At 35.9% G+C, this 72,089-nt stretch overlaps 7 protein-coding genes across 7 annotated transcripts; all 7 read right to left on the bottom strand.

Annotated features, from left to right (window-relative positions):
- Nucleotides 1–3,873: 3,873 nt before the first annotated feature.
- Nucleotides 3,874–5,367, bottom strand: LOC115961414 (S-norcoclaurine synthase 1-like; the record flags this gene model as incomplete). The annotated part of the gene is made up of 2 exons (XM_031080400.1): nucleotides 3,874–4,185; nucleotides 5,205–5,367. Coding segments are annotated over 2 exons (465 nt in total), but the record flags the coding sequence as incomplete, so codon positions are not given.
- Nucleotides 5,368–12,924: 7,557 nt separating this feature from the next.
- On the bottom strand, nucleotides 12,925–14,246 carry LOC115959024 (S-norcoclaurine synthase-like). The gene is made up of 2 exons (XM_031077315.1): nucleotides 14,066–14,246; nucleotides 12,925–13,268 (listed from the first exon to the last, which is right to left on the bottom strand). The coding sequence occupies exons 1-2, from the start codon at nucleotides 14,244–14,246 to the stop codon at nucleotides 12,967–12,969; spliced, it is 483 nt and encodes a 160-aa protein (XP_030933175.1). The 3' UTR covers nucleotides 12,925–12,966.
- A 3,396-nt stretch (nucleotides 14,247–17,642) lies between these two features.
- Nucleotides 17,643–18,651, bottom strand: LOC115960760 (S-norcoclaurine synthase-like). The gene is made up of 2 exons (XM_031079750.1): nucleotides 18,437–18,651; nucleotides 17,643–18,185 (listed from the first exon to the last, which is right to left on the bottom strand). The coding sequence occupies exons 1-2, from the start codon at nucleotides 18,615–18,617 to the stop codon at nucleotides 17,884–17,886; spliced, it is 483 nt and encodes a 160-aa protein (XP_030935610.1). The 5' UTR covers nucleotides 18,618–18,651; the 3' UTR covers nucleotides 17,643–17,883.
- Nucleotides 18,652–38,870: 20,219 nt separating this feature from the next.
- LOC115961413 lies at nucleotides 38,871–39,404 on the bottom strand. Its single transcript, XM_031080399.1, has one exon. It carries the CDS (start codon nucleotides 39,402–39,404, stop codon nucleotides 38,871–38,873), a length of 534 nt encoding a protein of 177 aa, XP_030936259.1.
- Nucleotides 39,405–40,305: 901 nt separating this feature from the next.
- Nucleotides 40,306–41,535, bottom strand: LOC115961412. The gene has a single exon (XM_031080398.1). The coding sequence runs from the start codon at nucleotides 41,533–41,535 to the stop codon at nucleotides 40,306–40,308; it is 1,230 nt and encodes a 409-aa protein (XP_030936258.1).
- Nucleotides 41,536–56,368: 14,833 nt separating this feature from the next.
- Nucleotides 56,369–63,172, bottom strand: LOC115961034 (S-norcoclaurine synthase 1-like). The gene is made up of 2 exons (XM_031080084.1): nucleotides 62,777–63,172; nucleotides 56,369–56,838 (listed from the first exon to the last, which is right to left on the bottom strand). The coding sequence occupies exons 1-2, from the start codon at nucleotides 62,955–62,957 to the stop codon at nucleotides 56,537–56,539; spliced, it is 483 nt and encodes a 160-aa protein (XP_030935944.1). The 5' UTR covers nucleotides 62,958–63,172; the 3' UTR covers nucleotides 56,369–56,536.
- Nucleotides 63,173–63,812: 640 nt separating this feature from the next.
- Nucleotides 63,813–65,436, bottom strand: LOC115959043 (S-norcoclaurine synthase 2-like). The gene is made up of 2 exons (XM_031077334.1): nucleotides 65,141–65,436; nucleotides 63,813–64,252 (listed from the first exon to the last, which is right to left on the bottom strand). Exons 1-2 carry the CDS (start codon nucleotides 65,319–65,321, stop codon nucleotides 63,951–63,953), a joined length of 483 nt encoding a protein of 160 aa, XP_030933194.1. The 5' UTR covers nucleotides 65,322–65,436; the 3' UTR covers nucleotides 63,813–63,950.
- Between the last annotated feature and the right edge of the window lie 6,653 nt (nucleotides 65,437–72,089).

Here is a 72,089-nt window from a genome sequence, read left to right as displayed (position 1 = left end):
CAAAATTGTTTGGTTGATATTATAATATTGTGCCACCTAAGATTTTGAAACTTTACAATTTTATACTTAATTATTTTAACTAGCTTGTAACTCCATGCAAATGCATGGATACATTTAAAAATATACAAAAAGATGTATAATATAATTCATATATGTATAATTTAAATATTATTGATATTCATTTTTATATTTTGTCAACTCTTTAAAAAAATTTGTAAGGATATTATTAGGTATAAAATGTAAATTGTCCATGTATTTTTTAAAATTATTGTAAAGAACTTTTTATTTATTTTTATTTTTTATGATTCATTTATTCTAGACTCTTTAGTTTTTGTACTTAATAATTCACTTGGATTAATATTTATAATGTGGTCACATATTTGATTCTAAAATTATGAAATAAAACTCTTTATGAATAAAAATTTAGGACACATGGTGCAAAATTGAAACTCTAATTTGGTGATGCATATATATTTAATTACCAACCCTTTTTAATCCAAATAAATTGCATAATTATATGACATTTTATATTTTATTTATTAATTAATATTAAAATGCACAGGCAGAAACACGTCACACCTTTTTTTTTTTTTTTTTTACAAAGAAGTCATTTATCTTCATTGTTTTAAAATTAAGAGGATATATCAAGATTCAAGTATTCAACTCTACTTTATTCTCTTCACTCCCTCACAATCCAAATAGACCAAAAATGTAATCAATAGTTGCCCATTAACAAATCATGGTTTGTTTTTATAAGCAAACAATTCATGGTTATAAATGAAAGATTCCTTCTTGGAAAGTCAAAACAGTGGGTGGGTTGCTCGATGTACTGTGGCAGCTTTGTTAAAAATGACAGTTGAGATGAAATTGTGGGGAGGTGTCATGCACATAGGGGTACTGAGTTTTCCATTGATTCTTGCATTCCAAGCAAATATATCAACTAAGGGAAACCTTTCAGGATCCTCCTTTTACTAGAAATCACTCCCCTACCGACCAAACCATTCCTTCCTTACTATCCACTCGGGATCCCACGGGCTTGGACTATGGGTTACAAAGATAATACCTGGATTTTGCTGGATTTTTAATGGCCTTTGTGTGGGTCTGAACATACATAGGGCCTTGATGTTGATTCTTCTTACTGCATATCCTCTGGCCTGACCGAGATCTTTGCTGCATGTCCTTTGACTTGATTGAGATCCTCTTCTTTTTTCTTTATTGTTATTATTATTTATTTCTTTTTTCTTCTTTTTAGGATTTTGGGCCTTCATGGTCCTTCTTAGCTTCATGAATTGGGTCTTCTTTTGTTAAAACCCATGGTCTTTTCTTACTTATGGAATGGGCTTTCTTGTAAAATTTTGGTCCTCAACAAAGGGTTATCGCAAACTTGTCCCCAGGATACAAGTTATTGGGTTCTACAAATAGCAATTATGGAGAATAACCACAAAATTTCTTGTATTTCTCCCTAATTTACTATTTTGTGGAATTATTTTTCAAGTGAATATAAGCCTCTATTTATACCCATAGAGTTAAATTTCATCAAAAGACACATATGGAAAGTTAAAATGCTTCATAAAACCGTTCATAAGGCTTGAATACACATATTATTCACACATATTATTTTTTAAACAAAAATCGTAAGTTGAATACACTCTTTTTATTGGAAAAGGTTTCTCTCAAGCTCGATTGGAAAACGTTTCTCTACAAATTTGTTTAGAGAGAAACCCTCTAAACTCTGTTAATATCTTTTTATTTAATGTAAATTTTGAAATTCTAATCGTTGGATTGTATGTTTTTATTATGTCCTCCATGCTTGCAAAATTTTAAGGAGATCAAATATCAATCGTTATGTCATCAATCAAAAGTTTAAATTTCAAGTTTTTGTGATCCAAAATTATGCAAAAAAAATAAGTTTAATGATCAAATAGTAAATAACATCCAATTTGAATGAAATTTGGGAAGTGTGTTAAGAACATACAGAGTATGCAATTCAATGGTTAGATTTTCAAAATCCACATGCAATAAAAATATATAGGAGTTTGAAGGGTTTTTCTCTAAAATATTTTGAAAAGAAACCTTATCCATGGTTGATTATAGCAAGTGCTTGATTTATACAAGGATTTCCTTACCACCTCTCTCTCTCTCTCTCTCTCTCTCTCTCCACAACACAAACTAGAATTAAGATAATAGCTATGTTATGATAACTTTTTACACAATCATAGGCTATGTTTTGGTTTTAAAAATAAAGGACAATCATTAGGGGTGGATGCTATAAGTTGAAACTCTCTAAAAAGAGTACTTAAAATAATTATGTGATAAGTTGTGGTTAAAATATTTTTTAAAAATAAGTTGAGCTTAGAAAATCACTTTTACATGGCCTTATTACTAATACTATTTTTATTTTGTGCCAATCACAACAATTATGAAAAAAATTGTGAAAATTTTTGTATTCTTAAACTTAAACTCTCACTAGTTTATCGTTTTACAGACTTCTTTCGAAGATTGATCAATTAAATCATCATTTGTTTAGTAGCCCATTTAAATTCAAAACTTTTGAAACAAAAGTGGTTCATGTAGCATAAAGTAGTAAGTATTTTTATAAAAAAGTTGGTTAGTGTTAAGAATATCCAAAAGCTTTAGTTAAGAGGTCTAATGTACAACTTTTTACCCAACTTAGAGCATTCGCATTAGTCCGTCCAAAAGTTTCCGTCTATTTTAGTATAACAACTTACTTTTTCTATTTTACACAACCACTTTATAAAAAAACACACATCAGATTATCTATTATACGCCATTTTTTTTTATTTAAATAATATATTTTCACTATTTTTATTTTATTATTTCACACCCCACCCACCTTCACACACTCCAAACTTTTTTCTCTAAACACAGTCTTTCTTTCTTTCTTTTTCTATTTCTCCTTCTTTTTCTTCTTTGTTCTTTCTTCTTTCTTTTTCTCCTTCTCCTTCTTAGTCTCCTCCTTCCTCTTCTTCTTCTTTTGCAATTTGGGTTTGATTATTTATATGGGTTTAATGTTTTTTTTTTAGGAGAGGTTTTGATAAATTTGGAATCTAGATTTAGAATAAGTTTGAAGAATTTGATGATTTGTATAGATTTGTTAATAGATTCAAGAGAAGATAGAAGAGAAAAAGAGCAGAGAAAGAGAGAGAATCAAATGAGAGACAAGAAGAGTAGGATGAGAGAGAAAAGAAAAATAAATAAATTAAAAAATCAAATAGAAAGTTACCGTAACCGTGTATATATATATTGTTACTGTAGCAAAATTGGAATTACACAGTAATATAGAGGCATTGATATAGGTGGATTTTGAGCAAAAATGTGTAAAATTATGCACTTTTTCTATTTTGCACTAACTAGTGCAAGTACTTAATGTGATGAGTTGTGATTAGAAGATTCTAAAAAAATAAGTTGAGTTAAGAAATCAATTTCACATGGGGCCATTACTTACCATTTTTATTTTGTATCAATCACAATAATTATGAAAAAAGTTGGGAAAAATTTGTGTCCCTAAACTTATTGGAGATGAACAGGTCCATAATCCAACCAAAACCTAAACAAAGACTAATTCGCCTGACAAGTTGAGTCTAAGAATTAATGGATTCGGACTTTGATATCATGTTAGAGCATCCAATCAAAAAGCTTAAGTTAGTAGATGGAGTGATCTGACAAATACATGTTTCTATAATCAAGAACACACTCAACTAGAATTTTCTTATCAATTAATCCTCCATGAGTTCTTTTTGCTGCAAAAGCAATTGATTTATAAGAGGCATTGAAACATTTAAGTACATAGAAAGATGAGGAATACCACAAGTTTGTTATCTCATAAGGTGGTTTTTCACTGACAAATTCCAAAGATACATAATTAGCGTTCATCTTTAGCAGCTTTGTTTTTGGTGAGATAATTTTTGGAGAGTTCTGCAATATTTGCCACTGCGTCAATAGTAACATACGAGGCATTAGCAGCAGCCTCTTCCTTGACATCATACTCTATTGTGCTTTTGATTATGCATGAATCATTGTCTTTCTCTATGACTTCGAATCGAATAAGAAAAAGAGTAAAGCCTAACTCAAGATATCCTCCTTCGACCACTTCTGTTTCTTTAAGGCGTTTTTCATTGTCAAGCTTTATGAACTTCTCTTTGTAAACAGTAAACAAAGGTGGGCCTAATTCAATAAAAATAAAGTTGAATGACAAAGATAATGTAACGATGCAAATTGAAATTAACTTCAAAGAAAAAATAGTTGCATAATCAGTCATTCATTCATTGATTTATCAAAAAAAAAAAAAATCAGTCAGTCATTTCTATATTTTCCCAAGCAATAAAAGAACCTAAACCCCTTGAGTCCGGATCTCATTTACACCAAAAATTAATTGATATATTAGTTATTTAGTTTGGTGATAAAAAACAATCACTATACGGTGGACACTATAGGTTTAATTATTTACTTAATTGAGATAGAGCATGAAATTGATTGCATATTTTTAATATTGACCCAAGATTGTCCTAAAATTTAGTCTTTGCTCTAAATAAGCAATTAATTGACATTATAAAAAAAACATTTTAATGCTGCACAAACAGATCTTATCTAAATGTCTTTAAGGTTCCAAGAAGTGGTATCTAACAATTTTCGCATAATAAATCTAGGAATATACCCAAATTCACAATATACTGAAGTGGTCATTTGAGACTCTAAACGATGGACACTTTTTGCCCCCCACTTTTTACATAAACATACCTTTTTTTTTGTTCCATTACACACAATGGGTCACTCCATTGAGTTGAAAAAATTGGGCTTGTTCATAGTATTGTTGATTTTCGCAATTGTAAACATCCTCATGACACTTTTTGTTTCATAGCCTATGACCAAATTTTCCTTTTCTTCTTTTAGACTTCTCTTTTGATACCAACTAAAAAAGATCTATTTGGATATCAAGAAAAAAAAAATTTTTGACAAAGAAAAAAGAAAAAAAAAAGTTTAAAGGAATTACATTTGCTTCAATGTTTTTGTACAATGTTAATTAATTTTTGCAATAACTGATGGAAGGTTTTCGATGTAGGCTTAATGGAATTCATGGCACTATTTATTATACTTACTATTAAAGCCAAACATGCACCACTAGAATTAAAACAGAAAATTTAAAAGGGTAAAAACATTCACCAGCTTCAATTGCTTTGTAATACCTGCAAATGTTAGCTTGAGAATAGTCCCAGCCCCTCCATCACCTTCTATGACATCAATTTTCTCAATGCCACTTGCAGGCTCTTCTTCAGCAAGTTTTGCCAACCGAAGCATGCTGTAAAGCTCCCACGCTTCACTCGCCAGCACGTTCACCTCTAGCTCGTGTGATTTTCATATAAATATTTTATGTAAACTAGATAATGTCCTGTATGATGCACATATGTTTTTAGTTTTGTTTTCAGAATTTTAATAAGAAGTTATTTTTATGGTTCATGTAAAATACCCATTATTTGTTATAATATTCAAAATTAATTTTTATTATATTACATATCATCGATTATATTTGGTAAGTATATATTATATGTTACTAAATAAGTTAAAAAAAGTAAATTGTTGCTCAAATATTATATTGTTTCTTTATATTCACCTTTTTTTTTAAAAAAAGTTTAATTAGATGATAAGAGATCAATAACTATTTTATTTGTAAAATACTTGATCAAATCATGAATAATATTCGATAATATAAAATTCGGCAATAAAATTTGGAATATATCTAACCAATAAAAAAATATTGACTAGTGTAACATTAACAAAAAGTTACAAATGTACTTGATCATGTTCCTATACACACACATATAACCTTAGCTATAGACTACCACACATCCTTGGTGCCGTGGTCACTTCACAAGTATAAGTACTTATGGGGTGTGAGGGGCAAGGGTCGGGGTTCAAGTCTCTAGGAAGGAGCTTCACATACATATATACTTAGATTAAGTTAGAGTAGAAATTCTATCTTGTATCAAAAAATCCTTAGCTATAGTGGTCTAATGTTCTGCCAAGTGTCACATTTCTTGATAATTCTCTCCATTTGGCCCTCCGCATCATCAAACATTCGCATTTATATCAAAATATTAGTTCATTATCTTGTTTTAATGGGTAGATTCATTATCTTGTGTTTATGGATAGATGCATTTATACCTTGACAAATCCACTTAATAAATTTTTATTGGTGGCAAATTTTGGCAAATCTACTATTAGTGTAAAATATTCTTTTTATGTCCTCCATGATTGCAAATTTTCAAAATGATCTGATCCTAATAACTATATCATCTATAAAATGTTTAAATTCTAAGTTTTTGTACTTTAAAATTATGTTTAAAAAATAGGCTTATGGATTGAATGGTAAATATCAATTGATTGGCACAAAATTTGGCATGTATGTTATAGAAAACATATAATCCAACAGTGGCACTTAAAAAAAAAAAAAATTAGGTGGTGTAAGTAATATTGCTTAAGAGTAATGCTAGAGATACAAAATTTTTTAACAAAAGTTTTTACAAACTGCTAACATGGTGAGTGATTATTGGTAAATAAAAAAGTGATGTTAATGGTGTGCCTAGATGAAAACCAAAAGAAATTGACCACATCAATAGTTTGTAAAAATGTTGTAAAATAGTTTGTGACTGTAGCATTACTCTATTACTTAAAGTTACACTAGGTGTAAGGTGATCATGATCCACATACATAGGTTGTAAGATTCAACTATTTATAGGTTCACAGGTTGTATTCAATATAAATGAGAATTATAACTATTTATTCACAAATATATATATATATATATATATATATATATATAGAAACAAACATACACACATACACACATACACAAGGGAGAGGGAAAGAGGTTCTTACACAAAGGCATACCACAAGCTCTACTCAAAATCTATGGTAACTTTTAAGAGAGGGTAGGGTAAGTTATACTACAAAAAAAAAAAAAAAAAAAAGACCATGCACATAAATATTATACTTATTAAATATTGGGAGTTAGAATATAAGCCATTAACTCTTAATTAAAAAATTTGAAACTCCCATACATATAAGGGTTTGCAATGAACTCGGTTGGGCCGATCTAACTTGTTTTTACTTAGCCCATGGGCCTAGTGGGCTATTGACCACTCAACTGGCCGGGTTAGTTCGACATAGCCCAAAAGAGAAAATTTCAATCCATGGCCATCATTGAACAATGCTAACCAAATCAATTTAAGTATCCTAAATCCTAATAGTTATGATATATCAACAAAAAAAATCAGTCCATGACTTATTTCATAGGGCTAGTGGTATACCCATGGTCCTCAATAGCACCAAGCTGAGGCTGTGGGCTATTTGGTGATACATATACATTTGCCAACTCTTTTTAATCCAAACCAATAGCATAATTATAAGAAATTTTACATTTTACTAATTAATTAATAATAAAATACACCAATAGAAACACAATGTACATTTTTTTTTATTAAATTTTTTTTGAGAAGAAGTCATTCGTATTTATTTCTAGAAACTTTGGAAGATACGTCAAAATGCAACTGGTGTTGGATGAAGGATGGAACTTCTTCCTTCCAAACTACCATCTTCGAAAACTTCATCACACACTTAAGTACATATAATAAAGCTAAGCAATACCATGAATTTATTATTTTATTCCAGAGCGTGGTATATTATTATTGTTCATAATTAAGCTGCATTTTTAGTTACTTTGTTTTTAGGAAAAAACATCATTTTGGTCCCTATATTTTGGATTCACAGTCAATTTAATCCCTACATTTTGACAACAGTCAATTTGGTCCCTATTATTTTCAACTTGTAATCAATTTGGTCCATACCATTAACTCACTAATGGAAATTGCCTACGTGGCAAACGGTGTACTTAGTTGGCACACTTGAAGTTGACATGGCTACTAAAATTACAATAAAAAATGCCATGTCAGTATCTAAATAAAATAATAATAATTTATCAATTTTTTTTTTTAAAAAAAAAAGGAAAAAAATCAGATGATATTGAACACGAACCCACATCTCCATAAATCAAAATCAAAACCCAGCAAACTCAAACCCAATTCTAATCAATCTGAACAAATTCCAATCAACTTTAATCAAACCCAAATCAACTTCCACAATTCTCAGTTCTTCAGTCCCTCGCCTATATCAACAAAACCCATTGACAACAAACTCATCAAACTAGCGACCTGTGTCCCATTCTTAGAACCTGGTGATCTCAGATATGGCATCTTGTTCAAGATCAGATGGGTTCATGATAGAACCATTCCTTATTTGAGAGAGAGAGAGAGAGAGAGAGAGAGAGAGAGAGAGCTTGTCTACTGTCGGGGGCGATTTTTTGCACGTAGCTACGTGTCTCCTACTGGAAGTGAGAGAGAGAGAGAGAGCTTGTTTACTGTCGGGGGCGATTTTTTGCACGTAGCTATGTGTCTCCTACTGGAAGTGTGACTTTGCTAAACCCAGATTCGTTTTAGGGAGTCCAACCCGGAACTTGACATTGGGCTGCATAGACCGATGGCTTCCGGTATATTTTTAATCCTACAAAATAGATGAAACCCAAAGTCTTAGAATCATGATAATGGTTGAAATAAATAAATAATATACTTAGCGTGATAGCTTTGATTAAATGGGGAGTTGATATGTTATTATTATGTTTATTAAGTGATGTCCAATATTAGAAAATAATTAATTAGGTATCAAATGTCCAATAATGGGGTGAGTCCAATAGTCCATATCCAGCTGCAGTTCATGGTTTATGTTCAACATAATAAGGTATGTTCGGCAATGGTCCATGTTCAAATAATATATGTCCAATGGTAGTTCATTTCCAAAAAATATGTGTCCAATGGTGGTTCATGTCCAAATAATATATGTACGATGGTGGTAGATCGATTTATTAATATGTATGTTCATTAATGAAGTATTAGTGAGATCATGTTCATTAAATAGTGAGATGATATTAAAATAACTTGCATCCAATGGTAAAAGAATAATGAGTTAACATATACTTAATAATGTCATTTCAAAGATGAAGAAAGTATTGACTTATCTATCGATTTATTAATATGTATGTTCATTAATGAAGTATTAGTGTGATCATGTTTATTAAATAGTGAGATGATATTAAAATAACTTGCATCCAGCTGTAAAATAATAATGAATTAACATGTACTTAATAATGTAATCTTGAAAATAGAGAAAGATTGACTTATCTTCACAGTTTGTAACTTTAGCCGTAGAACAACAGTGGACTTATGATGTTTCAGTAGCATGATAAAATGAATCCAGCGGTAAAATATGATATTATGAGTCCTTCGATGGTGACTTCATGATTGAAGGGGAAAAATGAGTGCAATTAGAAGGAGAGAGAATATGTCTAGATGTGTGCATAGGTTGGTTAAGTTCATCCTCTTTATCGTGCATCTAAATAATTTTCTCCATGTAATGCTCTTTTAGTTTTTTAGTCAAGTATGAGTGATATTGCCTTCTATAAGAAGGGCTTTTAATTTTATAAGTTTTTGTCTTTCATAAGAAGGATTTTTAGCGTTATAAATATAAGTCTTCCATAAGAAAGGGCTTTTAGTAATAAGTTCTTGGTAGAGTGTTTGATGTATTTTAAAATGTGTGGAGATGGTAAGAAAAATATATATATATATATATATATATTTTGTGACACATGGTGTTTGTAATACGTATAGGAATTATATGTGGATACTTTGTTGGACATGCATCTTGTATATGTATACTTTGTGAGACATGGTGTTTAAAGATATATGAGAAGTATGTATGGGTATTTTGTGAGGAATGTTTTTGTAAAATATATGGAAGTGTGAGATAGATAATATGGAGGTTAATTATAGTAAATACGTGGGATTAAAACTGCTGCTAGAGTGGTTTTTTATGTTATGTCATGGGTTATGTTGCTTTCTAAGAAGGGAGATTTTATATGAGAAATAAAAAATGAGATGGAGATGTGTTTTTGGGCAGCAAAATAATGAAGTTTCATAATATTAAAGTGTGGGAGAGATGGATAGTGTGTAATGGTGTGGTGTAATAGGTGTAATGTAATGGTGTTATCTAAGAAGAGATATCTTTGTAAGGGAGATGGAGAAGTATGGAGGAGTTTAGAGATATATGCAACAAAGTGAAGTTTCAGAATATTGGGGATGAGAGAGGGGATCCTCCCTGGTGTGTGGCTTGGTCCTCTTTATATAGAGCCAAACATGTAACTAGATTAGAACTAGTTGAAGGGAAATTTAGCAAATAAGGAAAAGTGTTTGACAAAGTAAGTGGTTTCATTAGTGGGATTTTATTTTTTAGCCAAAAGAAGCAAAGTTAGAGACTTAAAGGTGTTGTCACAGCTGTTAGCTATCAAATGATGCCATTTGAAATGAGATCTTTTGCTCGGAGGGAAAATATTTGGCATTAAATTCATGGTTTGGCTAAAAATGGTAAGATAATCTTTATGAGATCCTTCTATTTCTGGTACCACAGCTGGAGCCACTGTAGAATGTGCTGGAGCTGTTGCAGCTTCTGCTGGAGCTGTTTGCAGCTTCTACTGGAGTTGTTATTGGTATTTTTCGCTAAGTTTCTTCTTTTGGAAAATTATATGCTTAGTCCATATATAATTTTGGTAAGTAATAGACTAGTTGGTTGATATTTGATGAAGTTTTAGAGATGTAATTATGGTCTTTTTGTATTTTAACCAAATATTGGAGAGTAAGGAGAGTATTTTAATGCTAGAAATGAGATATTAATATATATTTAGCCATGTGAAGATGTTTCTTGAAGGCTTTTTGAATGAGTGAATATAATGTTGTCGGCTGCTAGAGATTATGGTTGATAGTACTATTAGAGTAGTAAAATAGGCGTTGTTGGACCTGTGGGCTGCATTGGCTATCTCATAGGTACAATGATAATAGATTAATGTAGCTGAAACTTCCATAGATGGAGTAGTAGCTTTGTTGAACTTAAAAAGCTTCATTTTATTTTTGGTAGATTGATTGATCTTTATCTAGATCCATGTGTTGCTTTCTTGAATGAGTTGCTGTAATAGTGAAAGACCAAGCCCCCAGGTGTAATATCACTGCAACTTTGGTGATGTAAAAGATTTTAAAGATTCTAGTGGGGTGATGGATATGATTATCATGACTTCGAATATGTGTGGGGGCTGCCATGGCTTGATATAATAGGACTCCAACATAAATCTTTGTTGATAAATAGAGCTTTATTTGGTGCTTGTAACTTTGTGATGAATGCCAATTAAAATGTTCTTGAAAGAGATTGGCCATTGCTGGACCAATAGAGTTATGTAGTGGAAGTGCCTCTATTGACATATTTAATACTTTTTTGATCAATACCCAATTGTAGCCCCCAGAAATGGAACCATTGAATCAATGAATCAAGCCCCCAAGTGTGTAGAGGCATTGGATAAGCATAAATGTGTGATGTGAGAAGCACCTTGACAAGTTCAATGGTGGAATCTTGGCACTTTGATGTTTGAAATAGCTCTAACACTTGTGGTAATGATCTTGTATAATGATGTTTTGCTTGAATATGCTTGATTAGTAGAAATCTTACTGCTGGAGGTGCTGTATAGACCGCAATACAGTTGGTATTCTGAACATGAGCAGCTAGAGTTCTGATTTGGATGTAACCACTAGATTCCTTTGTGAACTAGGACATGGCGTACCCAGCAGTCGAGATGATCAATTTTTGTAGCAAAGAGATAGTTGAGACCTTCCAGCCATAAGGAGCTTGTTTTGTTTGTCCAGACATGTTGCTGAATATGTGTTCAGTTACTGCTGGAGTAATCTTTTCTTGATTTGAATAAATGGTTCCTCATTCCTTGGCGGCTTTGTGACTTGCTGAATGTATTAATGGTTGTCGAGTAGATGATGATAATTGAGAGCATCAGATCTCCATCTCTTTACTGGAAGCTCTTAGGAAGGTATGGTTGGTATGAGTTCCAGTGGTAAAATAGTATGAGCTAGATTTGCTGCAAGTATCACTGCTGAGCCGCTAGCTATTTCTTCTTAACTGCACGAGCTTTGTTAATTAATTTGCCATGGGTTTGAACCATGGGTTTTGATTATGGGATTGAATTCCATTGATAAAATAACTTTGCCATGGACTTGAATCATGGACTTTTCAAAATATTGCCAAGTTGTACTGGGCTTGGGCTTTGATGAATAATTTGCCGTGGGGTTTTGATAAGATATTGCCGAGCATTACCTACAAAAACTTATATTTGTGAAGTAATTATCACACCAAGGGTGTATGGTGGTATTTTATATATCTAATAAATGCTAATGGTGCACAACAGAGAATTAGTTTGAAGACATGAACTTAGAAGAGAGGAAAAATAGGTGAAACAATACTTTCAATATTTATGAATCACAAATACAACAGAATGAGGAAAATAAAGAAAATGGTGAAGAGAGAGAGAGAGAGAGAGAGAGAGAGAGAGAGAGAGAGAGAGCATTGTGTTGCTACTCGTATGGAATATATACCCTTGAGCTACTACTTTAGATGGTTTTAACTTTTAATTGTTGCTCATGGGCCTCAATAGTATTAGGCCCAGTTGTGGGTCATGGTTGTTTGTTGATGCATATAAATTTACCAACCCTTTTTATTTTAAATGAATTGCATAATTATAAGACATTTTATATTTTATTTATTAATTAATATTATAATGCATCGGCAGAAGCACATCACACACTTTTATTTTAATTTTTAATTTTTTTTTAATAAAGAGAAGTCGTTCATATTTATTGCTTTAAAATTAGGAAGATACATCAAGATGCAACTGGTGTTGTATCACAATCTATCATCTCCAAAAACTTCATTACACACTTAAGTACATATAAAGATAAGCAATACCACAAATTTATTATTTTATTCCAGAACGTGGTATATTATTGTTCATAATCAAGCTGCATTTTCAGTAGCTTTGTTTTTTATGAGATAATTTTTGGCGACTTCTGCAATTTTTGCTACTAGGTCATTATTGGCATACGAGGTATTTGCAACAGCCTCTTCCTTGACATCATACTCAATTGTGCTTTTGATTATGCATGAATCATTGTCCTTCTCTATGATTTCGAAGTGAACACGAAAAAGAGTAAAGCCTAAATCAGGATATCCTTCTTCAATCACCTTTAGCTCTTTCATGCATTTCTCATTGTCAAGCTTTGTGAACTTCTCTTTGTGCACAGTAAACCCATGTGAGCCTAATTCAATGGAAAGGAAGTTTAATTTTTTTTTTTTTGATGGGAAAAGGAAGTTTAATTAATTAAAAAAAAAAAAGAGATGGAAGCAACTATTCAAATTGAAACTTTAAAGAAAACATTGTAGCTAGTACGTGTGTAATAAAATTTTTCATAATGGAATTAGCAGCATTGACACTGCCTATTTGTAAAGGCAATCACTTACTAAAAACTTTTATATATATACTTGATGGGACTGACGAACTCAGTTTACCTTGACGATCTCATCAAATACACTCGTCCACTTCGGTGCGACACGGACGAGGACAGAGAAACCATTAATGGGAGCATTCAATACCTTGAGTAGTTACCAAACAGTTGGTAGACCGTTGGAACTTCATCAAAACCCATATTCATGAGCCTTGAGGCGTTACAAAGAAGGCACTAAAGCCACAATCAAGGCCCCCAACAGCTAAGAACCACAAAGCTGTATATATACACTTCAAACAACTACAAACCCGGTACATAGATACACACATCCAAAAGCACTCATAAGTAAAACTGATATTCTTTGTTTTCTTCAAAAAACTTTCTAATACTGACTTTGGCATCAGAGATGTTGTGGCAGACACCACACCCGTGACCACTTTGAGGGAGCAATCTTACTGTATTCACAAGGTCCCAGATGAAGACCCAGCTCCATTTGAACGCACTTATAAGGACTGACGATTTTGGCATCATCAATACTAGCTACACACTTCAAGTGTGTGTATATATATAATTATTTAAAAAAAAAATTAAAACATTGACAAGCTTGTAACCTGGCATAAATGTTTTCTTGAGAATAGTCCCACTCACTCCATCGCCTTCTAAGACCTCAATTTTCTCAAAGGCGCTTCCATCTTCTACAAGATGTTTTGATATCCCAAGCGTGCCATAAATCTCCCATGCTTCACTAGCCGGCACGTTTACCTCTAGCTCATGTGAGAGTTGCCCAAACATCTTCTTTTTTTATTTATTTATTTATTTTTTTTTTATGTTATCTTGCTTCAGAACACTAAGGGTCTGTTTGGGAACCGCTTATTTTGCTGAAATTGAAAACTTTTTGCTAAAAGTACTATAGATAAATGTAAAAGTTAGTTGAAATAGTATAGTAAATTTCATGAATAGTACCAAAAAGTGCAGTGAGACCTATGAATAGTAAGAAAAATAAGCTAAATAATAAAATAAGTTGGCAAAATTCATTCATCCAAACACACACTAATAATATATGCTGGGATGTTCTTGACTTCTTTACTTGTGATATATAGTGCGCGTTTGGGTCGACTTTAAGGGGGCCAAAACGAGCGTTTTCTAGCCTAAAACTCAAAACGAGTGTTTGGTAAATTTTTTCAAAAGTGCGTTATACAAAAGTGCATTTTTTAGCTCAAAGGATTTCCATGTTTTGGCACGGCAGCTTTGAGCTGCAGTTGCAAAACGTACAAACGCATTTTCTCAAAACAAAAATATTACTGTTGGTGGGTTTCTCTTTTTCCTAAATTGCCCATAGTTTGTTTTTTTTTTTTTTGCTCCTCTATGCTGCTGTGCTGCGGCATCTCATCATCTTCTTCTTCTTCTTTTTCTATGCTGCTTCTTCCTCTTCTCTTCTCTATTTTATTTATTTATTTATTTACATCTTACATATCTAATCTCAAAAAAACCTTTTGAATTCGGTAGAGTTTTTGATAAATGGAACATATGGAGTAGAGAGAGGGAGCGAGAGAGAGAGAGCTCAGACTTGTGTGTGTGTGTGTGTGGAGGGGGGGGGGGGGGCTTTGTGTGGAGGAAAGTAAAAGAAAAGGAAGATAAGAAGATGAGGACAAAGTGAACGAGTGGATGAGAAAAAAGTGAAAGAAAAAAGAACGGTTTTTGGGTTTGGGTACGTAAAGCAACGTGGAAGAAAATATAGAGAGTAAGAACACGAATTATTTCACAATTTCTTTTTCACAATTGTGATGTTATAGAGTATGTGGTGGAGAAAAAATTGTGGGTACATGTATAATCCTAGAACAACTCATTTAAAAGATAAGTGTTAATAAAATTTTATTTTACAAAGATTAATTTTAAATTAGTATTGTGAAAATATTGTGACATTTTATTATATCTCTAAACTTTTTAAATTAGTACTTTTTTTCTTTAAAAAAAAATGGTACTATTGACAGAATATTTTAATAACAATTTCATAATAAAGTTTACATAGTAAGTTGTTATTAGTTCTCATCTAGATCTACTAGTGACATTTTTTTTCCCTACCATTAACAACTTGTCATATAGACTTTATTGTGAAATTTTTGTGAAAATATTGTATCCATAACTTGCATTAAGAGAGGTAATTAAAACAAAGAATTCTCTTTATAAAGATATTGTCATTTTTAGTAATTTACCTCTCAAACTGCCACTTTTATAAGTGCTAGCTAAATACTTAACTTTTTAAAAAAACACTTTTTAACAGTTTTTACCAAATACTCAACTTTTATAAAAAAACCTAATTCGTACCGCACTTTTTAAAACCCCACTATTTCAAAAAGCATAATATCTTTTTCAACAAGCATAATATCAAAAAGCTGAATCGCACTCACCAATACTCTAAATTTATATATCTAGTAAAGCCTTTTAGGATTGGGTGCATTGCTCACAACGTACGTTCCAGCCGACACTTGATGTAATAAACTAATAATAGCTTATATATATTGAGCTTGCCCCTCTTGTCTTCTTATTTCCCCTTACAGAGCTGTCCCCTTGGAAGCATTGTCCCTCTTGCAACCAATGTCCCTCGTCTTCTCAGGCCACGAAGTCAGCATTTGGTTTAATGCAAAGCCAACCAAAGTGTGTCCTACACAGTTACGTACACGCTGGAGAAAAAGAATAGAAGAGCAGTTGAAAGAATATCTTAGAGATTAAGAGCTCCACAAAAGCCATTCGGCCATTGTGTGACGGAAATACACAGTGATAGACAGCTCTACAACCACAGAATGTTTTTTTTTTGACAAACCACAACCAGAGAATGTTAGTTTTTAAAAGAAGATATCAATTATTACTGGGTTTTGTGGTGAGAGGCATGTGGCCTGTCTGGATTTGCTGTTTTCACTCACTCATAACTCAAAACTCAAAACTCATTATTCATCACTTAAAATCAGTAGGTCCCACGCATGAGAAGCTTGTTTGGATGTGTTTTTATTTTTTGTTTCCATCACTTAAAACTCATCAAATTGAGTTATCAGTCTGTGAGAATGAAAAAAAAAATGGTGTTTTTAATTTATGAAAATAGAGTTATGGTGCCAAATTCGTAAATTCCCTCATATAATTAACGGGCCTCATGGACAGAGTCTTGTCACTCACCCCCCCCCGCCCCCCAATTGGCTCTCTTCACTTTTCAGACCAAACCTATTTCAACTATACTCTTTCCTTTACTTTTCAACCCTAACAAAGTTGGGGTATAAGTTACGGATTTTCAAGTGATAAAAAATAAGTTATAAGGTGATGAGTTTTAAGTAATGAGTTTTGAGTGATGAGTGATGAGTATCACTCACTTACCATCCAAATAAGCCCTTATATTCTAATAGTATTCTAACAATCCCTTTAAACTCATGTTAGGTAAAGTGATATCAACTTGAAGACTTGAAGTACAAAAAAACGTCCTCCTAGAAGAGTTCTAATAGTATTCCAACGCAAGACACCAACAACGTTTTACAAGATTAGAGCATTAACATAGGTAAAACTATAACATAAAAAAGTAAAGCCAAACTTAAGATATCTTCCTTCATCAATCACCTCTACTTGTTTCATGCGTTTCTCATTGTTATGCTTTGTGAACTTCTCTACATGCTCAGTAATCCCAGGTGTGCCTAATTCAATGAAAAGAAAGTTGAATGAAAGAAAGACGAAGTAATGATTAAAATTTAAACTTTAAAGAAATATTATCATGATTTTTAAATAGAGTTTGTAGTGTGCCTTATATTAGAATCATATTCTCTCTTCCTTGTTTCATGCACATGTGTTTCTAAAATAATGAAAGTCTCCAAATCCACTGTGGAGACTATTTCGAGTAATAGCATATTTACATGCTTATATATGAAAAATTATTAATGTGATATAAATTTTACTAAAAAGCAGTTTATAAATTGATGTAGATTAGCGTTACTTTAATAATATAATAAATAAATATTCAAATAGTTTTTTTTTTTTTGATTGATGATATTAATTTATAAAATTTGTAGCATTCCTAACATATTAAAATAGACCATCACTAATATAAAAAAGACAAGAACTTAAAAAAAAAAAAAAAAAAAAAAAAAAAAAAAAAAAAAAAAAAAGACAGAAGAAAACAAATACGCCCTAACTACTAGTTAAATTCAAAACTACCATCTCCTAAATAAAGAAGCCATTCATCTTTATTGCTTTAAAATTAGGAAGATACATCAAGATGCAACTGGTGTTGGATGGAAGATGGAATTTCTTCCATCCAAACTACCATCTCCTAAATACATTATTTATATCTATCATCTTCGAAAACTTCATCACACACTTAAGTACATATAAAGATAAGAAATACCACGAATTTGTTATTTTATTCCATAACGTGGTATATTATTGTTCATAATCACTCTGTATTTTTAGTAGCTTTGTTTTTGATGAGATAATTTTTGGCGATTTCTCCAATTTTTGCTACTAGGTCAGTAGTGACGTACGAGGTATTTGCGATAGCTTCTTCCTTGATATCATACTCAATTGTGCTTTTGATTATGCATGAATCATTGTCCTTCTCTATGATTTCAAAGCGAACACGAAAAAGAGTAAGGCCTAAATCAAGATAACCTCCTTCCAGCACCTCTAGTTCTTTCATGCGTTTCTCATTGTCATACTTTGTGAACTTCTCTCTTTGCACAGAAAACCCATGTGAGCCTAATTCATTAGAAAGGAAGTTTAATTAATGAAAAAAAAATGGAAGTAACTATTCAAATTGAAACTTTAAAGAGAACATAGAAGCAAATAAAGCAGTCATTCATTTCTGACTAAAGAGAGGGGGGAGCTATTTCTCCAAAGATTCTTGGTATCATTCTTCTCAAAAAAAAAAAAGATTGCTTGGTATCATTGGTTGGGTTCAAGATTACTTCTATGTTTATCAGTTTGTATTGCTTTATCAATTATCATACCTGGTGTATATGTTTTCTTCAGAATAGTCCCAATCCCTCCATCACCTTCTATGACCTCAATCTTCTCAACGATACTTCCTTCTTCTACAAGAAGTTTGGCTAACCCAAGCCTGCCATAAAGCTCCCATGCTTCACTAGCGGGCACATTTACCTCCAGCTCGTGTGAGAGTTGCCTAGACATCTTTTTTTAAATGGACTTGCGGAAGCAAATATGTTGGGATGTGTTAGGCATGTTCTTTCCTTGTGATATATATAGGCTCCAAATTTGTGTGAAGATTAGTAAAGTGTCTTATCATCGAATAGGGTTCGAATATTGCCTACACCAAAAATTGATTAGTGTCTTAGCCTAATGATAAGAGCAATCATTATGGAATATAATGGACTTCATATGTTGAAATTCTAACCTTTTTATTAAAAAGTTTACGTTTGGACTAGAGAAAAGAGGGTGAAGATTTAGGTATAGTACATTAGATGTTATACATTAGGTTTCTCATTTGAATGAACACTTGGTTGTTACTTTCACATTTAATTTTCTTTGAAAGGAAGAACACTATTTGGATGTAGCCCAACTAGGTTGAACTCATCAGGCCTTTATTAAAAAAAATTTAACTTAATATTTTTAAGATCCGTTTTCTATGTAGGTTTGTATACCAAGCAGTGGTGGCTACAACATTTTTTGTCCAAGGGGGTTAATAAGAAATATAAATTATATAAAATCTAAAATCAATTAGATATTGAATATATGAACCTCACAAAATGAGATATTTTCTTATTGCCTCAAGTCTGAAGGAAGATTGTTCATGTTAACACGACTATGCTTAGAAGATAAATTTTGAGTAGGAAATGAATCTTGCGGTCTACATGATTTCCTTATTATGAATATATTCATAGTACTAGCAAAAGAATAAAAGATAAACTATAAGTTGATTTAACATTTTTTTTCCTAATACAATATACATGTTAATTATTGTTGTTAAATAAAACTTTAATAATTATTACATAGAATATTTTAATTTATTAGTTTATGTCTTTTAGTCTTTACCGTTTTTTTATTGAACTCAAAAGACATTTTAAGCCAAAATGTTTACAATTATCTAATTTTTTATTAGTTTACAATTCTTCAATTCGTTTTCAATTCTTTAATTCGTTAGTTTACTATTTTTTGCTAATATTAATTTATTAGTTCACAATTCTTTAATTGTTTCATTTTCTTAGTGTTAATACTCCTACTGTACTGATTGATCCACTCAATTAGCCAACAACCACCCCCACTCACAAGTCACAAATTTGGTCAAAAATTACAGTGTGGAAATATTTTAATTTATCAAAATCACGATTGCAAATTCACTTAACAATGTAATTGCCCATTGACCTCAACTTGCAAAAACAAAAACAAAAACAAATTCAACACATAACTCAATGAATTGATATTAAACAAACCAGCATCAATTTTATATAGAGAACCAAATATCGTGATTCAAGTGTAAGATTTAACAAAATAGATGAAAATTAATTAATAATTTTAAATGTTTTAATTTACCTCTGGTACCATAAGGTGATGCATGATGAGAGAGAGAGATTGTTTAGTATGTGAGTGTGACCGATAGAATGATTAATAGTGACAGTACACTGTGTGGGAGACATTCCCAAGAGATTTTTGTGTGTGTATTTTTCCATGTAAAACGTTTTAATTGGGTCAGATTCTCATTCACCCACAAATTTTTTTGGGTGGTGAGTTCAATTATTGTCTTCACAATTTCTGGGGTCTTTTTCTATTGGTTCTACTAGTTTTTTTGGGTGGTGAGTTCAATTATTGTCTTCACAATTTCTGGGGTCTTTTTCTATTGGTTCCACTCATTTTTTTGGGTGGTGAGTTCAATTAATGTTTATTGGTTCTACTCATTTTTTTGGGTGATGAGTTCAATTCTTGTCTTCACAATTTTTGAGGCCTTTTTCTATTGGTTCCACTCATTTTTTTGTGTGGTGAGTTTAATTAATGTCTTCACAACTTTTATTTTTATTTCTATTTCAAATGGGCCCTAGGTCATGGCCTAAATTGCTTCGGCCTTGGCCGGTCCTAACAACCCTTTTTTTTTTCCTCCCATAAGAAACAATGCATGATTTTATCAAATCAAGTAAGGATCTGGCAGTTTTCTTTTCTCCGCTTTTTATTTATTTATTTAAGAGAAGATAGAAAAACTTTATTAATAAAAGAAGATAATTACAGAGTGATAATAAAAAAAGGGTGGATCCCCTGTCCATAATTGAAAAACTTGGTACAAAAAGAGCTAGAAGAGGACCTAAACCTATGAATATATTATCACATGTTAGAGGAACTCAACGACGAGGACAATAATGATATGTAACCTTCATCATTGATCTTGACAATATAAACAAAGAAAAATTCTAGTGCTACAAAAGTTTTCACAACTTCTTGCCACAACTATGATGTGACAGAATGTGATTAATGAAAAAAAAAATTGTGAATTCATATATAAGTGATGATTAATCACTCACAGTCTGGCACGTCACAGTTGTGACAAAAAAATTGTGAAATAATTTATGATCCTAGAACTACTCATAAATAAAACTTTAGGTACTTCTGGACAAGGCGTAAGTAATATTTGGTGACACTATTGGAAATATAATAGAAAATAAACAAGTTTGATTCAACCAATACCATCCCAAAAAATTAGCAAGAATAGAAAATAAGGAGAAAAATTGAAGAACAAACTTGTAGTGCTATAGAATCATACATAGAGCGTTGCTCTTAAAAGTAAATATTTTTTTCATTTAGAGTAAAACTCAGTGCGACTAGCTCTCTTGACCAAACAATCCCTCTTGATTAGACTATAATGTTAACTTATGTGATGGGTGCACTTCCACTCACGAGGTTCAAGAATAATGTTCTAATGCCTTTATGTAGAGCAAATATAAATTGTTGAAAAAAAAAATATGTGAGAGAGAAAGAAAACCATGTCTGATGGAGAATAAGAGCAAAAGAAAAAAAAAAAAAAAAAAAGGTTAGGGGAAAAAGCATCCCCCCCCCCCCCTCTATGTTTGGAGTAATTCACAATTTCCCTCATTATATTTGAAACCAACCACCCTCTATTTTGGAAAATGAGCAAATACTTCAAATCTATTACTTTTTCAGTTAAATCTAATGAAATTACAATTATTACAAATGCAATTTAGGAAAAAAAAACAATGCAATCTTCAACTTTTTCTCTTCCTTGTGGTGTACAACTAATAATTTCTTTAAAAAATTTTGTTAGATTTAACTGAGAAAATAACAAGTTAAATATAATGGGGAATTGTGAACTATCCCAAACATAAAGAGGGGAAACAAGAAAAATGCTTTTTCCCTTCAAAGTTGGATTAAGATCTTTTAGAGTTCCTAGAGTACTCTACTAAATAAATTTATTTTAATCTTGACTCTTCATTTTATAATAAATGGTCCTGATAATGCCAGATTATTAATTTAATAACAAAACCTTAAAATAATGATCTCATATCAACTAATTAAAATAAACAAATTGACATGTCAGATCTTAAGCATTGTGTTTGTGACAGTAGACTATGTTGTGGGAGATTATCCTATAAACACTCATGTTTGTTTGTTTGTTTTTTTTTTTTTGGGTAAAATAATATAGGATATTATTTGAGTTGGTGAAGACAATAATTGATTTTATCAAAAAAACAAAACAAAGTTTGATGAATCCCATCAGAAAAAGGCACCAATAATTGTGGATGTGGGTCAATGAGAATCTAACTCAAATAATATCCTATGGTCTCTCAAAAAAAAAAAAAAAAAAATCAATTATTGTCTGCACTATTTTGGGGGTTTCCACCGGTCCTTGTTAGTAGTCCTATTGACAATTCATGTTTTTAATTTTTTTCATAAGCGACAATGTAAAAGAGTTGGTGGTATTTTAAAGGACCTAAACTTATGTCTGTGTTCTCAAAGCTTGAATTACATGTTAGAAGAACTCATCGATGAGGACAACGATGATATGTAAAAAAAAAAAAAAAAAAAAAAAAAAAAAAAAAAAAATAGATAAAACCATGAATCGTTTGCTTATCAAAAAATGAAGCATTCGAACCTATGATGGTGTGAACTTTGTGATCAATTAATTTAAGTAGTAGTGAATGACGTGATGAATACAATCAAGGCGCAAGGCCAAGGTCCATTGTATTATATTAGACATATAGGTTGCCATTTCAAGTAATATTACCCTTGCACTCTAATACAGAAAAGCTGATCACTAGGCTAAGCACTTTGATGTGTCATTCTTGGATTAAATGAAGTTGGCAAGCTTCTTATGGGTAAATGTGGTCAGGCTAAATTTTTAGTCACATAGAGCAGCTCAGGTATCCTTTTGGGTGTAACTAGCCAGCACTATTTAGGGTCAAACAAATGTATCTTGGTGGTTAGGATTTATATTTAACAGAAAAACTAGCTCACAAATCATAACCTATTTCACTTGACTAGTGGACTACTAACGGGTCTCAATACTACCAGGCCAGGCTGTGGATCATGAGTTATTTGGTGATGCATATAAATTTACTTACCCTTTTTTATCCAAATGAATTGCATAAATATAAGACATTTATATTTTATTTATTTATTAATATTAAAATCCATCGGCAAAAACACATCACACACTACTTTTTTTTTTTTTTTTTTTGAATTGAAACTTCTTCACACACTTTTTTTTTTTTTAATGTTTATATATTTTATAAAGAAGTCATTCGTCTTTATTGCTATAACATTAGGAAGATACATCAAGATGCAATTGGTGTTGGATGAAAGATGGAATTTCTTCTATCGAAACTACCATCTCCTAAATACATAATTTATATCTACCATCTTCAAAAACTTCATCACACTCTTAAGTACATATAAAGATAAGAAATACCATGAATTTGTTATTTTATTCCATAACGTGGTATATTATTGTTCATAATCAAGCTACATTTTTAGTAGCTTTGTTTTTTATGAGATAATTTTTGGCGACTTATGCAATTTTTGCTACTAAGCCAGTAGTGACATACGAGGTATTTGCAACGGCCTCTTCCTTGACATCATACTCAATTGTGCTTTTGATTATGCATAAATCATTGTCATTCTCTATGATTTCAAAGCGAACACGAAAAAGAGCAAGGCCTAAATCAAGATATCCTTCTTCCATCACCTCTAGTTTCATTCATGCGTTTCTCATTGTCATACTTTGTGAACTTCTCTCTTTGCACAGAAAACCCATGTGAGCCTAATTCATTAGAAAGGAAGTTTAATTAATGAAAAAAAAAAAAGATAAGTAACTATTCAAATTGAAACTTTAAAGAGAACATAGAAGCATAAAGCAATCTACAACCACTCCCACTCATTGACTGACCCGACCCACTCACTTTAGCCTGCAACCACTCCCACTCACAAGTCACAAATTTGGTCAAAGACTCAAAAGTGTAAAAAGAAAAAAACTTAAAACTCAAAAACACTACAAACAATAAACACAAACAGAGAGAGACAATCAAAGACTCAAAACTCGAAAAAAATTAAAAATTTATATCAAAAGACTGTAATCACACAAACAGTGAAAGAGAGTTTATCGAAAGACTATAAAACACACTGAAATGGTGAAAGGGAGAGACAGAGAAAGAGAACGAGAGCTGAAATCCCAGATCAAGCGGCGGTGGTGGTTATGCAACCTTACTTGGTTAGACTTGGACTTGCTAATTTTTTTTTTCCCTAAAGTTTAAAAGCTAAATTTAGCTGTGCTTAAAAAAATTAGGTTCAAGGTCAAGTTGTGCAAATTTTTACTGTAGGAGGGTCAATTTTTTTTTTAAAGATATTATATAATTTTTTTTTTCCAAGGGGTTCATTTGAATCTCTTACCTTCAATGTAGCGCCACCCTTAAATCCTTGATACCAAGGACATATTAAAATTTCTACATTGTAGATAAAAATATTAATGACACTATTCATCATTTTTTTTTTTTTTTGGTTGTTGATAATTTAATAGTTGGGAGAGAAGAGATTTGAACCTTATACATTTTGGTTGAAAACTCTTGGGAGAGCTAATTGAGTTAGAAGGCTCTTGAAAACATTACTCATCGACTTGCAAAGCTATTTTCAAATATAAATGTTTTCAATGTCAGTTATATCTAACATTGAGTGGTTTATTTCATAAATGCATTATAGATTTTCTTATGAGTTATTCACCTTATTCTGTAACATGTTTTACTTTATTTTTATTAAAATTGTATATATCGTATAAATTTAAATTGACTCATTTATTTTAATTTTAAGTTTATTTGCTTATGTACAACTTTTTACAAGTATATGTTTTTTATGCTAATGTAAACTTTTTTGAAAGCCTCATTTTACAAATGTACTTTTGCAAACTTTTAACATGTTGTTAAACCTCATTTTCTTTGTTATTTACTTTTTTCTTTAGCATGTTTTATATATATATATATATATATATGGTTAAAATTGTATATATTGTATGAGTTTAAATTTACTCATTTCTTTTTGCTTTTTAGTTTATTTGCTTATGTACAACTTTTTACAAGTCTCAATTTTTTATGCTAATGTAAACCATTTTGAAAGTCTCATTTTTTTTTTTAATAACAAAATACAAATATACTTTTGCAAACTCTTAATAAATAACTTTCAGAAAAAAAAAAAAAAAATCCAGAAACTTACTTAGTTTATGAGTGAGTTAACTTTATTTCATGTAATTTTGTGTATAGCATGTGTAGGGTCACGTTTTTCAGCCTTGGCCTAAGATGTATGAGACCTTTGACCAGTGAGCCCGGTACAATGAATTTATATAGAGTGGGCCAAAGAGCTAGGATTTAGTGTATGGACAACGGTTATCACGATGTTCTTCACGATCAAGCTGAGATGGACTGAGTTTTTCAGAAAGGATTGGTCCTCGGCAAGGAATGAGGAGCTTTTCCTAGTGCCTCTGGTTTGTTGTAGGGGGGGAGGGGGGTCTTCGCCCCACCCTTTCTGTTTCCCTCCACTCCCTTTTTATAGTAGTTTCCTTCCTCCTGAATGGGGTCCCTAGGGTAGGTACTTGTCCCATCAGCCCTTCCTTCCAGTTGTTGGGAGTGGTTATAAAGGCAGAAGAGTATGGCTGTGTCAGGCACAAGGCACGGAATGCTAAAAGTTCAAATAGTGTAAAAACACCCTTGAATGTTTAGACTCCCAATTTATAAATTAACAAATTCAAGCTTTATGTCAAATAACTAGTGTGCAAAAAATGAACAAAAGTTATAAAACAGAATTGGAAAACTATCTAAACCAAATTAAAATCACAACCCATAGCAGATAATAAAAGGCAAAGATAAAAGGGAAGGAAGATGCAAACACAAGGACAACACGCGATGTGTTATCAAAGAGGAAACCGAAGCCCTCGGCGTAAAACCTCTCCGCCGCCCTCCAAGCGGTAAACAATCCAATAGAAAATGTAGTTGGGATACATGGACAGCAATAGACCCTTCAAGCCTAATCTACCCAGTGCACCTAGGCCCTCCAAGCTTCTTACTCCAACGAGGTTGCGTCGAACCTTTTTCTTTTCTAACTTCCCGGATTCCGCTACTTGATCATAGCATCAACCAATGTAAATTGGTTCCTTCCTAACTGCTTCCCAGAACACCAAACAGCCCTCTCACAGTAATGAATATGGTGAGAACAAGGTTTTGGTAAAATGCCTCTCAAGGGTTTGACAATGGAGAGGAAGAGAGTTGAGGAATATGAAGAGACTCTTATGTAAAGATTGTGGATGACTCAATCTTGTTTTTCTCTAGGGTTTCTCTCTCAAAATTCTCTCTGGAAGCTCTTTTTCATTTGTGGGTATGAGGGGTATTTATACTGGGGTGAGAAGAGAATGTGAAACGTCAGATTTTTTCAAAACAGGGGTGGCTCGCGGCTTGACTGAGTCGCGAGTTCCAGCCGCGCGATAACAGAACGGCCAGTTGTTCTATTTTGTCCTGTAGTGCTCCAGCTAGCATGACTGTTCATCTTCTGGCAAGCTTGGCACGTGTGCTGCATCTGGCGGCTTGCAGCCGTGAGTCACCCAGCAGCCGTGAGTCACCCACGAGATCCAGCCGCGAGACTCTGTTTTCTTGCACACTCTTGAGCATTCAACACTCTATCTCACTCACTACCCTTACAACAAACTCACCTAAATACAAGATTACTAAATACTGAAATACAAGCAAATTTGGCACGGAATAAAGCCAACAAAATGGTTGATTAAATTCAACCTTACAATCTCACCCTTTGGCTATTCTGTGACAAAACCCTAAAACAAACTTTAGACATAACATGTGAGTTGGGAACAATTGAGTAAAACTCACTCACACCTAACTCTAGAAGCTGTGAAGCACTTGAATTATATGAACATGAAACTCCTGAAACACAACAATACACCATGATTATTGTAGGCAGAAAAACATGCAATGCATATGAAACAGGCATAAAGTGATCAAGCAAAGATGAAGTTAAGAACCAAATCATGGCTTGATCAAACAAGTAGTCACTTACAAGGTAGTGATCACAGTGCTCATTCACACTTGGAATGAACACTTGAACATACAAGCTAACAAGAGCAATGCAAGTTACTTGTATGCCCAACACTCAACCAATGCATAATACACTAAGTATGTGCATATATGAACAATCCTATAAGGGCACAAGAGTGACAGTACTTAAAAGAAAATGCATGATATTTAGATAGAAGTACTGATTTAAACAAAGCATAAAAGGCTGCATAAAGCATGGTACAAACCATAAAACCTATAGATATGCATAAAAACATAACCTTAAAAGCTTACAAAAGCAACATGGGTACAAATTACAATATATACAGAATAACATCAACAATATATATATATATATATATATATATATAAAGTAAACCAAGGTTATGAGTTATGAGTTAGAAACAAAAATACACCAAAACCACAATGTATCAAACCCATAGCAACAATAAAATATCCAAAAACATAAACAAAGATAACAATATAACAAGATGGACACTGTCTGTTTTTGACTGCTCCCCCTTAACATATTATCCCCCTTAAGAGCTGCTTCTCTGCTTCTCAAAAAAAAAAAAAAAAAAACTTTATATATCTCCCCCTTTTTGACCGGAATGGCCAAAGGGTCACTGTCAATGTTGGGTGGTGAAGCTGTCAAGTTTTGTTGACAAAATATCAATCTGGTCCTGCATGGCTACTATCCTCTTAGAGTGCTCGGTCTGGACTCCTTTGATTCCATCAAGTCGTTCCAGAATGATCTGAAATGCATCTGGAGGGGTATCTGAAGAAGTTGATGCTCTAGTCCTCTTGCCACTCCTCCTGGGTGTTGAGGTTGATGCCTACCCTACTACCTCTGCCTCAATTTCCATTGGGACACCCTCTTCTTCATCACCTTCATCTTTTTCACCTGGAAGCCGAACACTTATCATTTTGAAGGTTAGCTTGTTAATTGCAGAAGGTGTGGACATGAGACTGATGTCTCGAGGGATTAGAACACCCTTCTTTCTAAAGATCCTCATGAGCAGACTAGGGAAGATCAGTTTAGGCCTAGAAGTGGTTCTAGTCTCATCCACAATAGTGTCAAATATGTGGGAACTGATGTCAATGAATGTCTTTTCCTTGATGTCCATCAGAAAAATTGCTTTTGCACTGCTGATTGTAGTCAACTTCCTTATGAGATATAGGTTAAACATCATGATTATAGTGAGACACCTTATGTCCACTGGAAAAGCTATGGTATTCAGACACTTCCCTTCTCTCTGTCCACCTATCCTCTGTTGTACAGCTTCAATAGACAGAATCCTATCTTTGTAATTGACAAACTCTTGATCTTCTAATCCCTCAAGACCTAGCACATCATCAATGTCATGTGCATCCAAAGTGAACTCTTTACCTCTAACCCAGCAGCTTAGCTCATCCTCCCTTATCACAGCATTGGAATAAAACTCCCTAATCAGGGGTTCACACACAACTGGGAGATCACACAGAAGTTTTTCCCATCCTCTCCCTTCAAAACAGCTGGGGATAAAAGTGTCTCTTAAATCCTCCAAATCCACAAACCTTTCTTGAATAATTCCTGCCTTTAAGAAGAAGTTCTTGTATCTCTCAAAATGGGAAACAGACCTGAACAGGTTAGGGTCCATTTTCATTCTCTTATCTGCTTTCTTTGCAGGAGTTTTCTTCTTTGGGGATGAAGGAGCCATCTGTGAACAATCAGAAGAGGCCACAACAACATAGTACAATACATGTATAGAACAAATCAGTACTTTGTTAGTAACAAAGACAAAAATGCAACCACACAGATGAACTTAAAATACTTAATCCTTATGCTACTTAAATCAACCACACAGATGAACGAACCTAAAGGTGGATACACAAGAACACCTGGCATAATGCAAGGGAGTATTAAAGCAGCAGAGATTGAAAACACCCAAAAGACAAATATATGTCAATGAGACATACATTTTGATGAGTATGAAATGACCCAGAGAACAAAAGACAGATGCACACACTAGATGAACAGGCATATAGTCAGCACAGTAAACCCCACAACCAAAACAGGAACATTTTGAATCAACACATCAACATAAGATCAGACAAGATGAGTAACCAACAGATAACAAACCCTAGCTAAGTACATGATGAAGACCAAAACCAACAACTTAATCAAGTTCAAACTAAATCAATAGCCTCCACTAGCTAAGCATAGACAAAGACCAATAGCCGAAACAAAAACCCATCTTAAAACAGACACAAATGCGAATATTCAAGAGGGAAAAACACAAAATCAAGTAAAACAGAGGTCGAGAAAGAAAACCTATACCTGTTACTAGAAGATTTTGAGTTGAAAGGAAGCAATAATGGAGTTTGAAGTGGGTAACACAGTGTGTTTGAGAAGTTTCAGATAGAAAAGACAATGAACAGTCACAAAAAGTTCGAGGGAAAACTGAAAAGTTTTTAAAAAACTGCCCTCACTGTGCAAAACATGCGTTTTTCACGACTGAAGTGAGTCGCCAACAAGACGCCAGGTCAAGCCGCCAAAACACTCAAAGACAAAATTTTGAAAAAAATTTCTAAGTGTTTTTCGCAACTGGAAGTTCTACCCGCGAGGGAGTCGCGAGCTGAGCTGCGAAAATCTTTGTGTAACCCTCGTAACTGGACCTTCCACTCGCGAACAAGTCGCCAAAATTGACCCGCGAGCTCGCCACTGTGGCATGCGACTTGACTTACCCGCGACTGAGTTGCCAAAACAGGGCAAAAATGATTTTTGAAATTTTCAGTTTTTAAGAACAAAATACTTTCCAAAAACACTTAAAACACTCAAAAATCTTTTTGTGCTTGAATCAATAAAGATTGAGCATGTGAAAATACATTTCATCAAGTACAATCACACAAATGAATATGACATTTATTGAACATAGACTTGTGTGTTGTGTGTGGATATCAACAATGAGATAGTCCTTAGTCTAATGTGAAGCTTCAATGATCAATTCAACCAAAGCATACACAATTAGCGCTAGATCATGTGACCCATCTCAGTTATAGAAGTATGCATATATGACTTCCCACAAAACTTGATAATCATAACTTGGAGCTTTACATTTGACTCCACTTTCAATCATAACATTTGATCTTTTTGATCCTTTTGAGACAATCACTTCTCATTGTGAGAGTGATATTTGATATTTCACTTTGATGAGATAGCCTTTGGCTTTTTGAATAAACATTCACTTTAATTTTTGGTCGCTTTCCCTTTTTCCTAGTTGAATACTAGTATGTGCGACAGGCTTTTGCAGCTCAATATCTCTTTTCATTTGGAGATTTACATTTGGTGAGCTCTTTTTAGCAAAAACAAAAATAAAGAGTGGGAAGATATATAGTCACAAGTCTATGCATGTCTCAAGATCAACATAACCATTCACTAATCATTCATGATAAGTTTGAAGATCTATTTACAACAATTACATAGATTTCAAGATTTCTCCCACAGTGATAAGAGTGCAAAGAAACAAGCTACGCTTGAAAATGTACAAAGCCATTAGCACAAAGGTACAAGGCAAAACAAGTTTTGAGACAAAACTCAACAATGTCAATCAAACTTTTTGATTTTTTATTTTTTATGTGATTTTTGGATTTTTGACACATAAGAAGAAAAAGATTGAACAAAAACAAAAATGACCAAAATTATGCACAAATAGACAAACAAACAACCATCAACATAAACAATAAGCTAACAATCAAACACCGTCACAAAGCATAGGAAGAATTAATGCATGGACAAGTTGTAATGCTTATGCATGAGTACCCTTTTTCACCCACACGTCACTTGCGTTTGGGGTGATTTCCTTATAGGATTGGGTACGGGAGTTAGGACTTTCAAACCTTCGTGTGAAGCTTTCCAAGCAGTTGGTGAATGCACCAATTATATTAATCACGTTCATAATTCTAGGATCACCGTTTTGATCTCTTGATGGTTCACCAGCCCAATTTCTCCTATCATTTCTAGGTCCTCGTGACCTTTGAGAAGTTGCACTATTCATTGCTCTCAGCTTTTGACAATTTGTTCGAGTATTCCCTTGAAGTCCGCAATGATGACACACATAATTTGATCTAGGACCTCTTTGTGGTCGTGGACGAGACTTGGCTCGAGATTCAAACCTGCCCACAGATTGATTACGTGAATTCAACAATCGTTCGTTCTCCACATTCCTCTTCTCCTCTATTTTGGGCTTCTCAGCAGTAGGGCCAACATTAGCTGATTCTTTGGCCTTTATAAACTTCACTTCTTTAATGACATTTCCCGATGAGCTACTTCCTCCGGTATATCCCAATCCGGATTTGTCTGAAAATCTATTTTGAGAAGAAATAACATCATCTAGCTTCTTGGTGGAGACCCTCTCTATCTTGGCATTTGCTTGCACAACCTCTTACTCAAGAAATCTCACTTTTGTGTAGGCTTCTGACAGCTCACCATTCAGTGTTTCTATCTCACACTTGACCTCCTTATAGCGAATTAGGAGACTTTTATAGTCCTCCTCTGCCTTCTTCATCTTTCTCACAGCTGCCTTTGCCACCCTTGTGTACTCACCCGACCTCTCTAGGAGTGAGTTATAATTGTCTTGAAGATTGGCTGTGTTTTCATCTTCTTCTGCATCTGATTCCTCAATAGCTCCAAATGATTCATTATCACTATGTACTCCAAGCTCTTGTACAAGCAGATTCAACTCGTCTGAAGACTCAACATGGGCAATAGTCATAAAAGCTGAATAATTCCCTTCTTCGTCACAGCTTTCCTCAGAATCTGAGTCACTCAATGTCGTGGCATACACTTTGCCTTTCGATTTTAAATAATTCGGACATTCTTTCTTAAAGTGTCCATGCCCGTTACATTCGAAACAAGTGACACCTTATGTAGATTGGGATTCTTTTCCATCTTTCTTTTTGAATTCCCTTTTCTCCCTTCCTGAACTTTGGAATTTTCCTTTTATCTCTAAATTTTCCATTATTCTTGAATTTCAAGAATTTTCGAAAATTTTTTACAAGGTATGCAACATCTTTGTCAACCACATCTTCTCTCGATGAGTCATGGTCTTCCACCTTCTCATTAATGGTCTTAAGAGCAAGAGATTTCTTCTTCCGTTGATTGGGCAGCGACATTTCATAAGTCAGAAGAGAACCAACCAGCTCCTGGCATTTGATGTCATCAAGGTCTTTGCTCTCTTCAATCGCTGTCACTTTGGCACGAAAACTTTCCGTCAATGATTGAAGGATCTTCCTTACAATTTTAGAATCCTCCGTTTTCTCTCCCAAATTGAACTTGCTTACAATCACCTCATTCAGCTTGCTATAGAAAGAGTCAAAGGACTCATTCTTACTCATTTTTAACTCCTCAAACCGAGTGGTTAGCATCTGCAACTTGGTGTCTTTTACTTTCTTCGTGCCTTCGTAAGTGGTCTCCAATATCTCCCATGCTTCTTTGGCAACGGTAATGTGAGAGATCCTGTGAAATTCATCTGGAGACACACCACAGAAAATAGCATTGAGTGCTTTACTATTAGCATTAGATGCAGCGAGAGCTGCCTTATCCCATGTGGATTTGGCTTCCTCAGGCCTAGTCCAACCTATATCAACAACATCCCAAACTGATTCATCAATGGAACATAGAAATCCTCTCATGCGAACCTTCCAAAAAGCATAATTACTACTATCAAAATATGGAGGTGCATTTAGGGATTGAGATCGATTCATCTCAATAAGGAGTCAAGGATCACACTATGGTAATGAAACCACTAAAATTGTACCCGCTTTAATACCAATTGAAAGTTCAAATAGTGTAAAAACGCCCTTGAACGTTTAGACCCCCAATTTACAAATTAACCAATTCAAGCTTTATGTCAAACAACTAGTGTGCGGAAAATGAACAAAAGCTATAAAATAGAATTGGAAAACTATCTAAGCCAAATTAAAATCACAACCCACAGCAGATAATAAAAGGCAAAGATAAAAGGGAAGGAAGATGCAAACACAAGGACAACACGCGATGTGTTATCGAAGAGGAAACCGAAGCCCTCGGTGTAAAACCTCTCTGCCGCCCTCCAAGCGGTAAACAATCCACTAGAAAATGTAGTTGGGATACATGGACAGCAATAGACCCTCCAAGCCTAATCTACCCAGTGCACCTAAGCCCTCCAAGCTTCTTGCTCCTATTAGGTTGCACTGAACCTTTTTCTTTTCTAACTTCCCGGATTCCGCTACTTGACCATAGCATCAACCAATGTAAATTGGTTCCTTCCTAATTGCTTCCCAGAACACCAAACAGCCTTCTCACAGTAATGAATATGGTGAGAACAAGGTTTTGGTAAAATGCCTCTCAAGGGTTTGACAATGGAGAGGAAGAGAGTTGAGGAATATGAAGAGACTCTTATGTAAAGATTGTGGATGACTTAATCTTGTTTTTCTCTAGGATTTCTCTCTCAAAATTCTCTCTGGAAGCTCTTTTTCATTTGTGGGTATGAGGGGTATTTATACTGGGGTGAGAAGAGAATGTGAAACGTCAGGTTTTTTCAAAACAGGGGTGGCTCGCGGCTTGGACTCGCGGCTTGACTGAGTCGCGAGTTCCAGCCGCGCGATAACAGAACGGCCAGTTGTCCTATTTTGTCTTGTAGTGCTCCAACTAGCATGACTGTTCACCTTCTGGCATGCTGGGCACGTGTGCTGCATCTAGCGGCTTGTAACCGCGAGTCACCCACAAGATCCAGCTGCGAGACTCTGTTTTCTTGTACACTCTTGAGCATTCAACACTCTATCTCACTCACTACCCTTGCAACAAACGCACCTAAATACAGGGTTACTAAATACTGAAATACAAGCAAATTTGGCATGGAATAAAGCCAACAAAATGGTTGATTAAATTCAACCTTACAAATGCAATAATGACAGCATTTTCCTTAGATACTTCCGTTTTCTCTGTTGTCCTTTTTTGCTTTAGCACTTTTCCTTTTCTGTGGAACGATCTAAAGTGTCACTACCAATGGCAGGTTGCCCCCTTTATAAAATTATTATCTAAATATAAAAAACTTACATAAATTAAAATATAAAATAAAATAAACAAGATTTTCTTGCCACCAAAGCATCAGCCCAAGATCTAACAAACACACGAAAAATCCCAGCCAATTCGGCTCATAATAACAACCCAGCCAACCACATGAACCATCCTTACAACTTACAACCATCAAACCCAAGCCTAAGCTTCAAACAAACCCAATCGCCATTTCTTTCACGCACACGTGCAGCCATACCAATTTCCCTCATCCTTGTTTTATGACCTTTTGGAACTCCACTTTTCACGTGCCTTAGGGGCCTGTTTGGTAGCCCTACTCAAACACAAAACAACACATTTTAAACAACATAAAACACATTTCCATACATTTTTTCACCTACATGTATATAAAAAATGCTCAAACAACATTACTTAAACTAACTCACCAAACAGGCCCAAAAGTCTCGTTTGTTAAGCTTTGATCAAAGAGAGACAATTGAATTGAGAGCTTAGGCTTTAGGATTTTAGAGAGAGAACGAATCAAAAAGAGAGCAAGATTGATTCAGTCTGAGATGGTTGGGTTGAGATGGTGAGAATAATCGGCCATGGTTGGTTTGGGTTAGAGAGAGAGGTTGCAAAGTCTCTTTCAATAATAACAATGTTACTTACAATTTGAATAAAGTCTCTTTCAATAAAATTAATATTTTCTAATAGCTATTTATAATTCAAAATTACAAAAAAGTACTTCTTACAATATAAAATTATGGCATAACAAGAATAAGAATAAATATTACAGTGTGGAAATTTTTTTTAATTTATCAAAATCACTATTGCAAATTCATTTAACAATATAATTGCCCATTGACCTTAACTTGCAAAAACAAAAACAAATTCAACACATAACTCAATGAATTGATTTTAAACATACCATGATCAATTTTATTTAGAGAATCAAATATTGTATATCAAATGTAAGATTTAACAAAATATATGAAAATTAATTAATAATTTTAAATATTTTAATTTAAGGTGATGCATGATGACGGATAGTTGAAATCTAATTTCAATTTTATATTGGTTGAGAGAGAGAGAGAGAGAGAGAGAGAGAGAGAGAGAGAGAGAGAGATTGTTTAGTGTGTGAATGTGACAGATTGAATGGTTGATGGTGACAATATATTGTGTGGGAGACAATCCTATAAACACATAGATTTTTTTTTTTTTTCCTTGTGTAAAATATTTTAATTGAGTTTGATTCTTTTTTTTTTTTTGGTTAATAGACGTTATATTCAACAAAGAAGAAAATTACATACTGGCCACAGAGGCCAAAGTATTGGCTACCTGCCTATAACAGTACAATCCATTTCTATCAAATACAAGATATCTATCTAATTCATCCGAGGGGGAAACATCAAAGACAACAAAATCCTCCCTCATACAACATCCATTTTTAGCCAAAAAATCAGCACACCTATTTGCCTCTCTAAAGATGTGTGCTACCCGAACCTGTGTGAACCTTGCCATGAGTGATCTGCAATCAAAAAGCAAAGGAGAAAATAATTTGTTAGAGTTGTCAGCCTTATTTAGCATCTCCACAATAGCCTTGGCATCCAAATCAACTTCTAAATGACTAATTCCCAGCTGATTGGCAAGAGCTAATCCATCCCTCAAAGCCCATAATTCAGCCATTACACTAGTAGTGTATCCGATTGATCTCGAATAACCTTTAATCCATCCCCCTTCGCTATTCTTGATTAAGCCTCCACCACCCGCCTTGCCTGGATTCCCAAGTGAGGCCCCATCAGTGTTTAGTTTATACCAACCTGGTAAAGGTTTAGACCATTTGACAGGGATGATAGCTCTGGCAGCAACCTGTTTAGCCTTGCTTACACAATAGTAGTACTCTTTAGCTTGGCTAAGGCACACCTTGTCCAGTGTGAGGTTTGGAATAGAGTTATCAAACACAACTCTATTCCTATTTTTCCACAGATTCCAAACAGCAAAGAGGAATAGAAAACACCAAGGAATGCTTCCTTTATACATCACTTCACTCAAGCAATTGTTTTTTAGCCAAACCTCAAGGCTACTAGCAAATGAATTCACATGAGTAGGAGGAACTTCTAATTTTCTCCACAGGTCACGAGCAATTATACACTCACGGAGAAGATGGACAATAGATTCATCTTGATCTTTGCATAAAGGGCACACTTTATCACAATTTATTCCTCTATCTGCTAACACTCCCTTAACTGGAATACTGCCATGTAAGCATGACCAAAGGAAGGTTGTAATCCTCAGCAATATGTCCAGTTTCCATATCCACTGCCCATTAAATTGTTCTACATCTTCTTCCCCTTGCACAGCAAGCCGATAAGCAGTCTTTGTAGAAAAATCACCATTTTTGGAATATTTCCACAGAACCGTATCTTTCCCACTCCCATGAACTTGGATTGGCACTGCTTTAATCTTCTCTTTAATGGATTGAGGGAGGTCAAAGGAAATCAGCTCCCATTTCCATTCCTGTCTACACCATAGCTCCGAAATTTTTAGATTTTGCTTTTCCTGTTTAAGAGGACCTTCAATCATGCCTCGTAATGATTTACCATTCACCCAATCATCCATCCACACACTAACCTCGGATCCATTTCCAATCCCCCAGGCAATCCCTTTTTTGAAAATAGGGAATCCCAAACTAATGGCTTTCCAATTAGGAGACGAAGGGAGTTTTTCTGGTTCTCTTGATCTAATTCTCGAATGAGAACAATATTTATTCAAAATAACCTTTGTCCATAAAGCATCTTGCTCATGATACATCCTCCAATTTAACTTAGATAACAAAGCTATATTCTTAGCTCTTGCTTCTTGAATACCCAATCCTCCCTCTTCTTTGGACTTCACTATTTTATTCCAACTCACCATATGCATTCTCCTTCTTTCATTTGTTGACCCCCATAAAAAATCTCGATTGATCTTGTCCAATTTCTCACATACATGCACAGGAAGGGCTACTCCTTGCATAACATGATTTGGAATGGCCAACATGGTTGATTTAATTAATACAGCCCGGCCAGCAAATGAGAGGAACTTGGCCTTCCATCCAGCAAGCTTACTCATTACCCTCTCCACAATGAAGTTATAAGGGTTTCTAGGGACCCCTCGGTGCTTGATGGGAAAACCGAGGTATTTTCCAATATTATTAGTCTCTCTAATGTCCAATCTTCCACTTATATCCTCCTTCAACTCCTCACTAACATTAGGCGAGAAGTAAATTCTAGATTTATCATGACTAATCTTTTGGCCAGATTCTCTACAAAACTTATCAAGAACTTCTAATATAGCTTCACTTCCACGCACATCAGCTTTGCTGAAGAGGATAATATCATCCGTAAATAGAAGATGGGTAAAACCTAAATTGCCTTTTGAAGCCTTTAAGGGAGTCCATTCTCCATTCACACACTTCTGCTCAATAAGATACACCAAATACTCCATACATAGGATAAAAAGGTACGGGGATAGAGGATCCCCCTGTCTAATACCTCTGGATGGTTCAAAACTCTCTAAGGCACCCTCATTGAACAGGATAGAGATACTTGTGGATGTGACACAGCTCATGATGAGTTTAGAAATTCTTGGGGGAAAATGAAAGGCTTGGAGAACTCTATAAATGAAACTCCACTCTAATCTATCATAAGCCTTTTCCAAATCCAACTTAATAGCCATGAAACCTGTTTTCCCTTTCTTTTTATCCAAAGTATGAAACAACTCTTGAGCAATCATCACATTGTCTGTGCCTCTTCTACCAGGAACAAAGGCTGTCTGCACAGGTGAAATTAAATTTCCAAGTACCGGCCTAATCGGAGCCACTAAGATCTTTGAAACAACTTTATAGACCGAGTTACAAAGGCTTATGGGCTTATAGTTGCTCAAAGACTCAGGATTTTGGCACTTAGGAATCAAGGAGATCAAAGTTTCATTAAGATACTTCGGCATACAGCCCTTATAAAAAATTTCCTTAACCTCTTTATACACCGAATTTTTAACCTCCATCCAAAAATGCTGATAAAAGCCTGCATGCAATCCATCAGGCCCAGGGGCCTTAAATGGTTTAAGAGTCCAAAGACCGGCTTGGATCTCCCCCTCAGACACATCCCCATCAATTCTAGTTCTATCTTCCTCATTCAAAAAACAACAAGAAAATCCTGAAACATCCGAGTTTATGGGGATCACTTCCAGATCAGTCATATACAGATTCTTAAAGCCCTCTTGAATGTGATTTTTTATTTCACTTTCATCAGTCAACAAATTCCCCTCTTTATCCATAATGCATCTAATTTTGTTTCTATGTCTCCTAACCAACGTAGAGACATGGAAAAATGATGTGTTGCGGTCTCCAAACGTGGCAGAATTTAACCTGGATTTGAGTGCCCAATACTCTTCCTCCTGCATAAGGATTAAAGAGTATTCTGCAATCAATCGTTGCTCCAAATTCAAAAGAAACTCATTGGGATTGTTAGCTAGAGACTTTTGGGCACCATGAAGCCTAGCTAAGACTCTTTTCTTCTTAGCGAATAGATTCCCAAACACATCACAATTCCATTTTTTAGCTCTGGCCACAAAATCTACAGTAACTTCCTGCAAGGTTCTATCTTCGGACCATGCTTGCTGAACAACTTTAGGAAAATCTTGGTGTAATAGCCACATGGTTTGAAATCTAAAGGGTTTATTCTACTGGTTAACACTGGCTCTACAAAGCTCAATTAGCACAGGACAATGATCCGAGAATGTCCTTGGGAGGTGAGTCACTAAGGCTTCAGGAAAAAGGGTGCGCCACACCGGATTAGCAAAACATCAATCTATTCTTTCTAATATCAAATTAGAGATGGGTCTACGATTGGTCCACGTATACTTTGGGCCCACAAAGCCCAAATCCAGCATATTACACTCATCTAAACAATTTTTGAACTCTAAGGCTCTATTCAAATTCACATGGTTACCACCAAACTTGTCATCCCCACACAGCACTTCGATAAAATCTCCTAACATGAGCCAAGGTAAATTATGGAGATGAGCAATAGTAATTAAATTATTCCAAAGAATTCTCCTTTCAGCCAACCTAGGACTAGCATAAATAACAGACATAAGCCAGGTAAAATTGGAGGAACGCACCTTAACTGTAGTGTGTATCTCCTGTTCTGTGGATGATAAAGGAAGAATCTCCACCTCTTCTGATTTCCAGAGAATCCACAAACCCCCAGCATATCCGATTGTGTTTGTGGTAATAAACCCATCAAAAGGCAGCCCTTCAATGATTTTAGCTGCTCTGTCTCCTCCCACTTTCGTTTCTGTCACCACAAAAATGGAAGGTCTATGGTTGATTGCCATTTCAAAAATTCAACTCTTGAAATCCGGATTCAAAGCTCCTCTGCAATTCCAGAGTAACACATTCATCTTAATAAACTAACTTAAGGGCACTTCGATCTCTGGTGGATTAGTATTCATTTTCTCCGCTTCCACCATACTCCATCCCATTCTCCTCAACAAGTCTTTGGACGCTCCCCAGTCTGGCTTCCAAATTAACATGTGCTTCAGAATGCCTAGGATGTCCTTTCTGCAACTCAGAAGCACATCGCATTCCTGTACCGGAGCCATGATTTGGATCATTTTCAGAGTTGGGTGGTTCCCCATATGAGCCATGGCCATCCCTCTGAAATCCACCAGCTTCCTCTCTTGAATGATCCACCCGGATTCGTCCCAATGGGGCACTACGGATGGCCTCCGTTTCCTGCTCAGATCCTCCGCCACTTCCTATGAGATTTCTGGAACATCCGTGAGAAATTTCCACCACGGATTGGGCGTGAGAGTCCATGCCATGTGTTCCAGAGGAAGATTCCCCATTCTGATACTCTCTGGTGTTATGGGAAATATACGTTTCCAAGCCTGACCCAGCTCCACCTCGAACCATCCCGGAGTTTCCGTCAGTGCCGCTCTTATCTGAGCTATTATCTCGTCTGGTATTGCCACCACTTGGTTCTTGTACCAGATGGCCCATCCGGTCCTTGGCAGTGAGGGCAGCCCTATGAACATCCTCTCCATTCTCCACGAGCTTCTTACTCTCCAATTCTTTTGAAATCAAAACCAACTCTCTCTTCCCTTCAGCGCTGTGATAACTCTTCTTATGACTTTTTGAGCTTTTTGAGTTTCTAATCCCCAAACCTTCACTCCCTTTACTTTTATTTTTGGCTAGAGCTTTCCTCTTGTTCCCTGAGATGTGCCTCGGATCCTGCTAACACTCAGCTCTTGAGTTTTCAATGTAATCTTCCATGACACAGTCCTTTCTTATCTCAAGATTACTCTGTGGGATTTGGGCTGCATCTTCACGTGTTGTCTCACTTCCTGAGTCAACTGAATCACTATGATCTGACTTACCAAGATTTTCACTTGCTTCCACATGGCTTGACGTTTGTGAAAGGTCCAGATTGCCCTTGAATCTGTCCTGGGATGAGGTATTTAATTTAGTTGGCCCACTAGCCTTTCCCATCCTAGCCAACCCCTTTTTTCTCGTAACAACCATCCAAGGCCCATAGTTGGGCTCGGACTGAACCACCTCACTTATTTCGTTAGTTTTCGACGAGGTCTGAGCCTCATTAACTTTGCTTGGTTCCTTCACTTTCAAACTGCAGTGTTCCTGTTTATGCCCAAGCTTGCTGCAACAGAAACACAAGGATGATATACCTTCATACAATACCCTTTGGACTAATCTACCCACTCGAATGGAGCTAATGAGTGGCTTGTCCAAGTCAATCTGCACACAAAGCCTTGTGTAGCCTCCTCTAGTTTCCGAGGCTGTGTAAGAATCAATCCGTAATACAGGACCAATGACACTCCCAATTTCTCTCAATACAGCAGCATCATAGAATTCAATTGGTAATTCAGGAAACCTTACCCACACAGCCACCGATGTAAGCTTGGCCTCCGACGCAATGAAATAAGGTTCCCAAGGCTTGATTGCAAGAAAATACTCTCCTAAAAACCATGGGCCGCCCCGAAGTACTGCATCAAAATCGTCACTGCTACTGAATCTAATTAGAAAGAAGCCTTTCCCCATGGTCACACAGTCCATCTTCGCCGTCGGTTTCCATAAAGCATTGAGCTTGAAAGTGAGGTAGTGGAATCCAACTAACCTACCACACACTTTCACTATCAAGGCTTTCGACCATGGCGCTCTGATGCGAGCTTTTGTTTCTTTGGAAAGCTTCACCTCAGCCATACCTTCTGTTAAAGGCTCCATATCATCCTCTGACTCATAACCTTCCTCCCATTCTTTATTGAACTTAAATGCCTGTTCATATGCTCCAGGAATGTCTCCCACGAGACTATCTTTGTAACTCACTGGTTTCCTTGGTGGCAAGAAACTCCTTGCGCCGTTGCTCTCTTTAAATTTTTTAACACTCCGTTGGTATTCATCCTCTTCTTCGCTTGAACACTGTGCTGGTGCAGAGAACTCTACTTCCATTACTGTTCACGCAAGGACAATATTCTTTCTAATGTAGGTTGCTTTGAGTTTGATTCTCATTCACCCACAAATTTTTGCGACCTTTTTCTATCGGGCTCATTCATATTTTTGGGGGTGAGTTCGATTATTGCCTTCACAATTTTTATTTCTATTTCTACTTCTAATTCTAATGGCCCCTAAGTCATGGCCTAAATTACTTAGGCCTAGGCCGGTCCTAACAACCTTTTTTCCCCAAAAGAAACAATGCATGATTTTATCAATTCAAGTAAAGATCTGGTGGTTTTTTTTTTTTTTGGTTGGATAGAAGACAAAAAAAAAAACTTTACTAAAAAAAAAAAAAAAGATAATTACAAAGTGATAATAAACAAGGGGTGGATCCCCTGTCCATAATTGACAAACTCAGTACAAAAAGAGCTGGAGAAGGACCTAAACCTATCAATCTTGAATTAGGAACTTATCGATGAGGACAGTAATGATATGAAACCTTCAAGATTGATCTTGACAATATAAAAACAAAACTTCAGGTACTTGAAGATAGGGCCGACCCTAGGCTTAGGTTGCGCAAGGTTACACACCAGTAAAAATAAACTTTAAAGCGTGAAACAATTTTAATTTGTCAAAATCATTCTTGCAACTTCACTTAACAATATAATTTCCCATTCACCTCAACTTGCAAAATCAAAGATGGATTCAACACATACCTCAATAAATTGCTATTAACCAAACCAAGATCAATTTCATTTAGAGAATTTTGAATATCATGATTTAGGTTTAATATTTATAAAATATGAAAAAATAATTATTAATTTTAAATGTTTTAATTTACCTTTGGTAAGGGCAATTAGGTGATATTGTTAGAAATATAATAGTAAATAAACAAGTTTGAGTCAACAAATATCATCCCAAATAATTAACAAGAATATAAATTAGCAAGAATGTAAATTAGTAAGAACAGAAAATAAAGAGAAAAATTGAAGGACAGTCTCATAGTGCTATTGAATCATGTATAGAGTGTTGTTTTTAAAGGTTGTTTATACTTTATTATTTTCAATTAACCTTACAAAAATGGTGAAAATTCATTTGAAAATTGTTTAAATGTTTTTAGACATGTTTTTAGTAATATTTTGTTAATGTTTACCATTTTAATACATTTATTTGTATTTTATTACTATTAGATTAATTATAATGTTATTACGGTTCGACCCTTAAAAATCTTGAACCTCTCCCTTTTTCGGTTCTTTGAATGGTCTACATTGAAAACCATAGAGCCAATTAAGTTACAAGACTCTTGGAAAATTTCAGGACTCAATAAGTAATTTGTAACTTACATCCTCAAAAAAAAAAAAAAATAAAAAAATTAAAAAAAAAAAAAAAAAAAAGTAAATTGTAAATGTATATATATGTAAAGTTTTCTCCTGAAGACTTGAACCTCAACCCCATAGAATAATGTATAGAGTGTTGTTTTTAAAGGTTGTTTATACTTTATTATTTTCTATCAACATTATAAAAATGGTGAAAATTCATGTGAAAGTCATTTAAATGTTTTTAGACATGTTTTTAGTAAAATTCTGTTAATGTTTACCATTTTAATACATTTATTTGTATTTTATTACTATTGAATTATCGATTCAACCTCGGTTAAACCTTGGTTCAACTTTAAAAATCTTGAACCTCTCATTTTTTCAGTTCTTTAAACGGTTTGCATTGAAAACCATGGAGCCAATCAAGTTACAAGGCCCTTGGCAAATTTTTGGACTCAAGTAACTTGTAATTGACATCCTTAAAAAAAAAAAAAAAAAAAAAAAAAAAAAAAAAGTAACTTGTAAATGTATATGTGTGTAAAGCTCTCTCCTGAAAACTTAAACCCCAACCCTTATCCCCCCAACTCACAAGAACTTATATTTGTAAAGTGACCATTATGCTATGGGTGTACGGTGGTACTCTATATGTCTAATAAAGGCTAATGGTTCACAACAAAGAATTAGTCCGAAGACATGAACTCGCAAGAGGAAAAATAGGTGAAACAATACTTTTAAACAAAATGAGGAAAATAAAGAAAATTGAGAGAGAGAGAGGGCGGTATATGCCCTTAGACATGGACGGAGCCATTCATGGAGCCCCCCCTAATTTTTTTTTTTAATAATATAATTATATAACTATATATTTAGGTACTAATTTTAGTAACTTCATTCAATAAAATTACATTTTGTCCCCCTTATTGATCATTATAAGAGAAATGCTACAATTACAAACTTTTTTACAATATTTTTACAGACTATTGAGGTAGCAAATTCTTACTGGTTTGCATTTGGGTCCACTGCTTACATCACTTTTTTACTTATTTATATGGGGCTAGGCCCCAGGCCTCCTGGGCCTTGGGCCCAAGCCTCGTGATACATTATATGACCCTATCCCCATTTTGGACCTTTAGCCCCAATTTGAACATCCCAGGGCCTAATCTGGGCCCAAGATAAGAATGCACTATCTCGGATACCCAAAGCAAGCCCCTCCCGATCGTTTTTAACTTGGTCGAGGGTATCATTGCTTGAAGATACCCTATACTCGGCTGCCCGGTAGTGCCTTTAGGAATATCACTACCGAGCGGGCTTTTGGAGGTGGGAATCAATTCCAATGCCACTACCACCTTTCTTGACGGAACGTCCACTTAGAGATGATGGAATTAGACCACCATTCACACTAGTAAAGGGGAGTAATCATAACACCTCCATTAATCTATGGCTATAAATAAGAGGATTAAGGGAGAAGTGGGGGTTGGCGTGTGTGGAGAGAAAACTTAGAAAAAGAATATAAACACCAGTAGTAACGAGAGTTACTTGGAGGGGGGAAAGAGAGGGGTTAATCTAAACTAGAGGGCGTAAGAGGGTTGCCAGGTAAAGGACCATCCATAGTAGGAAACTCTAAGCCCACTATACAAATTAGTTGTGAGCCCAAATCCAGGCCCATCCCCATTAAAGATATATTGGGCACGCACAATTGGCGCCGTCTATGGGCATTTCCTATGAAGCTGTGGTTCTACCACACGGGAAAATGTCTGGAGGTTAATTAGGAAGTTATCTGAAAGTGGCAGAAGGGATGTGAAGATATGGAGTATAAGGAGGAGGGGCAGTCTGGCCTTGGAGAAGGGTCGTTTCAAACGTACCGGACAATGTCTAGTGCTTCGGGGCGCAATCATTTTGATCAAAGGAATGATGAGCTTGAGCGAAGGGATGGGAAACTTGAATGTCTCCGTAGGTTGGTGAGGGACTTGGGGTTGGAAGCGAGAGGTAGGTGTCAGAGAAGGGACCATGAGGAGCAAGGAGAAGGGTCGGCTAGTGTGGGAGGTCACTATGGTGCAGGGTCCCATCAATCTGGATCTCATCGACACCGGGATCGCTTGTGGAAGTATGTAGACCAGGACTCAATTTCCCTGGAGGAGCGATGACCTCGGAATGCTGCCATGGATGCTATGAGCCGCATATTACGCTGAGCTTCCCGATCACCATTCTCAAGTGACATTGAACGAGCACCTATGCCAAGCAAATTTACATGGTCGTCGTTCCATTCTTATGACGGAAAGACGGACCCAGTAGAACATGTAAGCCATTGTATTAAAATGATGTCTTTGCACACTCATAACGATGCACTAATGTGTAAGGTATTTCCTTCGAGTCTTGGACGCATTGCTTTGAGGTGGTTCAATGGGTTAAGAAAAGGCTTGATTAACAGTTTTTCCGAGTTGATTCAAGAGTTTGGTGTTCGGTTCATGACCTGCAGCCGAGTTTTGCAGCTTGTGGATGCATTGCTATCAATGAAGATGGGGGCTGGGGAAACCTTTCGCAATTACGCTAACCGGTACTGAGAGTTGTACAATGAGATTGGCGGAGGTAGTGAAAAAATTGCAGTAAGTACTTTTCGGTTGGGATTGCCCGAGGATTTCGAATTGCGAGACTCGTTGACAAGGAGGCCTCCCGAGGATATGAGGTAGTTGATGAGGCGTATTGAAGAATATAAATGGTTAGAGGATGACCGGTTGCAGAGCAAAGGTAAGACCTCGGTCATAAATCATCCTCGGCAGAGCAGTTTTCAGTCAAGGCCCTGGAAGGATTTGAGGATTCAAGAGCGGGCCACAGATGGGGGAAGTGAATGTAACATTCGAGGAGCTAGTGCACAGGATTGTGGATCGAATCAAGAATGAGTTGTACTTACGATGGCCAAACAAGATAAGGGGTGACCCTTCAAGGAGGAATTAAAACCTGTATTGTACTTACCATAGGGATAATGGGCATACTACCAAATAGTGCAGAGTGTTAAAGGATCATTTGGAGTAGTTAGTGATGGCGGGGTATTTGAAAGAGTTTGTAGTGGACCCAAGGAATCGGGAGTGATAAAGGTCATCCATGTAGCTTCAAGGCATACACGGGTGTCCAAGAGGAGAAGGGTGTTGACCATGGTGCCAGCAGAAAATTGCACGGACAAGCAACCCTCCGAGAAGAAGTTAAAGTTTACGAGGGAGCCTATTGCATTCAACGATGATGATCTAGAGGGAAGGATTTAACCACATGACGATACTTTGATGGTTACAATCCAGATAAATGGGTCTATAATAAAAAAGGGCATTAATAGACTAGAGGAGTGGTGCTAAGGTGATGTATCCTGACCTGTTCAAGGGGCTCGATTTAAAGAATGAAGATCTCTCTAAGTATGATACGCCCCTGGTGGGGTTTGATGGCCGGATGGTGATCCTTGAGGGGTAGATTTTGCTTCTCGTGAATATTGAAGGCAAGGAAGTGACAGTGACATTTATAGTGGTCGCTTTGTATTCTCTGAGGAAGTTCCCTTATAGCAATTATAGGAACTTCAAGGGGAAATGGGGGCTAGTTGTGCTGAAGACCTAGAAAAAGTAATGATACTACCAGATGATGACAAGAGTTTTCTAATAGGAGCGAGTATGAAAGATGAAGATAGGGTGGGGATGCTGCTGTTTCTCGCATAGAATGTGGAGGTGTTTGCTTGGAACCCGTATGAGGTTCCTAGGGTGGACCCCGAGTTCATAGTTCACTGGCTTAACGTGGACCCGTTGTTCCCCCCCAAGAAGTAGAAGCCGAGGAGATCGGCTAAAGAGCATGTTGAAGCTGTTAGGCAAGAGGTTAAGAGGTTGAAGGAAGCCGGGGCAATAAAGGAGGTTTTCTTACTAGAATGGCTTGCAAATACTATAGTGGTAAAAATGAAGAACGGCAAGTGGAGAGTTTGCGTAGACTTCACTAACTTGAATTAAGCATGCCTAAAGGGCCCGTTTCCCATGCCGAAGATCAATCAACTAGTAGATGCCACCTATGGGCACCCAAGGATGAGTTTTCTGGACGCTTTCCAGGGTTATCATCAGATTGCCATTACCGTCGAGGATCAGGAAAATATGACATTCATTTCCCTTGATGCTAACTACCGCTATATCGTGATGCCATTTAGGCTAAAGAATGTTGGGGCCACTTATCAACAGATGATGACGAGAATGTTCCGAGATAAGATTAGGTGGACGGTTGAGGTGTACATTGACGATATGGTGGTGAAAAGCAAACGGGAGGCATAGCATATTGACGATCTCAAAGGGGTCTTTGAGGTATTTCGACAACATAAGCTGCACCTCAATGTAGACAAGTGTGCTTTTGAGGTGGGGGTTGGCAAGTTCCTCGGTTATTTGATCACCAATCAAAGAATAGAAGTTAACCTCGATCAGATTGAAGTCGTGAAGTGACTCAAGTCGCCAAGTAATTTGAAGAAGTCCAATTACTGACCGGCATGTTAGTTGCTCTTAATCGGTTTATTTCCAAGTTTACCGATCGTTGCTATCCGTTTTACCAGCTTTTGAAGAAATGGAAAGGATTCCAGTGGAATGAGGAGTGTGAAAGGGCTTTTCAGGACTTGAAGGAGTACTTGGTGTATGCCCTTATGTTGATAGCCCCAGAGCCTGGGGAGGATTTATTCATGTATCTCTCGGTGTCGGAACATGTCATGAATGTCGTGCTTTTGAGGGATCAAGGAGTGCAACAACCAGTGTATTATATCAACAAGACCCTGATTGATGTCGAGACAAGGTACTTGCCCCTGAGAAGTTGGTGTTAGCACTAGTGCGTGCTACGAGGAAGCTGCCTCACTATTTCCAAGCTTACACCATCTATGTGCTGACTAAATATCCTTTGCAATCGTTGCTGAAAAGATTTGACTTTGCAGGTCTAATAGCTAAATGGGGGACTCGACTTGGCCCCTTTAACATTAGATACAGGCCAAGAAGTTCGGTGAAGGGCCAAGTTATTGCCGATTTCGTTACAAAATTTTCCCTAAGGAAGGAGATGAAAGTGATTTGTCATGTGGACCTTCACCCGTGGAAGGTATTCGTGGACGCGTCCAGTGCAGCAGGAGCTGGGGCTGGGATTGTTATCGTCACTTTGGAGGGGACAAGACTGGAACATTCTTTCAGGTTGGGTTTTAGGGCTTCTAACAATGAAGTCAAGTATGAAGCCTTGCTTGCCGGATTGAGGGTTGTTCTGGATATGGGTGCACAAGAAGTGGAGATTTACTTGGATTCCCGATTGGTGGTTAGTTAGGTACATGGCGGTTTTGAAGCTTGGGATCCTCGAATGAAGGAGTACTTGTGAATGGTAAGGCAGGTTATGAGTCGGTTTCTTAAGGTAAAGGTGGTCCAAGTGGCCTAAGGGCAAAATTGACATGCAGACTTTTTGGCCACATTGGCGTCGTCAATGACCGAGGAGGTACCTCGAATGATCAAAATTGAGCTTGTGGCGGAACCAAGTATTAACACAGCAGTAGGTTTTTCGATGGTAGCGATGTCTGAGCCATGCTGGACGGACCCAATCAATAAATTTTAGGTCGAGGACCAGGTGCCTGATAATGAAAAGGAAGTTGTCAGGGTATGCCGGGTAGCCGCTCGATACTGGTTGTCGGCGGACCGTAAGCTGTACCGGAGGTCTTTCGGGGGGCCATATCTTTTATGCTTGTGCCCCGAGAAAGTTAATGAGCTCTTGGCTAAACTACCTGAGGGGGTGTGCGGCAGTTATGTAGGAGGACGTTCATTGGCACACCAAGCGATGACCTAGGGGTTTTGGGGGCCGTAGATGTAGAAGGATGCCACCGAATACGTACGGAAGTGTGAGCAATGCCAAAAGCACGCCCTGTTAATCCATCAACCAGCAAGTAATCTAAATCCAGTCAGCAGCCCCTGGCCCTTTGCCCAATGGGGGTTGGAAATTGTCGGTCCGCTTTCCCGGGCCACGGGCAATCGGAGATTTGTTTTGGTACTGTGGATTACTTCACTAAATGGGCAGAGTTTTAGGCATTGGCTAATATCCGGGACGTAGATGTTAAAAGGTTTGTGTGGAGAAACATAGTTACAAGATTTGGGGTGCCAGAGTCCCTCATATCTGACAATGGGTTGTAGTTCAATAGTAGAGCCTTTTGCGAGTTTTGCAGTAATCCCAGCATCAAAAACAAATATTCCACCCCGGCCTATCCTTAGAGCAACGGCCAGGCTGAAGCCACTAATAAAGCGATTGTGAATGGATTGAAGAAAAGATTGGAGGGCACGAAGGGTAGGTGGGCCAAAGAGTTGCCCAAAAGATCCACGGGAGAAACTCCATTTTCCTTAACGTATGGGGTAGAGGCAATCATACTAGCCAAAGTAAACCTATGTAGTGCACGGGTTACGAGATTTACCCCTGTCCAGAATGTCGAATTAATGGTGAAGCATTTGTATTTGTTAGAGGAGTGCCAAGAATCAGCGACAATACGTCTGGCCGAGTATTAACAGAAGCTTGCTCGAAGGTACAACCGGGATGTGAAGACAAAGGAATTTGGCACTAGGGACTTAGTGTTGCGGAAAGCAGTTGGAAGTATGCGAGACACCAATGCGGGGAAGCTGGCTCCAACCTAGGAAGGGCCTTATAGAGTTACCGCCATCGTAGGCGCGAGAGCATACTATTTGGAAGACTTAGACGAGAGACCACTTCCCCGGCCATGAAATGTTTGCAATATAAAGAAGTTTTACCATTGAACTGTTGGTGCACATGAGTAGGGATAGGGCATAATGGCGTATGTGTGTAATGTTAAGTAATATAAGGGCGATGTTTATTTATACAGATATGCTCATACTCTTGATTTCATCGCTGTTAATTTATAAACCCCGGTCAACGAACGCGAAGAAAATTTATTTACCTAAGGACAGAAACCTGTTCTTGGTTCGATTTTCATCATGGGACAGGTGGAAACCTTGTCTTAAATTTTATTTGAGGATAGAAATCTGTTCCCGTTTCGATTTTCATCACTGGACAGGTGGAAACCTTGTCTCGAATTTGATCTAAGGATAGAAATCTGTTCCTGGTTCGATTTTCATCACCAGATAGGTGGAAACCTTGTCTCAAATTTTATCTAAGGACAGAAACCTAATCCCGGTTCGATTTTCATCACTGGACAGGTGGACACCTTGTCTTAAATTGTATATAAGGATAGAAACATGTTCCCATCTTGATTTTCATTACTGGATAGGTGGAAACCTTGTCTCAAATTCTATCTAAGGACAAAAATCTGTTCCCGGTTCGATCTGCATCATCGGACAGGTGGAAACCTAATCTCAAATTTTATCTAAGGACGGAAACTTGCTCTCGGTTTGATCCTAATCACTGAGCAGATGGAAGCCTTACACTAAATTATTCTAAGGACAGAAGTGTGCTCCCTGTTCGATCCTAATCACCGAGTAGATGAAAACCTTATACTAAATTATTCTAAGGACAGAAGTCTACTCCCGATTCGATTCTAATCACCAAGCAGATGGAAACCTTATACTAAATTATTTTGACAGAAGTCTGCTCTCGGTTTGATCCTAATCACAGAACACATGAAAACCTTACCCCAAATTATTCTAAGGACGGATGCCTATCCCTGGTTTAACCCCAATTAGCGCCGAACTTGCAGAAAGCTTATAATGGAATTTTTTAAGGGCGGAAGCCTTGTATTATCACTCATTCCTCACTTTCGTTAAATTCACAAGCGTGCACTTTATTTAACTATAATTATCGATGAGGCATAAGCCTAGCATTTACTTCCAACCACAAAAAAACCACTTGCGATTTGCTTCCAACCACCAAACAGAAATGAACTACGATCATTATAAGTGAGAAAGAAAGGTATGACAAGTAATTCGACAAACAAAGTAGCAATATATTTATAAATAGATGTCCAATTACCACCTTAAATGACTAACCAAGCAAGATAAAATAAGTGCAAGTAAAAATTTAACCAATGTTTTGTCACCACACCCCGGTGACCGTAGGTAATAACCAAATAAAGGAAAAGTAAATAACAGAACAGAAAAACAATATTCAAATAGCAAAAAATCCTCTTCAAACTTATGCGGTAGGATTGGTGAACTGCGACAAAGCAGCATCTTCGGCAGGTTGTATTGGTGGTTCCTCGACTGGCTGACCAGAGGGGAGTTGCTAGGCTTATATGTCTATGGTAGCATTGAGATTGCTGGTGACCTCAAGGTCAACCATCTCCACGTGCGTATCAATTGTGTGCACCAACTCCCTCATGTTGGGGGTGTCCTCCTCATTAGCGGTAATGGCTTGACTCTGAACGAGGGGAGGGGGAGCCGGGTAGGGAATTTGATCAGAATTCCTCAGTGGAGAATCCTCAGCTACCCCCATCGTTTGCAGGGCTGCCGACCACCCCTCCTCGAACCCTTGATGCTGGGCTTGGTGGACAATGGGCTCCATGAAGTTATCAGCGTTTGTAAAGCCTTCGTTATACCACTTTTGCTCATAGGCCTCAAGGGCCGCTTTAAGGTCATCAATTTCATTGGCTTAGGCCAAGTTCAGGCTTTCTGCCTTTGCCAATTTAAGCTCTACACTCCTCAGCTTAACCTCCTCCTTAGTCAGCTTCTTCTCCACCACCAGCTGGGCTTTCTTAGCAGACTACGCCCTTTTCTCGACAGCCTCAGCAGCTTTGCCCTTCTCCTTCGCCGTGGCAGCCGCAATGTCCTTGAGGGCCTTCTCCCGTTCACTGTCCTCGACAAGTTCCTTCAATCTCCCATCAAGGATGTGAGTAAGCTGCGTGGCCTGACAACACAACAATGATAAGTGTGAAGCCAAAAGAAATATGCACGCATCAAAACAAATGGAAAGAGGGGTAGAAAGTTACCCCTATAGTATGCCATTGCAACTGCCTAGCTAGCGATTCCTCGGTTCCGTCCAAAAAAATTGGACATCCTCAGGCAACAAGAGGCCCTGCACCAGGCTCTAGGCAACCTACCCCCCTTTGTCTTGGGCCCATGTCCTTACGCTAGCGAACACGGGCAGAGGCATATCTTCGAGCTTGCAGGCGACTTGCCACCCCACCTCGGCTCGAGAGGAGGATGCCACATTTGTCCCGACCTAGACAATTGGCTGGGAATCATCAACTGGCTCCCGGATCATGATCCTGCTAGATGCCCGAGAAGGGGTCCTCGTGGGAGCGCCACTTGGGACCCTGGGCAGTTGATCAACGAGGTGCTGCTTCTTTTTGGCGTGGCCAACAGGAGGAGAAGGAGGAGTCCGGTCCTTGCCATAGGGCTGCTGAGGCTGGGCTGCGGGTCGATTTCGCTTAGTCACCATCTCTTCATCTTGATCTACCCCTGCTCTTGAGGAATTGACTGACTCGGCTATTGCTGGTTCGGCTGCTTAGGCTGGTGCTCCTTGCTCTTCGACGGGTATGTGGACTCTACAGCTTTGAGATACGAGATTTGGCGAAGCATCCTTTACCGGTGCAATAGAGTCTGCGGTGGTGTATCGGGAGCCAAGGTCTCTGGCTTCGCCAACAGTCAACTATAGGGGGAGAAGGCTGGCATACCGCATGGCGATGTACGACAACAATGGACTGTCCATTAACAAAGTTGGCCCAAAAGGTTGTTAAGTTGTATAAACAGGAGTGCAATCGAGAATGAGGTGTGACACCCAAAGCTACCCATCGGAGTTTACAAATATTTCGGACCGAAGCACAAAGTTCAGATCTCTCACGTGCACTACTCTAATGTCCGGCCTGAACCTTTTGCTGTCTGCATCAAAATAATACAAAAGCTGATTAGTGCCTATTTGAGCAAATCAATCATGAGTGAAACACGATTAAAGAGTAAAAGATGCTCAATACCGACCAAATATTTCCTTGGGCCCTCTCATAAATATTACCCATTATAGCCCACATATTATTCAACTTGGGTTTTCGCCAAAATACTCACCATATTGCTACCGTATTGAGCCACAAAATTATACCATCTTTATAAAAAGCCCAAAAGCATTTACCCTGTAGGAAAATCCAAAAAACCCAACAAAACCCTCTATAAAGCCCGTTGCTACACGGCACCCTAAAGGCCGTTGCTACACGGCCCGTTGCTACACGACACTCTTACAAAGCTCATTGCTATACGGCACCCTTACAAAGCCCGTTGCTACACGGCAATATTTTTACAAAATCCTACAAAGCCCAAATACTAATTTGGCAACTATCTCTGAAAGCCCAAATCATAATTTGGCATTATTTTCATAAAGCCCAAATACTAATTTGGCAACTATCTTTAAAAGCCCAAATAATAATTTGGCACTATTTTCATAAAGCCCAAATATTAATTTGGCACTTATCTTGCAAATCCCAAATACTAATTTGGCAACTATCTCTAAAAGTCCAAATAATAATTTGGCATTATTTTATAAAGCCCAAATAATAATTTGGCAACTATTCCTACAAAAGCCCAAATCTATTTTTGCAACTATTCCTACAAAGGCCCAAATCTATTTTGGCAAAAACAATTACTTTACACTCAAAACCCAAATGCTATTTTGGCACATATTTACAAAATGCAAGTATTATTTTGACACTTTTTTTACATATACCAAATCCCACACTCATGGGAAATATATATATTTTTATCCCTCAAGAAATACCTCTCTTACAAGATTTATAAAAGCCCATGAATATCACCCATGGCAAAACTATTCACTTCGTAGGGACAACTAAGCCCAAGGAAGCTTAACTACAAAGCCCCCCAACTCACACACAAATGCCAATAGCAAAAGGTCATGTGAGCTGATCAACCAAAATCCAGCACAATTAAACAGCTGGAGCCCTTTCCCATAAAGTCCCAACTTGTCTAAATCAGATCAGAAGAGGACACGTGTCCATTAGGGGTTAAACCCTTCTTCCACAAGCTGAAATTCCATCATATCTCATGTGACATAAAGCTGAAGTGATGTGACAGGAAGCTGGGAAACTTCAGCTAGCTGTCACTTCTTTCTTTTCCAGCATAGCCAGTCAAGAACCAAGAGCAGCCATAACCAGGCCCTCAAAGCTCCTAAAACCACTTGAAATCAGTCAATTTTCATACTAAAAATGTATATTCTCTGGTTCATGGACCAAGCACATGAACCCCAAATGGGGAAACTTAGGGAAATGTGGTTTGGAGGGCACCAAGGGGATCCCAGCAGAGTTCCCAGCAAGGGCTCTAAGGTTGACACCTGGCTTGGGGTGATCCAAGCTGCCCTAGGGAACTCTGATTCTATTTGCAGCATATCCAAGATCATTAGCCTTAAGCATGCTCTAATCCCATCAGCCAAGGCCAATCAGCATTCAATACTAAGTCAAAATCCTAGTTGTTATTACCCAAAACAGCAACAACCTTCTAAAAGCTGAGCTTAACACTATTAGCTAAAAGCCCAGGAATGATTCTCTAAGGATTTTCTAAGGATTAAGAAAGATTTAGCAAATATTATTTGCTAATCACCCCCTTAAAACCTAGATATAAATGGAACTTTCCATTAATGCTAAAAAAACACACTAAGGAGGTCAAGATACACTAAGACATACATAAGGGAAGACTTTTTCCTTAACCTCTCTGTTTAAGCCTCCTCCAAGCTCTGAAAAGGTGGTTGAGTTCTTAGTCTCAAACCTAGAAACTAAGTCCCCAGCTCCTAGCTCAAAAACACTTCTCATAGCTCTATTCATATACACTTATCTACCCCCAGCAGAAAGCTCCAGCAGCCTTACTATTCACTCTCACTTATTACACATACTACTCACAAATGACTCTCTCTACTCATTACTCACTATATATTCATGAGCATTCCTTGGCACCATAATGATCTTGCTGTGCTAGCTAGAATCTCTCTCTCTCCCTTCATCTCACATTAAGTTTTCCTCATTATTTGTCATAATGGAACCCATGACATTTACTTATTCATTTACTATTAATGGTTATGATGTAACTGTTATTATAGAATTCTTCCCTCATATTGTTGTATTAGAAGAATCTTCTCCAGAGCTAACGGATGATGAGTCTGAAAGTGTAGATATTTCCCTTAATCTGTGAAATAGCTAACAACTGGAGGTTTATCCTGTTTTATCTCTTTTACTGCTGGGACACTTTACTGCTAGGCCATTTTATTGTTGGGCCATTTTCTATAGGAACACTTTACTGCTGGACCATTTTCTACAGAAACACTTTACTGTTGGGTTATTTGTTACAGTATGCTTTTTAACCAAGCTGACATGTTCGTTGTAGGGATTTTATGTGGGCCACTCTTGTCAATCCCAATCTAGGCCCAAGGCATAAAATATAGTAGACTCCTTGGATCTTCACCAATAGCCTTTGGGCCGTGCATCAAGCCCATCGTCGAGTTTCGGTTTAGACCCCTGACCCAATATAAATCTTATTTGTCGGAAGGAAAACTTTTTCGCCCCCGAGAAAAATTTTTGGCTCGTTTTGTAACCCATTGTGAATCCTGTGCGCAGGATATAGAAAACGCAATTTTGGTGATTAGGGTTTGTTATTGTAGTTTTTGAGAGAGAGAAAAACTGTACGGCCGCACTTTGTATTTTTTCCCTAATAATAGTGAAATCCCTGCAACTCCGTGGACGTAGGTAAATTGCTAAGCCACGTAAATATTGTCTTGTGCGTGTGATTGTTTTTCTTTGGCGTGTGTTTTCTCTAATTTTTTGTTTCTCATAAGTTGGGAATTTCGTGTTAATTCCCTACAGTCCTTCTTAGTCTCATCCTTCCTCTTATTCTTCTTTTGCAATTTGGGTTTGATTATTTATAAGGGTTTAATGGTTTTTTTTTTTTTTTTTTTGTTAGGAGAGGTTTTGATAAATTTGGAATCTAGATTTAGAATAAGTTTGAAGAATTTGATGATTTGAATAGATTTGTTAATAGATTCAAGAGAAGATAGAAGAGAAAGAGAGCAGAGGAAGAGAGAGAATCAGATGAGAGAGGAGAAGAGTAGGATGAGAGAGGAAAGAAAAAAAATAAATTAAAAAATCAAATAGAAAGTTACCGTAATCGTGTAAATATACATGGTTACTGTAGCAAAAATGGAAATGCACAGTAATATAGAGGCACCGATATAGGTTGATTATGAGCAAAAATGTGTAAAATTATGCACTTTTTCTATTTTGCACTGACTAGTGCAAGTATTTAATGTGATGAGTTGTGATTAGAAGATTCTAAAAATATAAGTTAAGAAATCAATTTCACATGGGGCCATTACTTACCATTTTTATTTTGTTTCAATCACAATAATTATGAAAAAAGTTGTGAAAATTTTGTCCCTAAACTTATTGGAGATGAACAGGTCCATAATCCAACCAAAACCAAAACAAAGACTTATTTGCCTGACAAGTTGAGTCTAAGAATTAATGGATTCGGACTTTGATATCATGTTAGAGCATCCAATCAAAAAGCTTAAGTTAGTAGATGGAGTGATTTGACAAATACATGTTTCTATAATCAAGAACACACTCAACTAGAATTTTCTTATCAATTAATCCTCCATGAGTTCTTTTTACTGCAAAAGCAATTGATTTATAAGAGGCATTGAAACATTTAAGTACATAGAAAGATGAGGAATACCACAAGTTTGTTATCTCATACGGTGGTTTTTCACTGACAAATTCCAAAGATACATAATTAGTGTTCATCTTTAGCAGCTTTGTTTTTGGTGAGATAATTTTTGGAGAGTTCTGCAATATTTGCCACTGCGTCAATAGTAAAATACGAGGCATTAGCAGCAGCCTCTTCCTTGACATCATACTCTATTGTGCTTTTGATTATGCATGAATCATTGTCTTTCTCTATGACTTCGAATCGAATAAGAAAAAGAGTAAAGCCTAACTCAAGATATCCTCCTTCGACCACTTCTGTTTCTTTAAGGCGTTTCTCATTGTCAAGCTTTGTGAACTTCTCTTTGTAAACAGTAAACAAAGGTGGGCCTAATTCAATAAAAATAAAGTTGAATGACAAAGATAAAGTAACGATGCAAATTGAAATTAACTTCAAAGAAAAAATAGTTGCATAATCAGTCATGATAACAATAGAAAAACAGTGCATCATTTACAGTTAAAGGAAGAAGATGGTTAAACACGTATTGGACTCACACACACGTGTGAACCACTAAATTAAACTATGTCGTTTCAGTGTGGGTGAGAGTTAGTTATAACTCGTGTGATTCTGGTATGGCACGTGTCTATTCAAACCCAATCAGTTCAAGCTTCAGAGATGGTGGGAAATTCTGTTACAAGTTAGTTAGGATTGTTAGAAAGTTCTGGATCCTATTTTATACGTGTAAATTCATTTATATATAAGTGAGATGTATTGTATTTCAATTCATTCAAGAAAATCATAATTCAGTTTTCTCTTTTCTGATATTCTCAATTCTCTCTCTCTGGTTTTCCTTTTCTTTTCCTTGCTTCTTTTCTCTTTCACGCATCTCTGCAATTCTCACTTGTTTCTTCATGTTATCAGAGCCACAAACGGCTGAACAGATGGCTTCTACTGCAATGCCATCTTCATCTTCAACAATGGCGTCTATGGCGTCTTCCTCTACAGCTTCTACTGCTTCGATCAATTTGATCAATCAACCTCTTTTGTTGCTGTCAAACATGTCAAATATGATGACAGTAAAGCTTGACAGTTCCAACTATATAGTTTGGAAACATCAAATCTCAATGGTGCTTGAAACTTACTCCTTATTTGAGTTACTCGATGATACTCAACCAATTCCTGAGAAATTCCTCACAGATCCTTCAGGATCTGTTACTGCAATCTTCAATCCAGAGTATTCAATCTGGAAATCAAAGGAGAAAGCACTTCTTACCTTCATTAGTTCAACATTGACTCCTTTAGTTCTTGCTCTAACTGTGGGATGTCACTCAGCAAAGGAAGTTTGGAAAGTTCTTGAAAACCGTTTTTCTTCAATCTCAAGATCACACATTATGAATCTAAAAGGAGAACTTCACAACATTAGGAAAGGCTGTGATTCTGTTGATCTGTATCTTCAAAAGATCAAAGTTGTGAGGGATAAGCTGATGGCAGTTGGAATAATTCTTGATGATGAAGAATTACTTCACATAGCCATCAAAGGCCTTCCCAAAGAATTCAATGCTTTCAAATCTGCTATATGAACAAGGAGTACACAAGTGAATTTTGATGAACTCACTACTCTACTTGGTGCAGAAGAGTAATCTTTGAATGAGTCTAATGATGTTAAAGAGACTTTTGCTATGGCAGTGAATGCCACACCTAGATCAGGTGGTGGTGGCTATAATCAGTACAACAACAGAGGAAGAGGAAGGAATAACAATAATAGAGGAAGAGGCAATGGTGGTGGTAGAGCATCTAATGCTTTTCCACATAAGTTTTCATCATATACTTCAAATCAGAACCATTCAAATCAATTCTCTCCATCATCACAGTTGCAAGGTTCAAGAAATGAGAGGCCATCATGTCAGATATGTGGGAAGAGTGGTCATACAGCAATTGATTGTTACCATCGCATGGACTATGCCTACCAAGGAAAGCACCCTCCAACCAAGTTAGCTGCAATGGCAACAGCTTCCAATGCTACAATTGCTCAAGAACAGCCTTGGTTAGCTGACAGTGTTGCAACGGATCATGTCACATCCAGCCTCAATGCACTCTCCTTCCCAAAACCTTACACTGGACAGGATCACCTAACTGTTGGTAATGGTCAAAACCTTCCTATCACTCACATAGGTAAAGTTCACTCATCCTTACATCTTAATAATGTCCTTAGGGTGCCTTCAATAGCTTCAAATCTTGCTTCTGTTCACAAACTCTGCCATGATAATAATTCTTGGTGTTATTTTGATGAAAACCTTTTATCTATTCAGGCCTTGACCACAAGGAGAGTACTTTACCAGGGCAGGAGTGAACAGGGTGTATACCCTATCTACCCTAGTAAAGCTCCTAATCTGTCTTTACCTTCTAGAGTCTGCAATCATGTTGCCTCCACATCTTCACTTTGGGAATTATGGCACAACCGGCTTGGTCATCCACATGCTCAAGTCCTGCAAACACTTCTCCCTAGTCTTAAGATTTCTTCAAATAATTGTACCAGTGTATCTTGTACACACTGTCTTAGTGGGAAAATTCATAAACTCCCCTTTCCTACTTCCCATTTTACTGCTCATTCCCCACTTGAATTAGTTCACTTTGATGTATGGGGCCCTGCTCCAGTTTCTTCTATCAATAAATTCAAGTATTATGTGTTGTTTGTTAATCACTATACTCGGTTTACTTGGGTTTATTTTCTTCAACACAAGTCTGAGGTCTTTCCTATGTTTGTTAAGTTCAAATCCATGGCTGAAACACAGTTCTCATCAAAACTTAAAATCTTAAGATCAGATGGGGGTGGTGAGTATATTTCTAAGGAGTTTAAGTCTTACTTATCTGCCTATGGTATTCTCCATCAACTCTCTTGTCCATACACTCCACAGCAGAATGGATTGGTAGAACGAAAACATAGACATATTATAGAAACCACAATTACTTTATTGTCTAAGGCTTCCCTACCTTTCCAATTTTGGTCTTATGCTGTTCAAATTGCAGTTTTTCTCATAAACTTGCTTCCTACTGCAACACTTCAGTTTCACTCACCATATTATCTGTTGTATCACTCCCAACCTGATCTCAATCAGCTCAGGATCTTTGGATGTGCTTGTTATCCCCTTCTCAGACCTTACACCTCACACAAGCTTGAACCTAGAACCAAGGAATGTGTATTTCTAGGTTACTCTTCTGTTTCCAAAGGTTACCTATGTTTTGATCCCATTACAAATTCTATGTATACCTCTAGGCATGTTTTGTTTAATGAATCCAAATTCCCTTTTCCTACACTGACTTCTTCTTCCTCACAATCACCTGTCACTCCTACATCTCACTCCATTTGGTTGTCTAATCTTCTTTACTTACACTCTCTTCATCAACCTTCTATTTTAGGGCCAGCCCCACAGTCTGTCACTCTTGCCACACCTCTTGCCACTTCCTTCGATCAACCTTCTCACACAGTTCATTCTCCTGCTCCTGCTTCACCTAGTTACACTGCAACTTGCTCCCATCCTCCTTCCACAGCTCCTATTGGTTCTACTTTGCCATCATTACCTGCTTCTGTCCCACATATTTCCTCCTCTAGTGACCTTTTATCCTTACCAATTGTTCCTGTTAACACTCACTCCATGCAAACTAAGTCCAAGAGTGGCATATCCAAACCTAAACTCTGCTATAAGGCCACTCTGGACTATAATTTTACTGAACCACCTACCTACAAAATAGCTTCTTCTTATCCAAATTGGTGCAAGGCAATGGGTGCTGAATTTGATGCATTGTAGAAACAGCAAACCTGGGTTCTTGTTCCTCCTTCTGATCATTTCAATCTAGTAGGGTGTAAATGGGTTTACAAATTGAAGCTTCACAGTGATGGTTCAATAGCCAGATACAAGGCCAGGCTGGTAGCCAAGGGGTTTCATCAACAACCTGGAATTGATTTCACAGAAACATTCAGTCCTGTTATAAAACCTGCTACTGTCAGATTGGTTTTGGGCATTGCTGTCAGCCTTAACTGGTCTATTAGGCAATTGGATGTCTCCAATGCCTTCCTTCATGGCTATCTCAAGGAGGAGGTTTATATGCAGCAGCCACAGGGTTATGTTCATCCCTCTAAACCTCATTATGTCTGAAAATTACTCAAATCCCTTTATGGATTGAAGCAGGCACCCCGGGCATGGTTTGAGAGGTTCACTTCCCAATTGCTTCATCTTGGTTTTGTGGCTTCCTTGGCAGATTCTTCTCTGTTTTTTTATCAGTCTGGCTCTACTATTCTCTACCTACTGCTATATGTTGATGATATTATCATCACTAGTAATGCTCCTAACCAGATGTTCATCAGTTATGTCAATTTATGCAATTTCCTACGTTTGCTTATCTGGAGGCTGCTAAGAGAGTTCTCAGATATGTGAGGGGCACTCTTTCTCATGGCATTTATTTCTCTCGAGGTCCCCTTACTTTAACTGCCTTCACAGACGCTGATTGGGCAGGTGACCCTTTTGACAGGAAGTCCACCACTGGGTTTATGGTGTTTTTAGGCTCCAATCCTATTTCTTGGTCATCTAAGAAGCAGAGCACTGTGTCTAGATCCTCCACAAAAGCTGAGTATCGTGCACTTGCCACCACTGCTGCTGAGCTTTCTTGGCTTCGTCAGTTGTTTCGTGATCTTCTACTTTTCCTTCATCATGTTCCAGTTTTATGGTGTGACAATGTGTCTGCCATTGCTCTTGCTTCGAATCCAGTTTTTCATGCTCATACTAAGCATGTCAAAGTGGATTATCATTTCATCAGAGAACGTGTTCTTCGCAAGGACTTAGCTATTTCCTTTTGTTTCTGGCAAAGATAATCTTGCAGATATATTCACTAAGCCTTTGCCTGGTCCTTTGTTTCTCCTATTTCGAGACAAACTCATGCCTCGTTCCTTCCCCATTCGTTTGAAGGGGGATGATAACAATAGAAAAACAGAGCATCATTTACAGTTAAAGGAAGAAGATGGTTAAGCACGTATTGGACTCACACACACGTGTGAACCACTAAATTAAACTATGTCGTTTCAGTGTGGGTGAGAGTTAGTTATAACTCGTGTGATTCTGGTATGGCACGTGTCTGTTCAAACCCAATCAGTTCAAGCTTCAGAGATGGCGGGAAATTCTGTTACAAGTTAGTTAGGATTGTTAGAAAGTTCTGGATCCTATTTTATACGTGTAAATTCATTTATATATAAGTGAGATGTATTGTATTTCAATTCATTCAAGAAAATCATAATTCAGTTTTCTCTTCTCTGATATTCTCAATTCTCTCTCTCTGGTTTCCCTTTTCTTTTCCTTGCTTCTTTTCTCTTTCACGCATCTCTGCAATTCTCACTTGTTTCTTCAAGTCATTCATTGATTTATTAAAAAAAAAAAAAAAATCAGTCATTCATTTCTTTATTTTTCCAAGCAATAAAAGAACCTAAACCCCTTGAGTCCGGATCTCATTTACACCAAAAATTAATTGATATATTAGTTATTTAGTTTGGTGATAAAAAACAATCATTATACGGTGGACACTATAGGTTTAATTCTTTACTTAATTGAGATAGAGCATGAAATTGATTGCATATTTTTAATATTGACCCAAGATTGTCCTAAAATTTAGTCTTTGCTCTAAATAAGCGATTAATTGACATTATTAAAACAACATTTTAATGCTGCACAAACAAATCTTATCTAAATGTCTTTAAGGTTCCAAGAAGTGGTATCTAACAATTTTCGCATAATAAATCTAGGAATATACCCAAACTCACAATATACTGAAGTGGTCATTTGAGACTCTAAACGATAGACACTTTTTGCCCCCCACTTTTTACATAAACATACCTTTTGTTTGTTCCATTACACACAATGGGTCACTCCATTGAGTTGAAAAAATTGGGCTTGTTCATAGTATTGTTGATTTTCGCAATTGTAAACATCCTCATGACACTTTTTGTATCATAGCCTATGACCAAATTTTCCTTTTCTTCTTTTAGACTTCTCTTTTGATACCAACTAAAAAAGATCTATTTGGATATCAAGAAAGAAAAAAAATTTTGACAAAGAAAAAAGAAAAAAAAAAAGTTTAAAGGAATTACATTTGCTTCAATGTTTTTGTACAATGTTAATTAATTTTTGCAATAACTGACGGAAGGTTTTCGATGTAGGCTTAATGGAATTCATGGCACTATTTATTATACTTACTATTAAAGCCAAACATGCACCACTAGAATTAAAACAGAAAATTTAAAAAGGTAAAAAACATTCACCAGCTTCAATTGCTTTGTAATACCTGCAAATGTTAGCTTGAGAATAGTCCCAGCCCCTCCATCACCTTCTATGACATCAATTTTCTCAATGCCACTTGCAGGCTCTTCTTCAACAAGTTTTGCCAACCGAAGCGCGCTGTAAAGCTCCCATGCTTCACTCGCCGGCACGTTCACCCCTAGCTCGTGTGAGAGTTGCCCAAACATCTGTAACTTCTCTTGCTTCTGAACAGAACCCCAGCTAACTGTTATGATGTATTAGGCATGCTCTTTCCTTGTGATATATATATATTCTCAAAATTTATGTATGGACAAAGTGAAAATGCTTTAGAATTTTGGGCAAGTCCGCTTCCAAAGATTCTTTTGCTGCTCGCATATTGGTTTGTCAAATGAGCCAATAGGAAGAGAGCAATGCTAAATGCAATTAGTAGTCCAATTAACAATTCATGGTTTTATTTATCTAATCATGTGAAGAGTTTGTATCCTAGGGCATTGTTTATGTTGTCAACATCACTCTCGAACGCATGTAGAATGACTCGAATCTTTTCACGCCGGCTATCATTTTTTATTTTATTTTATTTATTTATTTATATTTCTTTGTGTAGATCATAGCATTTAGAAATATTATGGTTGAATATTTGAAGAACTCATTAGTGACGTCGAAAGTGGCATTGGATTCTAAGGTTGCAAGAGCGTGATGATTTGAAAATGGTTAGAATTGCTAGGCAGAAGCTCAAGCTTATTGTATTAAACTGTGATTATGCTATTGAATTAGAGTTAGGTGTGGCTAATTCATCAAAAGAGTTAGGTGTGGCTATTCGTCAAACTATTGAATTACAGTTAGGTGTAGCTATTCGTCAAAAAAGAGTTAGGTGTGGCTATATAAACATCTCTGTTATGTTGGTGCCTAGAATAAGTGTAGGCATAATTGCTGGAATCTCAAATTGCTTATTTGAGAATAATAGATTTTATTAGTTGAGCTTACAACATGTTGCTTTCTTGCCCTGCAACTTAAACCCTTCCCCCTCCCCCCCTCTCTAAGACCTTTAAACACTTTGTACATGGAAAAATGCCAATCACTTACAAGGCCTTTGACCAATTTGAAACATTTAAATACATAAAAAGTTATTCAATACCACAATTCGCAAGTTTGTTATTTAATACGGTTGTATTTCACCAATAAATTGCAAAGATTCATAATTAATGTGTATCTTTAGAAGCTTTGTTTTTGATGAGATGATTTTTGGCAAGCTCTGCAAGTTTTGCCACTGCATCGATGGTGGCATATGATGCATTAGCAGCAGCCTCTTCCTTGACATCATACTCAATTGTGGTTCTCACCATGCATGTATCACTGTCCATCTCAATGACTTCAAAGCGAGTGTGATGAAAAGTAAAGCCTAATTCAAGATATCCTCCTTCAATCACCTCTGCTTCTTTCAAGCGTTTCTCATTGTCAAGTTTTGTGAACTTCTCTTTGTAATAAGTAAATCCAGGTGTGCCTAATTCAAGGAAAGAAAGTTCAATGAAGAGAGATGAAGTAACTATTCAAATTGACAGTTTAAAGAAAACATGGTAGCCTAATCAGTATTTCATTTTTAACTAGCATGAATCGTGCAACTTTCCACTCTATTTTTTTTTAAATCCATTTTATCCTTCAAATTAAATAAGACAAATTTTAAAGTATAATATTAATAGGGTCCTTGCTACTAATGTATTGGATTTTCAATTGGTGTAATTAATGCTTAAAAATTTTCAATTCATTTTTTAATTGTCATCTCTCAACACTCATTCATACTCTGACGGTACCTAATATTTTCCTGACCTATATGACTAGGTAAGGGTATTGGTGATCCATAATTAATTCAGTATCTTTACTTAATTGAGTTATACACCTTAGCATTAATAAGAATCTTAGAGTAAAGGGTCATGTATTGGACTATTAAGTATGCAGTTGTAACCATGGACCAAAAAATCAGTCTTGCTCTAAATATGCAATTGATTGACACTGTAAAAACATCATTTATATGCCACACACATCTCATATGAATATATTATAAGGTTGCAGGAATTGGAATCTATCAATTTTCGCAATTGAAAACATCCTCATGACAATTTTGATTTCAAATCCTGTCAACAATTTTCCCTTTTCTTCTTTTCTTTTTTTGGATATCTACGTCTGCTTCTATGTTTTTGTACAATATTAATTACTTTTTGCAATAATTGGTGGAAGGTTTTCGTGATAGCCTGGATAAAATTGGTGGAAATATTAATTATTAGTATTATTTAACCAGTAAAGGGAATCATTCACCAGATACTATAAACTTAAAAAGAAATTAAAAAAAAAAAAAGGGTAAAAACATTGATTAACTTCTATGACTTTGAGGTACCTGGTGGAAATGTTAACTTGAGAATGGTCCCAATCCCTCCATCACCTTCAGTGACCTCAAATTTCTGAACGAGAGTTCCGTCTTCTTCAAGAAGTTTTGCCAACCGAAGCGTGCCATAAAGCTCCCAGGCTTCACTAGCGGGCACGTTTATCTCCAGCTCGTGTGAGAGTTGCCCAAACATCTTTAACTTCTCAGCAGAACCCAGCTATGTTTTGGGATGTATGAAGTGTTGATGCACAGCACCACTGTTGGATAAGCTTTGTGGATGTGTGGTTATAACTTATAATGCACTAACACACTCACGCACAAATATATATATATATATGTATATAGCCAAAGAGTAGTATTTCATTTGAGCGTAGTATTTTTTGTCAGCTTTAGTCTTATTTGGTCTACTTTGGTCTCATTTTGTTCACTTCGGTCGATTTGGTTTATTTAGCTTACTTCAGTCTCATTCAGTCCATTTTGGACTAATTAGGCCTTAAATTGATTCTCCCTGTAGCTTGTCTTTTAGTTTTGGGCTAAAAATTACAAACAAATATTATAAATTAGAGATATGGGCTCTAAATAAGCAATAAAAATGATAAATATTTAAAAGATTACTTTACCTTAAAATTCAAGTTTCAATAATATAGACATTATACTTCTATATATCAATATATATTATTATTGAATGCAAATTATATTATATGTTCCATTACATAAAACTTATAAAAATATATAGAAAATAGTTTTAAATAACACATGCATAATTTAATCTACAAATTTTACATTATATTTTAAAAATAATTTTTATAACATTTTCCCATGTATTGCGTGGGTGTGCTAGTCACATTTTCAATTTATGAAAACACACCATGTGTAGGACCCATTAGGTTGGCACAACTGTGGCACCCATCAGGAAATCGTGCCCTTTCCATATTGGGGGTTTTGTCCATCTTCACTTGTACATTTCCCTGATGGACAATTGTCCTTTGTCCATCGCATTGACAAGTTAGATTTGAAGAGCGGAACCCATTATAGAGAATTTTTATTTGCTCAAGAGTCACATGGGAAGATAATTTAGGGGGTTTCATTTTTCACTATGAGGTATTTTTGATTGTTGCAACTACATAAAGCTGAAGTTTCCAGATTGAAGATCTTACTCTTGTACTGGTTTCTCTGGGTCCTAGTACTTTGTGGTGAGATTTTATTTACTCTTAAAAATTTATTATTTTATTTTTTTCAATTTATTGTGAACTCAAGTTTTGAGCATAAACTTGAGTATTGTAAATTTGTAATCTCTATTTTATTGTAGGTTTTATTTACTCTATGAATTTTTTTCCTATACATTGGAGGATTTTTCACATAAATTTGGTGTTCTTATTTTGCTCTATTCATACAGAGTTTTGTTACATTTTTTTTTAATGAGTTATATGATTTTTTTTTTTTTTAAATAATATACACGAATAGTCTTACAATTTGCCACATAATGAATTGGAAAAGATAGGTAAGAGATTCCCTTTACCGTTCGAATTTTGGTCTTGTGAGCTATAATGGGAAAAGAACAATACCAAATGCCATATTTTGTCCCATTAAGTTATTAAGCATCCACATTGGTGGAGCTATAAATTTAGTAATTTGACACTACAAAAAGCTACTTTATCTATTTTACCCAATGAAGTTAATACCGTACCGAAGACCATTTCGATTTGTAATCTCTATTTTATTGTAGGTTTTATTTACTCTATGAATTTTTTTCCTATACATTGGAGGATTTTTCACATAAATTTGGTGTTCTTATTTTGCTCTATTCATACGGAGTTTTGTTACATTTTTTTTTAATGAGTTATATGATTTTTTTTTTTTTAAATAATATACATGAATAGTCTTACAATTTGCCACATAATGAATTGGAAAAGATAGGTAAGAGATTCCCTTTACCGTTCGAATTTTGGTCTTGTGAGCTATAATGGGAAAAGAACAATACCAAATGCCATATTTTGTCCCATTAAGTTATTAAGCATCCACATTGGTGGAGCCATAAATTTAGTAATTTGACACTACAAAAAGCTACTTTATCTATTTTACCCAATGAAGTTAATACCGTACCGGAGACCATTTCGATTTGATCAAAGAAAAGAAATGTTTCGGTACTAATTGATACAAGTGTACTATTTTGGAGTTTACGATATATATAGAAATAAAAGTTTTCTTTATATAAATTATAATCTATATAGGTTTAATATATTAGTCATTTTATATTACCCGAGTATATTCAGGGAAAAAAAAAGTACAATATTTACAATAAACAACAAGTGAAGGAATGAATTGAAGTTTACCAAAAAAAAAAAAAAAAAAAAAAAAAAAAAAAGGAATGAATTGAAGCACACAAAAAAAGAAAAAGAAAAAAGTGGAGGAATGAAAGAAAAAGAAAAAGAAAGATATACTCATTTAACAAAGTGCATTAAATTGCCACACCCCTTCTACCTAGCCATATCATTGACCAAATAGTTAGATAAGAAAATTTGAAAGACACAAAACTAAAAGCACACTGTTGTAGTGCATTAGCAGTGAAGAAACTGTTAGGTTCTAAAAGTTTAGAACAATTGGCAAATCATGAATACAAACTTGTCTAGATATAGATTTTAGAGTCTATAGGTATTATTAGACAATGCTTAAGGTGATTCAAATCAAGATCCAAGAACAGGCTTGACCGATCGAAACACGGGTCTGTAGAATTTTAAGTTGGCCCCAACAATAGTTCAAGCCCATTAAGGATTAGGGTTTCAAATCTACTTCTCCTAGTATATAAAGGAAACTCTAAGCACGTTTTTATAAGGCTTTCCAGAGAGAGAAGTGTGTGCCTCTTTTGTAGATCTAGGGTTTTGTACTCAAAAAGCTTTCTTATGTCTTCTATTGGTATTATTCCTTGAAGAATCTAAAGATCCGATGTTGTAGAAGTTGCTACCTTCTCTAGTCATCAAAGGTGCTGATGATCAAAACTTTCAAGGGTGGTCTTGGAGTTACAAATACGAGAGTTTGTGTTTTTTATCACAAGTGTGGGTACTTGTGTTGCAAAGGCCTAATAGAGAAGGAGTCCGTGAATTCGGAATTTGCACATGGTTGTGTCAGTAAGTTCTACATTTGATAGCAATAGGATATTAGTGGTCTAAGTCTTATTGTAAACTTCGATTCTATATAGTGGATTTGCTTCTTACCTTGAAGATAGCTAAGTTAAATCCTCCCCAAGTTTTTTACTGGTTTGGTTTTCTTAGGTAATCATATAATTGGTTTCTTTATTTTCTGCTGCTTTACATGATATAACTTTATTGTTTTAACCTAGATCTGAATAATAAACTTAAGTATTCACTTGGTTAATTAATTAGGTCAAACAATTTAGTTTACAGGGATTCAAAACCTAACAGAAACCAAAGACGCAGATGAAAAAAGAGCAGCAAAGAAGGAGAATAAAGAATTTGTAGCAGCAAATACAATGGAGAGGAATGGGATCTAAATTAGAAAAGGGTTTAGAAGGGAAAAAAAAAAAAAGATTTGGGACACAGTCTTAGTCATTAAGCACTAAATTAGTGAGTCACATACCCATTTTTCTTTTTCTTTTTTTTCCTTTTCTTTTTATTTTTTCTTCTTGTTTGTACCAATTTGAAACTGCCTTATCGACCGAAATGCTCAGAATATCCAGAAATGCCTAGAACAGACCAGTACGACCCAGTATCTAAGGCAGTACAAATCATAGCAATTTCTATACCAGTGTAGGTTTCGGTACGAAAATTTCCTGCCGTACCGGCCAGTACAGTACGGAATTGACTACCTTGATTTTACCTTCTCGCTTTACAAAATAGCCAATATCAATGGTATTATTTTAACTTTCAACACAAAAAAATATAAATAACACAAAAAAATAATATATCCACAACAACAAACAATAATCACAACCACCATCACCATTGCAACCACCACCGCCACCGCAACCACTACAATATTTATTGTGAAAATATTGTGGTAGCATTTCTTAATTTAAATGTCTTATTACTCTTTATTTTATTTTTCCCTTTATCTCTTTATTTGTTTTCATCCATACACGTTTCTTTCCTTTCAATTTTCATTTTTCCTCTTTTTTTCTCCTCCACATGCCTATACTTCATTTTCACTCTCCTCCACATGTATACTTCCTCTTCACTTTATATTTTTTTTTCATTTTTTTTCTACTTCAGCTCTCTCTCTCTCTCTCTCTCTCTCTCTCTCTCTCTCAGAGATCGGCAGATAACAAAGGCTACAAAGAGTTAGCCTTTTAAATCGACATTCATGCATTCCGCCTCATACGCTCTACCGCCGCTCATCCTCCCCCTACCGTGGCTCAAATGGGTCAGATTTGCTGTCGTTTTAAAAAAAATTATGATTTGATAAGTTTTAAAATTGTGATTTGAGTTTGTATTTTGATTGTAAATGAGTTTAGATAGTGATGTTTGAGAGAGAAAAGATTTGGAATGGTTGAGTGGAGGAAGAAAGAAAAAAAAATGAAAGGGAGGAGAGATTGGTGAGGTCGACGTTGGGTCAGTGAGATTGGCGATTGAGACATGGTGGAGGAAGAGAAAAATTTGAGTGCAAGACACGAAGAGTGGAGAAGTGAAAAGTGAGGAGAGATGATCAACGGGTAGAAATGAGGAAGGAGGAGAAAAAAAAATTATAATATTTTGACCAATGTAAACACAACATAAAATAATTTTTTTTGCCTATTGGGTGTGTTTGTTTGGAGGTAAAATAGGGTAGATGGAAAATTTTGGAAAGAAAATTGGAAGAAAAACTTTGGATTGTTGGGTGGGGAGGAAGGAAAATAAATGGTGGGGTCTAGGTGTTTTCTCCTTGGGCCCACCAAAAAGTTTTATTTTCAAAATGGAAAGAAAACTGAAAGGAGAAAATGAGGTTGCTTAATGAACAAAAATGTGCACATGGGCAATTCGTCTAATTTCTTTTCTTTTTTGTGCTTTTGTGGCAGTTGCCTCTTCCTTCCTCTTTTGTTTTTTGTTTTTTTTTTTTGTGGGATGTGGGTGTGATAGTTTTTTTGTTTTTATTTTATTTTATTTATTTATTTATTTATTTTTAACTAGACATGATTTTTATTTTTTAATAAATTGGGTGATTGCTTTTTATTTTTTAATAAATTGGGTGATTGCTTTTTATTTTTTATTTGGTTGTTTGTCACTTTTTTGTTTTAATTGGACATCATTTTTTAACAGAGGTATATGAGTAAATTTATACAAATTCACTTTTTCCATCTCTCCACTTTTCCACTCCTAACCAAACAAAAAGGAGAAAAATTAAAATATTTTCTATCCTCCTACTTTTCCATTCTTCCACCATTTTCTATCTTCCCACTTTTCCATCCCTCCAACTAAACGACTCTTAAGCTTTGCAATGCAGCCTTAGTTTTGTAATTGGTGATACTAAAAATAGCAATATGGCTTTTTAGCACCATCAATAATAATGCTCTTATAGTTCATGATTTTATCTAACCACGTGTAGAGTTGGTATGCTAAACCATTTTTTATGTTTCCAAGATCACATCTTGGATCTCTAGCTCCAAATAAACCTTTATTGACAACCATACAAAGAAAAAGTTTTAGGTGTAGGGAAGCTGATTAGTCATAATATTTAGTAATATTATGGATGGATGAAAACTCTTGTATACAGTACTGTGTTACACACAAATTGAAAATGTGAAAATTTTTAGTTTATAAAAACTCACTGTGCATGTGAACATTGATGATGATTGTTAGGGTATTTTTTTTTTCCACCTAACTTTATTTGAGTACCACCTATTTATACCACTATTATTATGTTAATAACAAATATTTCATTCCTCATTATCTAAATTGGGTCATGATATAAACTATCACAAAAGGCCCAAAAAACTCTTATTTTATCCAATTTTATTATCACTATTTAGCTAAGCCCAAAACCGGCCCTATGAACCCAATACACATATCTTATTCTATTTAAAGCCCAAGAATACTTATGCTTGGCAGTATTTGAAAGGCCCATGATTCAAATCCATGGCAAAACACTTTTATCAATGGAACTCAAATCCATAATCAAAGCCTATGGTTTGAACCCATGGCGATTTATTTATCCAAAGCCCAATTCACATTGGCAATATCAAAGCCCAATTTTCATTTGCAATATCAAAAGTCCAACTTACATTGGCACTATTAAAAGCCCAAGCTAACTACTTGGCATTATTTATCGAAAGGCCAAGGTTATCAATACTTGGCAAAATACTATATCATAATTATTTCACTTAAAGGTCCAATAATAAACAATACTTTAGATTCTTAAACCTATTACCATAATATTACAAGCTCATGAAATTTATGAATTATCTACTCTCAAAACCCATGGCGATCATCTTATAAAAGCCCATGGAAAGATATGATTATTAGACCCATGACATTTATTTATTATAAACTCATGTTCACTATCTATCTTACATCACAACATTCATAATATTTATTACCAAAACTCATGGTAATTATTCATCCTACATGTCTATTATGATTATCTATAGAGAAACTCATGAGAACGTCACATTATTCCATTATAGTGGTTGTTACCATATTTATTTAAAACCAATGGTAAATATTATTCTCAAAAAAAATATTGGAGGTCATTATTTAAAAAAAGCCCCAAAGAAAATATCATTTACAAAGTAATCCATAGTAAAAATTATGAGAAACTATACAAGTTATTATTTAAAACCCATGGGAATTAATACCCAAAATCTATCATAAATATTTATTAAAGCTCATGGATTCATTTTATTTCTACTAACAACTAAAGCCCACAAGGAGTAAAAAACCCATGGAAAAGCATATCTTTAATGCCCATTTTGTAGTCCCAAGAATCTCGTGGAGTAGGAAACAAGTCCAAGTAAAGAAAGGGCCATGTGGCC

The sequence above is a fragment of the Quercus lobata genome, chromosome 9 (genome assembly GCF_001633185.2).
Source record: "Quercus lobata isolate SW786 chromosome 9, ValleyOak3.0 Primary Assembly, whole genome shotgun sequence".
NCBI classification, from domain to species: domain Eukaryota; kingdom Viridiplantae; phylum Streptophyta; class Magnoliopsida; order Fagales; family Fagaceae; genus Quercus; species Quercus lobata.
The sequence above is the reverse complement of the archived record's forward strand: the minus strand, read 5'-3'. Positions and strand labels throughout refer to the sequence as shown.

Excerpts from the sequence above, each read along its gene's own strand:
- LOC115960760 (XM_031079750.1), bottom strand. The coding sequence starts at position 18,617 with ATGTCTAGGCAACTCTCACACGAGCTGGAGGTAAATGTGCCCGCTAGT. Across the intron at positions 18,186-18,436 it reads GAAGAAAACATATACACCAG|GCTCACATGGGTTTTCTGTG; the intron begins GTATGATAATTG and ends CTAATGAATTAG.
- LOC115959043 (XM_031077334.1), bottom strand. The coding sequence starts at position 65,321 with ATGTTTGGGCAACTCTCACACGAGCTGGAGATAAACGTGCCCGCTAGT. Across the intron at positions 64,253-65,140 it reads CAAGTTAACATTTCCACCAG|GCACACCTGGATTTACTTAT; the intron begins GTACCTCAAAGT and ends TCCTTGAATTAG.
- LOC115961413 (XM_031080399.1), bottom strand. The coding sequence starts at position 39,404 with ATGGCAATCAACCATAGACCTTCCATTTTTGTGGTGACAGAAACGAAA.
- LOC115961412 (XM_031080398.1), bottom strand. The coding sequence starts at position 41,535 with ATGGAAGTAGAGTTCTCTGCACCAGCACAGTGTTCAAGCGAAGAAGAG.
- LOC115961034 (XM_031080084.1), bottom strand. The coding sequence starts at position 62,957 with ATGTTTGGGCAACTCTCACACGAGCTAGGGGTGAACGTGCCGGCGAGT. Across the intron at positions 56,839-62,776 it reads TCTCAAGCTAACATTTGCAG|GCCCACCTTTGTTTACTGTT; the intron begins GTATTACAAAGC and ends TTATTGAATTAG.
- LOC115959024 (XM_031077315.1), bottom strand. The coding sequence starts at position 14,246 with ATGTTTGGGCAACTCTCACATGAGCTAGAGGTAAACGTGCCGGCTAGT. Across the intron at positions 13,269-14,065 it reads CAAGAAAACATTTATGCCAG|GCTCACATGGGTTTACTGTG; the intron begins GTTACAAGCTTG and ends CCATTGAATTAG.